This window comes from Salvelinus namaycush, chromosome 7, assembly GCF_016432855.1.
Source record: "Salvelinus namaycush isolate Seneca chromosome 7, SaNama_1.0, whole genome shotgun sequence".
Taxonomy (NCBI): domain Eukaryota; kingdom Metazoa; phylum Chordata; class Actinopteri; order Salmoniformes; family Salmonidae; genus Salvelinus; species Salvelinus namaycush.
This window is the reverse complement of record NC_052313.1, coordinates 59890934-59963022: the sequence shown is the minus strand read 5'-3', so window position 1 is coordinate 59963022 and position 72089 is coordinate 59890934. Positions and strand designations below refer to the sequence as shown.

Here is a 72089-nt window from a genome sequence, read left to right as displayed (position 1 = left end):
ACTGGAGCAGCAGCACGGCCAGGTGGACTGGGGACAACAAGGAGTCATCATGCCAGGTAGTCCTGAGGCATGGTCCTAGGGCTCAGGTCCTCCAAGAAAGAAAGAAAGAAAGAAAGAAAGAAAGAAAGAAAGAAAGAAAGAAAGAAAGAAAGAAAGAAAGAAAGAAAGAGGGAATTAGAGGGAGCATACTTACATTCACACAGGACATCGGATAAGACAGGAGAAATACTCCAGATATAACAGACTGACCCTAGCCCCCCGACACAAACTACTACAGCATAAATACTGGAGGCTGAGACAGGAGGGGTCAGGAGACACTGTGGCTCCATCCAATGATACCCCCGGACAGGGCCAAACAGGCAGGATATAACCCCACCCACTTTGCCAAAGCACAGCCCCCACACCACTAGAGGGATATCTTCAATCACCAACTTACCATCCTGAGACAAGGCCGAGTATATCCCACAAAGATCTCCGCCACGGCACAACCCAAGGGGGGGGTGCCAACCCAGACAGGAAGACCACGTCAGTGACTCAACCCACTCAAGTGACGCACCCCTCCTAGGGACGGCATGGAAGAGCACCAGTAAGCCAGTGACTCAGCCCCTGTAATAGGGTTAGAGGCAGAGAATCCCAGTGGAGAGAGGGAAACTGGCCAGGCAGAGACAGCAAGGGCGGTTCGTTGCTCCAGTGCCTTTCCGTTCAACTTCACACTCCTGGGCCAGACTACACTCAATCATAGGACCTACTGAAGAGATGAGTCTTCAATAAAGACTTAAAGGTTGAGACCGAGTCTGCGTCTCTCACATGGGTAGGCAGACCATTTCATAAAAATGGAGCTCTATAGGAGAAAGCCCTGCCTCGAGCTGTTTGCTTAGAAATTCTAGGGACAATTAGGAGGCCTGTGTCTTGTGACCGTAGCGTACGTGTAGGTATGTACGGCAGGACCAAATCGGAAAGATAGGTAGGAGCAAGCCCATGTAATGCTTTGTAGGTTAGCAGTAAAACCTTGAAATCAGCCCTTGCCTTAACATGAAGCTAGTGTAGGGAGGCTAGCACTGGAGTAATATGATCACATTGTTTGGTTCTAGTCATGATTCTAGCAGCCGTTTTTAGCATTAACTGAAGTTTATTTAGTGCTTTATCCAGGTAGTCGGAAAGTAGAGCATTGCAGTAGTCTAACCTAGAAGTAACAAAAGCATGGATTAATTTTCATGCATCATTTTTGGACAGAAAATGTCTGATTTTTTTCAATGTTACGTAAATGGAAAAAAGCTGTCCATGAAACAGTCTTGATATGTTCGTCAAAAGAGAGATCAGGGTCCAGAGTAACGCCGAGGTCCTTCACAGTTTTATTTGAGACGACTGTACAACCATCAAGATTAATTGTCAGATTCAACAGAAGATCTCTTTGTTTCTTGGGACCTAGAACAAGCATCTCTGTTTTGTCCGAGTTTAAAAGTAGAAAGTTTGCAGCCATCCACTTCCATATGTCTGAAACACAGGCTACCAGCGAGGGCAATTTTGGGGCTTCACCATGTTTCATTGAAATGTACAGCTGTGTGTCATCCGCATAGCAGTGAAAGTTAACAGTATGTTTTCGAATGACATCCCCAAGAGGTAAAATATATAGTGAAAACAATAGTGGTCCTAAAACGGAACCTTGAGGAACACCGAAAATTACAGTTGATTTGTCAGAGGACAAACCATTCACAGAGACAAACTGATATCTTTCCGACAGATAAGATCTAAACAAGGCTAGAACTTGTCCGTGTAGACCAATTTGGGTTTCCAATCTCTCCAAAAGAATGTGGTGATCAATGGTATCAAAAGCAGCACTAAGGTCTAGGAGCACGAGAACAAACGCAGAGCCTTAGTCTGATGCGATTAAAAGGTCATTTACCACCTTCACAAGTGCAGTCTCAGTGCTATGATGGGGTCTAAAACCAGACTGAAGCATTTCGTATACATTGTTTGTCTTCAGGAAGGCAGTGAGTTGCTGCGCAACAGCTTTTTCTAACATTTTTGAGAGGAATGGGAGATTCGATATAGGCTGATAGTTTTTTATATTTTCTGGGTCAAGGTTTGGCTTTTTCAAGAGAGGTTTTATTACTGCCACTTTTAGTGAGTTTGGTACACATCTGGTGGATAGAGAGCCGTTTATTATGTTCAACATAGGAGGGCCAAGCACAGGAAGCAGCTATTTCAGTAGTTTAGTTGGAATAGGGTCCAGTATGCAGTTTGAAGGTTTAGAGGCCATGATTATTTTCATCATTGTGTCAAGAGATATAGTACTAAAACACTTGAGTGTCTCCCTTGATCCTAGGTCCTGGCAGAGTTGTGCAGACTCAGGACAACAGAGCTTCTGAGGAATACGCAGATTTAAAGAGGAGTCCATAATTTGCTTTTCTTCTAAGAAGTTCATGAATTTATTACTGCTGAAGTGAAAGCCATCCTCTCTTGGGGAATGCTGCTTTTTAGTTAACTTTGCGACAGTATCAAAAATACATTTCGGATTGTTCTTTTTTTCTCAATTAAAAATAGGATGATCAAGCAGCAGTGAGGGCTCTCGATACTGCACGGTACTGTCTTTCCAATCTAGTCGGAAGACTTCCAGTGGTGTGGAGTCATTTCCGTTCCAATTTTCTGGAAGCTTGCTTCAGAGCTCGGGTATTTTCTGTATACCAGGGAGCTAGTTTCTTATGACAAATGTTTTTAGGGGTGCAACTGCATCTAGGGTATTGCGCAAGGTTAAATTGAGTTCCTCAGTTAGGTGGTTAACTGATTTTTGTCCTCTGACGTACTTGGGTAGGCAGAGGGAGTCTGGAAGGGCATCAAGGAATCTTTGGGTTGTCTGCGAATTTATAGCACGACTTTTGATGCTCCTTGGTTGGGGTCTGAGCAGATTATTTGTTGCGATTGCAAACGTAATAAAATGGTGGTCCGATAGTCCAGGATTATGAGGAAAAACATTAAGATCCACAACATTTATTCCATGGGACAAAACTAGGTCCAGAGTATGACTGTGGCAGTGAGTAGGTCTGGAGACATGCTGGACAAAACCCACTGAGTCGATGATGGCTCCAAAAGCCTTTTGGAGTGGGTCTGTGGACTTTTCCATGTGAATATTAAAGTCACCAAAAATTTGTATATTATCTGCTATGACTACAAGGTCCGATAGGAATTCAGGGAACTCAGTGAGGAACGCTGTGTATGGCCCAGGAGGCCTGTAAACAGTAGCTATAAAAAGTGATTGAGTAGGCTGCATAGATTTCATGACTAAAAGCTCAAAAGACGAAAACGTCAGGTTTTTTTGTAAATTGAAATTTGCTATCGTAAATGTTAGCAGCACCTCCGCCTTTGCGGGATGCGCGGGGGATATGGTCACTAGTGTAACCAGGAGGTGAGACTTCATTTAACACAGTAAATTCATCAGGCTTAAGCCATGTTTGTCAGACCGATCACATCAAGATTATGATCAGTGATTCGTTCATTGACTATAACTGCCTTGGAAGTGAGGGATCTAACATTAAAGTAGCCCTATTTTGAGATGTGAGGTATCACGAGCTCTTTCAATAATGGCAGGAATGGAGGTCTTTATTCTAGTGAGATTGCTAAGGCGAACACCGCCATGTTAAGTTTTGCCCAACCTAGGTCGAGGCACAGACACGGTCTCAATGGGGATAGCTGAGCTGACTACACTGACTGTGCTAGTGCCAGACTCCACTAAACTGTCAGGCTGGCTAACAGCCTGCTGCCTGGCCTGCACCCTATTTCATTGTGAAGCTAGGGAGTTAGAGCCCTGTCTATGTTCGTAGATAAGATGAGAGCACCCCTCCAGCTAGGATGGAGTCCGTCACTCCTCAACAGGCCAGGCTTGGTCCTGTTTGTGGGTGAGTCCCAGAAAGAGGGACAATTATCTACAAATTCTATATTTTGGGAGGGGCAGAAAACAGTTTTCAACCAGCGATTGAGTTGTGAGACTGCTGTAGAGCTCATCACTCCCCCTAACTGGGAGGGGGCCAGAGACAATTACTCGATGCCGACACATCTTTCTAGCTGATTTACACGCTGAAGCTATGTTGCGCTTGGTGACCTCTGACTGTTTCATCCTAACATCGTTGGTGCCGACGTGGATAACAATATCTGTATACTCTCTACACTCGGCAGTTTTAGCTTTAGCCAGTACCATCTTCAGATTAGCCTTAACGTCTGTAGCCCTGCCCCCCTGGTAAACAGTGTATGATCGATGGATGATTCGTTTTAAGTCTAATACTGCGGGTAATGGAGTAGCCAATGACTAGGGTTTTCAATTTGCCAGAGCTAATGGGAGGCTTCGGCGTCTCAGACCCCGTAACGGGAGGAGTAGAGACAAGAGAAGGCTCGGCCTCAGACTCCGACTCGCTGCTTAATTAATGAGGAGAACCGGTTGAAAGTTTCTGTCGGTTGAATGAGCGACACCGGTTGAGCATTCCTACAGCATTTCCCTCCAGAAGCCATGAGAAAGTTGTACGGCTGCGGGGACCGTGCGAGGGGATTTATACTACTATCTGTACTTACTGGTGGCACAGACGCTGTTTCATCCTTTCCTACACTGAAATGAATCGATGAATCGCTTACTCAGGGAGGGAGATGTTTCTAAATATGGATCAAATTGTTAAAAATTTGTCAATTAACGTTAGATTTACAGAATGTAAACGCTACAGCAAGGCATTTGTGAGAAAAATGGAGGCAGAAATTAAAACTACTTTTCCACATAGCTATGTAGTTGTAATGCTGACGCTGGCTAGCTATCTTATTTTCATTGAAATAGCATGGCTAGTTAGCTAGCTAGCAATAGTCTTCTGTCTAACGTTGTGGAACAGAATAGTTCTTTGTACTTGTAATTTGGTTGAGACTAACATTAGTTTAGAAGGTCATTGTTTACTTTGTGTATATTTGTTGTTTAATTGGTTGGCTTTGCCAGTTAGGAAGCTGAGATGTATTTGCTCAAGTTGGCTATCTTAGCTATTAGCTAATGTTTTAGTAGAACAGGCTAATTCCCTGCAGAATCTAGACAATGGAGAATGGGGAATAAGATCTGTCTGTTGCAGTGCCCAGACGAGGTGAGACCAAACTGCTACAGAGATAAAAAGTAAGATCTCTATCTTTAGTTATATTTCAAAGTTGAACCAATGCAATAGGTATTTTATTGGCTTGCTAAATGAGCTGCTTTTCCTGATAATGTCTATCTGATAAAGCTACACTCTTAGAAAAGGTGCTATCTAGAACATTAAGTTATTCAGCTGTCCCCATAGGATCACTTTTTGAAGAACCCTCTTGGGTTCCAGGTAGAACCCTCTGTGGAAAGGGGATGGATCCCAAAAGGGTTCTACCTGGAACCAAATAGTTATACTATGGGGACAGCTGAAGAACCCTTTTGGAACCCATTTTTCTAAGAGTGTATCTAGTTGTTGTTTTAATGCAATGTCCATGTTACAGCCACAACATGATCATTTAGACCAGCATCTGAAGACTAGCATCTGAAAACTAACGAGGAGGAGAAAAGCCTGCTTTGGACGAGCAAGGAAGAACAATAACAACTAGCTATATCAGATAAACATGTTCACGAAAAGCAGGGAGAGAGCAAGCTAGTAGTAGTAACATTATTTGAAACCTCACATGCGCATGTATCTGTGTTATATTTAAGCAATAAGGCACCTCAGGGGTTTGTGGTATATCGACAATATACCACGGATTGGGGCTGTTCTTCTGCATGATGCAATGGAGTGCCTGGATACAGCCCATAGCCGTGGTATATTGGCCATATACCACAAAACCCAGAGGAGCCTTATTGCTATTAAAAACTGGTTACCAACGTAATAATCAAGTAATATTGACTCATACACCATGGCTTGCTATTTGTCTCATGTTGTACCGATCATCAACATGAACAAGACTGAATTCTGTTGAATTGTCAACTGGTCTAAATTCCTGTTAGGAAGCTGTTGCTGTTCAGAATGACATGTTTATGATGATGTTCACAGGAATCTCCAAATGCTATGTTGAACGAGCACCACGGATGAAGGAGGGGGAGGAAAACAGACTGCTTCTTTCTACCAACTTCACCAAGTCATACAATGTTTGCGTCATGAACAATTGTTACATCAAATAAATATAGAATTATTTTAGTTTATTCTGTTTTTTTTATGCTGGATGTAATTTAGCAGGTCTATAGTATAATGTATTGTTTTGAAATGTTTATTAAATATCTATTCAGTCAACTTATGTTTGCTAAAATAATGTTTTGTACTGTTACTTTTTACATACTGAAAGACTCATTAGTTTTGAGCTAGACTATGATCGGGGAAATGTCATCTGCCCTTTTTTAAAATGTTTATGAATGAAATTAGCACCGTTTCTAATAGTTTGTTGCTACTGTCTGGTGAGGAAGTGGACAATATGGAATTAATGAGAAATCAGAACTTGGACAACGTCAGGGAATAAGTATACACTGAACAAAAATATAAATGCAACATGTAAAGTGTTGTTCTCATGTTTCATGAGCTGAAATAAAAGATCCCAGATATTTTCCATACGCCCAAGAAGCTTATTTATCTCAAATGTTGTGCACCCTGGTCCTTTCTCCGCTGCATCGGTAACAGTTTATAAAACATTTGAATTCAGCCTTTGTGGTTTGGAAAGTATAGTGACTACTATTGCTTTAATTTATTCATCAAACAAATGGGGTTTTGGAAAAGTAGGTGCTTAGCTTAATACAAGGACAAATTATGGCTAGCTAATTGAAAAAAAAAAAAAAAAAACTTTGTGCAATACATAAATGCTTAAAATATAAAAATCATAAAATGTGACGTTAGCTACCAAATAAGTTTTCGGCAATTATACAAAAACAACTACAAAAACGCTTCCTTACCCAACAGGCTGAACAGGTGTAATGAACGCATGTAAAAATGCCCATAAGTGTTCAAATCGCCTGTAAACAGACACTGCACAGGTTAAAAAAATAAATCACGTGTACAAAAGAAATGACATTTGACACTTGAAACAAGCAAGTGAAAAATTATAATTTCAAGTGTTAAGACGTGTTCCGGTAAAACGATTTGAAACTCTTGGCCTTCAATATCTGACAGCTCGAGTTCTCACGTCTGTGGTTCGAAAACATGGCATCACAGTTCTGTCAAGCCGCTTTGCTGACAACTAACCATCTCGCGACCCGGGTATTCAGCCAATCAGCCGCTGCAGTTGAGAGTAACTTTGGGCAAAACAAAAGATTAAAGTGCCTTTGCACGGGGTATGGTAGTAGGTGCCAGGCACATCCAGCCAACTTGACAATACTAGGAAGCATAGGAGTCAACATGGGCCAGCATCCCTGTGGAACACTTTTGACACCTTGTAAAGTCCATGTCCCTACAAATTGAGGCTGCTCTGAGGGCAAAAAAGGTGCAACTGAATATTAGAGTGTTATTAATATGAAATACCTGTTATGCTGATGACATAGCATAAACAGTACCATGGATACCTGCTATGCTCATGAGAAAACGTTATAATCATTACCATAGCCACAGGAAGTAGAGGTGCTGGGTGCCAGTCACAATAAGGACCCAGTGACTGAGGTTTGGATGAGAGAGGTAGGCTGGGTTTGTCCTCACTGTCAACCTGGAAACTCTGGGTAGGATCCCAGTTCTAAATAGAAGTCAGAGATCAACCTCCTAGTCTTCCCCTGTGCAGGCCACACCCCCTCCCATTGTTACTGTGTGTATGAACACATTTTGAATAATGGCTTCCTAAAATGCTGTGGTGCTTACAAACACAATAGGAAAGGTTGTGGTAGATGTGGGCCGTCACAGGAGAGTTCTCAGCTCTTCCACTCTGGAAGCTTCCTCTCTGATTCTATTCGCCAATATTAAAGGTCATACTTGAATTGTGGTAGTAATATTGTCCCTGGACTTTGACACCATAGAAAACACATTATAATTATACATTGACAAAATAAAATGTTATTCTATTTAAATATGAAAAACATGTCCTTTATACTGCAAAACATTATTTGTATGTTTTGTAGAACATACTGGCGGCTAGCTAATTGGCATGTAGAGGTGTAGTGACATGTATTGAGTAGATACATAGACATTTAAATTAGTTTGAATGACATCAATTAAACAAAAACATTGCATTGTCTGTATAAGTTTGACCAGTACAAATTCATGTATAATATGTATTTTTAATTAGCACATCAAGTTCAATGCAGTCAACCAAATACTAGATTTATTATTTGTCATTGAATGTAAGACAATTTAATAAACACGTAGTCATTTCAAAGTATGTGCATCATTAAACAAAAGTTACTTAGTAGTAAAAAAAATAATCCACACAAACTAATGATGAAAACTGATCACACCATCTCTATCTGATCACACCATCTCCATCTCTATCTATCTACATGTTGTGTCTCCTAACTCATTCCCACAGAAAACTGATCACACCATCTCTATCTGATACATGTTGAATCTACACTGATCATCACACCATCTCTATCTGATACATGTTGTCTACTAGCTCATTCCCACAGAAAACTGCAGAGGGATGCAGTACCACCCAGTCAGCCATCAGACTCCATTGTTACAATGTGAGAAGCCTCAGAGGGCATTCAACCCTAAGGGCAAATTCAAGGTACTCTCAATATCTTCAGAGTAAAAGCTAAAAAATAAATCAAATATATATTTTTTAAACTGACAAGGTGCACACTGATCAGTAAATTAACGAGAAGCTAACATTCTACAACACTCCCTTTCCACTGCACAATTCTCTTACAGTGAGAAACAGTAGGATCCCAATAGTTGTTTACTCTTTCTTAAATGTTATCAAATTCACTGTTACCACTTAATTTATGAGATGAGAAGGAAGTGATGGTGACTTTAATCTTAGCTTGTCTGAGAGAACTGATGAGGCTTCTCTCCTGTATGTATACGCTGGTGTGTTGTTAAGCTGCTCGGATCAGAAAAACTATTCCCACAATCAGAGCAGGAGAAAGGCTTCTCTCCTGTATGTATACGCTGGTGACATTTTAAGGTATCCAATCGGGTGAAACTCTTCCCACAATCAGAGCAGAAGTAAGGCTTCTCTCCTGTATGTATACGCTGGTGACATTTTAAGGTATCCAATCGGGTGAAACTCTTCCCACAGTCGGAGCAGAAGTAAGACTTTTGGTCTGTATGTATTTGCTGGTGACATTTTAACTTCTCCAATTGGGAGAAACTTTTTCCACAGTCAGAGCAGAAGTAAGGCTTCTCTCCTGTGTGTGTTCTCTGATGAACTGTTAGCTCAGATGATGTTGTGAAGCATTTTCCACAGTCAGAGCAGGAGTATGGCTTCTCTCCTGTATGTACACGTTCATGTACTTTTAAGGTATCCAATCGGGAGAAACTCTTTCCACAGTCAGAGCAGAAGTAAGGCTTCTCTCCTGTGTGTGTTCTCTGATGAACTGTTAGCTCAGATGATGTTGTGAAGCCTTTTCCACAGTCAGAGCAGGAGTAAGGCTTCTCTCCTGTGTGTATACGTTGGTGTTTTTTGAAGTTGCTCTGTTGAGAGAAATTCCTCCCACAGGCCGAGCAAGAGTAAGGCTTCTCTCCTGTATGTATACGTTGGTGTTTTTTTAAGTTGCTCTGTTGGGAGAAACTCTCCCCACAGTCAGAGCAGGAGTAAGGCTTCTCTCCTGTGTGTACTCTCTGATGAACTGTCAGAGCCCTTGATGTTGTGAAACTCTTCCCACAGTCAGTGCAGGAATACAGATTTTCTTCTGTGTGTATTTTTAGGTGTATTTTTAGCTTTGATAGAATTGGGAAAATCTCCTCACAATGTGGGCAGTGGTGAGACCTCTTAGCTCTGTGATCTTCCTGCTGTTGCTCTCTGGATGAAGAGAATGTCTCAACATGGTCTCCTGTGTGAACAACAGAAAAACCAATCAGTTGGTGTGATACACACTGAGAGTCAAAACATTATGAACACCTGCTCTTTCCATGACAGACTGACCATGTTAAAGCTGTGATCCCTTATTGATGTCACTTGTTAAATCCACTTCAATCAGTGTAGATGAAGAAACAAATTAAAGGATTTTTACGGCTTGATACAATTGTGACATGGATTGTGTACGTGTGCCATTCAGAGGGTGAATGGGCAAGACAAAATATTGAAGTGCCTTTTAACGGGGTATGGTAGGTGCCAGGCGCACCGGTTTGTGTTAATAAATGCAATGCTTCTGGGTTAATCCATGCGCAACAGTTTCCTGTGTGTGTGAAGAATGGTCCACCACCCAAAGGACATTTAGCCAACTTGAAACAACTGGGAAGCATTGGAGTCAACATGCGCCATCATCCCTGTGGAAAGCTTTCCACGCCTTGTAGATTCCATGCCCCAACAAATTCACACCGAGGGCAACTCAACATTTGGAAGGTGTTCCTAATGTTTTGTACATTCATTGTACATGTCAAACAAATACATTTGATGCACTTTTTACATTAGCAGTTGACACAAAGTGCTTATACAGAACTCCATCTTAAAACACCAATAAGCAAGCAATGCATATAAGCACAGTGGCTAAGAAACTCCCCAGAACGCAGGAACACTAGGAAGCAACCTAGAGAGGAACCAGTCTGAGGGGTGGCCAGTCCTCTTCTGGCTGTACCGGGTGACATACAGTGCATTCGAAAAGTATTCAGACCTCTTCTCTTTTTCCACATTGTTATGTTACAGCCTTATTCTAAAATGGATCTTTATTTATTTTATTATTTTTTACAAATCCTCAAATCTACACACAATACCCCATAATGACAGAGCTAAAAACAGGCTTTTTGAAATGTTTGCAAATGTTTAAAAATAAATAAATAAAAATTAAATCCTTATTTACATAATTATTCAGACCCTTTGCTATGAGACTCAATTGAGTTCTGGTGCATCCTGTTCCCATTTATCATCCTTGAGATGTTTCTACAACTGGAATCCACCTGTGGTAAATCCAATTGATTGGACATGATTTGGATAGGCACACACCTTTCTATATAAAAAGGTCCCACAGTTGACAGTGCATGTCAGAGCAAAAACTAAGCCATGAGGTTGATGGAATTGACCGTAGAGCTCCGAGACAGGATTGTTTCGAGGCACAGATCTGGGGAAGGGTACCAAAATATTTCTGCAGCATTGAAGGTCCCCAAGAACACACTGGCCTCCATCATTCTTAAATGGAAGAAGTTTGGAACCACCAAGACTATTCCTAGAGCTGGCCGCCCGGCTAAACTGAGCAATCGGGGGAGAAGGGCCTTGGTCAGGGAGGTGGCCAAGAACCCGATGGTCACTCTGACAGTGCTCTAGAGTTCCTCTGTGGAAATGGGAGAACCTTCCAGCAGGACAACCATCTCTGCAGCACTCCACCAGTCAGTCCTTTATTGTAGAGTGGCCAGACGGAAGCAACTACTTAGTAAAAGGCACATGACAGCCCGCTTGGAGTTTGCCAAAAGGCACCTAAAGGACTCTGACCATGAGAAACAAGATTCTCTGGTCTGATAAAACCAAGGTTGAACTCTTTGGCCTAAATGCCAAGCATCGCATCTGAAAGAAACCTGGCACCATCCCTACGGTGAAGCATGGTGGTGTCAGCATCATGCTGTGGGGAGGTTTTTCAGCAGCAGGGACTGGGAGACTAGTTAGGTTCAAGGGAAAGATGAAAATAACAAAGTACAGAGAGATCCTTGATGAAAACCTGTTCCAGTGTGCTCAGGACCTCTGACTGGGGAGAAAGTTCACCTTCCAACAGGACAACAGCCAAGACAACGCAGGAGTGGCTTCGGGACAAGTCTCCGAATGTCATTGAGTGGCCCAGCCAGAACCCGGACTTGAACTTGATCTAAATTTTCTGTAGAAACCTGAAAATAGCTGTGCAGCGATGCTCCCCATCCAACCTGACAGAGCTTGAGAGGATCAGCAGAGAATAATTGGAGAAACTCCCAAAATACAGGTGTGCCAAGCTTGTAGCATCATCCCCAAGAAGACTCTAGACTGTAATCACTGCCAGAGGTGATTCAACCAAGTACTGAGTAAAGGGTGTGAATAGTTATATTATATATATATATATATATATATATATATATATATATAAAAGCTGAAATCACATTTGCACATATACACATTTTCAAAAATGTATCAAAACCTGTGTTTTTGTTTTGTCATTATAGGATATTGCATGTAGATTAATGGAGGGGGGGACAATTGAATCAATTTCAGAATATGGCTGTAACATAACAACATGTGGTAAAAGTCAAAGGATCTGAATACCTTCCAAATTCACTATATTTATTCATATCAGTAGGCTGTACAATACAGGGGAATAAAACGACTCTAAAAGTCGATAAGACTTGAAAGCTAAAAAAGGTACAAAAGGGTTACTACACTCAGAACTTTAAAACACTGTCAGTTTGTCTACTTCACTTCTTTAGTCTACACTCTGATAACTCCAGATAGCCCAGTGAATAAAACAAACGCTGACAATACTGGTGTCAAACCCTGCAAGTCTGAGTAGCATGAAATAACATCTACCTTCTCATTGAAACAGTTCATCATGAAACAGTTCTACAGTAACTTTTCATACACAGTGGGACGTTGGAATGAACAATAAACTTAGTTAGATAAAACCTGCTCTTACCATGAGAAAGAGATTTCCCAATCTTCTCCTCCTCTTCTTCATCTTTAATGTTGACATTCAGCTCCAGTGTTTGACTGCAGTCTTCCAGTTTCACTGATGCCGTCTCTGGATCCTCCAGTGCAAACTGGGCTCCACTGTCACAATCAGGACCCAGTGACTGTAGGTTTGAACTCCGTGTGGAAGGAGAGAGGCAGGCTGGGTCTGTCCTCACTGTTGATGTTACCGGCCTCAGACTTAATCCGAGTTGGCCTGTAGTAACAAAGAGAAACGGACACAAAAGTTAGTCTTGACAGTTCTGGCACTTTATTCTGTAAAAATATTTTCTATTTTTCTTGTTCAATTATCTAATTTCAATAAATCAGGTTGCTATGCATTGACAACAAAACATTAATTCACATTAAACGAGTGCACACTTTAAATTACACAACGTAAGTGCACTTAGCCTATAGTAGATTTCCTACATTTACATAAATGCATAAATTACTCAAGCCATTAACGTTGCAGTGTTTGAGGAAGCACTATGAACAATTTTCTTGAATAACGTCGTCTTCACTGTATTATTTCACCCACAAAAAAACGATTGTTTCTATCTATAATGTGAATGGGAAATACAATGTGTCTGAATATTATTACACATGTAAAAAAAATTACAAAAATAAAAGATAAACATTGTATTCAGCCTCACAACCGTAGGGCAACGTGAAATTGTAGCTCTCTGGTGCATATATATATATATATCTTTTTTTTTCGCTCTCTGGTGCATCTGCAGTGCCCGCACTGAAGTCCGTTGACGCTGACAGAGCTGGTGCCGCCATTTTACAAGCTCGCGAATTTTACACAAAACCAATAACATGTAAAAGGAGCTCAGAAATCGCAAATAAATAATTTATTGAAAAGGTAATTTCATAATCTATGTTCATTGACTCAGACAAACCCAAAGTCTCTAGCTATCGACTTATAAATTGTTTTTAGTCACGTTTTCCACTCACTCGGTTTGAAGCCAAATAACACAAAACCTTTATCAAACGTGATAATTTCTTACCTAGCACGTTATGACATGTTATTTTGATATTAGACAGTTTAAAACGTGCAATTACATACCTGTAGTAATACATTTAAAAACGGACACAAAAGGTATCTTGACAACACAGTTCTAGTTCCGGAACTTCTTGTTCCCCCACTACAACCAAAGATGTTTTAAGTTAAGTTGTAACGTCACAAGCACAGTGAAATTCCTTTCTTGCAAACTCAAAACCAAATAATTCAATTATCAATAAGCATATATTACTAGAAAAAAACACACAAGAAATAAGAATAGGAAATACACAAATAAGTAAGCATACTATAAATACAGCAAATAGTTAAAAAGTCAGTTCCAATACCATATTTAGATGTGCAGGGATACTGGAGTGATGGCGGTAGATATGTATAGAGGTAAGTGGCCTGGGCAACAGGATAAGATAAAGAGAATAGCAGCAGCTTGTATGTGAGTGGGTGTGCGGGTGTGTAGTCAGTATAAATGTATGTGCATACTGTGTGTGAAAGGAGAATGTGAAAATCTTAAAATTGCACCATCTTTTCCTGCACCTATACACTATCCCCCAGAACCCACCACTTTAGCCCTAAATGATCCTACAACAGGCTGTCCGCCTTGGAGGATGGAACCCCTTCCCTCAAAACCGACTGTAGATCTTCTGTACTAAAATCTCACACTCAAATATTCCTCTGCTGCTGCAACTATCACATGTACCTTCTGTGATTTCCACTCCACCTGTGCAGTGCAGTTCATCACCATGGCTATAAACGCAACATGTCCAACCTTACTAAAGCTCATCCTCTCGGGATCTTTCTCTCTTCAGACCTACTCACTGGGAGGCTCCGTTGCCCTTGGGCTACCATCTACTCTCTTTATTGTCTCGGCATAGGAAACGTTCTGCCCCACTTAAACTGACAATTTCAACCTGTCTTCCTCACAAGGCATTTCAGATCCTCAGCTGCATTGGCAACCTCACTGTTGACACACAGTGCTTTCTGTATCCCAACTGTACACTCCCTCTGACTTTGCCCTCCTGCACTTTCCTCACATCGTGGGATCCCTCTTCTACACACTGCTGCAACATGTCCAAATCCTTGGCACCTAAAGCACCGTAGCGGAGCGGATTCAGAACATAGGCCCTCACGGAATACCTAATCTAACCTGACCTTATCAGGTAGCAACTCTGTCAAAGCTCAACAAGACAGACATGCTTTTCTGAGTCTCACCATTGCCACCGGGTCTACGTCTTACCAAACGGCTAGCAACACAAACACTAGGAATATTCCTTTTCATTTGATCCTCCTCTAACCCACTGATCACCCCTTTGAGCAGGGCCCTACTCCGGAGAGTAAAGCACACCACAGGTTGAGACCCGGGTCGCGTGACTTGAAGCACCCACTTCCTCTGGGCGGTGGATAAGCAAAAAAATCTAAACAATTCCACTTCGAGACTTTGTAACACAGATATAACCATTCCCAGTTTGTTTTTTACCCAACTTGACAAAACGTATGGGTGGGCCAAAAAGCAAGAATCGACGCCTTCTAAAAGTCTCACTCCTACCTGTCCAAAATCATCTCTGGTAGGATTCTCAGGGCAAACGTTGGAAGTCTCAACTACACCCTGTGGTGTAAAGTATTTTTTTTTTTTTTACAACTTTTACTTCACTACACTTAAGAAAATTAGGTACTTTTTACTCCATACATTTTCCCTGACACCCAAAAGTACTCATTACATTTTGAATGTTTAGCAGGACAGGAAAATGGTCTAATTCCCACACTTATCAAGAGAACATCCCTGGTCATCCCTGCTGCCTCTGATCTGACAGACTCACTGAACACATGCTTTGTTTGTAAATGGATGTCCAAGTGTTTAAGCGTGACCCTGGCTATCTGTAAAAAAATTAAATAAACAAGAACATGAGGCCTGGTTGGCCTAATAAGGAATTTAAAATAATTTACACTTGTACTTTTACTTCTGATACTTAAGTATATTGTATATATAGTCCAACCTATATATCCTACTATATATATTTATATATAGTATATAAATGTAATAAAATGTATGCACTCTACTGTAAGTCGCTCTGGATAAGAGCGTCTGCTAAATGACTAAAATGTAAATGTAAATGTATATTTAAAACCAAATACTTTTACTCAAGTACTATTTTACTGGGTGACTTTCACTTGAGTCATTTTCTATGAAGGCATCTTTCCTTTTACTCAAGTATCTCAATTGGGTACTTTTTCCACCACTGCCTACACCTGTCTACCACAGGTAGGCCCACTTAATCCTGGACTGGCTCAACCTCCATTTCGAGATCATCAAGGTTCTCAAGAGATCATGTAGACCTATAAATATGATTACTCAGTTTGTATTCAGGAGACAAAAGGTACAGTTGAAGTCGGAAGTTTACATACACTTAGGTTGGAGTCATTAAAACTAGTTTTTCAACCACTCCACAAATTTATTGTTAACAAACTATAGTTTTGGCAAGTCGGTTTGGACATCTACTTTGTGCATGACAGGTAATTTTTCCAACAACTGTTTACAGACAGATTATTTCACTTATTGTACTCACTGTATCACAATTCCAGTGGGTCAAGTTTACATCCACTAAGTTGACTGTGCCTTTAAACAGCTTGGAAAATTCCAGAAAATTATGTCATGGCTTTAGAAGCTTCTGATAGGCTAATTGACATTTGAGTCAATTGGAGGTGTACCTCTGGATGTATTTCAAGGCCTACCTTCAAACTCAGTGCCTCTTTGCTTGACATCATGGGAAAATAAAAATAGCCAATTTTTTTGTAGACCTCCACAAGTCTGGTTCATCCTTGGGAGCAATTTCCAAATGCCTGAAGGTACCACATTCATCTTTACAAACAATAGTATGCAAGTATAAACACCATGAGACCACGCAGCCGTTATACCGCTCAGGAAGGAGATCCGTTCTGTCTCCTAGAGATGAACGTACTTTGGTGCGAAAAGTGCAAATCAATCCCACAACAACAGCAAAGGGCCTTGTGAAGATGCTGGAGTAAACAGGTACAGAAGTATCTATATCCACAATAAAACAAGTCCTATATCGAAATAATCTGAAAGGCCGTTCAGCAAGGAAGAAGCCACTGGCCCAAAACTGCCAGAAAAAAGACAGACTACGGTTTGCAACTGCACATGGGAACAAAGATTGTACTTTTTTGAGAAATGTCCTCTGGTCTGATGAAACAAAAATATAACTGTTTGGTCATAATTACCATTGTTATGTTTGGAGGAAAAAGGGGGAGGCTTGCAAGCCGAAGAACACCATCCCAACCGTGAAGCACGGGGGTGGCAGCATCATGTTGTGGGGGTGCTTTGCTGCAGGAGGGACTGGTGCACTTCACAAAATAGATGGCATCATGAGGAAGGGGAATTATGTGGATATATTGAAGCAACATCTCAAGACATCAGTCAGGAAGTTAAAGCTTGGTCGCAAATGGGTCTTCCAAATGGACAATGACCCCAAGCATACTTCCAAAGTTGTGGCAAAATGGCTTAAGGACAACAAAATCAAGGTATTGGAGTGGCCATCACAAAGCCCTGACCTCAAATCCTATAAAAAATTTGTGGGCAGAAATGAAAAAGTGTGTGCGAGCAAGGAGGCCTTACAACCAGCTCTGTCAGGTGGAATGGGCCAAAATTCACCCAATTGATTGTGGGAAGCTTGTGGAAGGCTACACAAAACATTTGACCCAAGTTAAACAATTTAAAGGCAATGCTACCAAATACTAATTGAGTGTATGTAAACTTCTGACCCACTGGGAATGTGATGAAAGAAATAAAAGCTGAAATAAATCATTCTCTCTACTATTATTCTGACATTTCACATTCCTAAAATAAAGTGGTGATCCTAACTGACCTAAAACAGGGAATTTTTACTAGGATTAAATGTCAAGAATTGTGAAAAACTGAGTTTAAATGTATTTGGCTAAGGTGTATGTAAACTTCTGACTTCAACTGTATGTATACACCTTTGTTCGAGGTGTACACTCGGGACACAAATCTCTGAAGCGCCATTCTTACGCTTTCGCATCATTGCACTACATCTTAGCTCCAGGTCAGATTCTCTCCTGTGTGAATAAGTTGGTGTCTTTTTTAAGTCCCCAGTTGAGCAGCGGCGGTTCGTCCAATAGGAGAAGGGGGTAGCGGCATCTCAATACGACGACCGGAGTATGAGCGAGTGGGTGTGTTGAAAGGAAAGTAGTGGGCTTGTGGAAAGGAGTGAATCGAAAGCGCTGTGCTATAGGTTAGACTGAGTCAAAAGCGGTGCTATAGGTTAGACTGAGTCGAAAGCGCTGTGCTATAGGTTAGACTGAGTCGAAAGCGCTGTGCTATAGGTTAGACTGAGTCGAAAGCGCTGTGCTATAGGTTAGACTGAGTCGAAGGCGCTGTGCTATAGGTTAGACTGAGTCGAAAGCGCTGTGCTATAGGTTAGACTGAGTCGAAGGCGCTGTGCTATAGGTTAGACTGAGTCGAAAGCGCTGTGCTATAGGTTAGACTGTTTGATTGCACTGTGGGGGGTTTCTCTCTTCCTTTTCTTACCACACAACTACCATACATTCAGGGTTGGGGACTAACAGATTACATGTTATCCGTTACATGTAAAGGGATTACAAAAAACGGTAACTGCAATAAATTACCAGTAAAAATATTGTAATCAAATTACCGATACTTTTGAAAAACTAGAGGATTACTTTTAAATTCAGAAATTATTTTTGCTGGAAAAAAAAATAAAAAATTCTCAATGACATTCAAATCAGCATTGGAAAAAAGGCGCATGTTTAAGTTTGTTCCACCTGAGTGAGTCTGACCACAAATCAGAGACCACTATGATGACACACCAAATTATCCAACTTGAATAAACGCTTGGAGGTAAGGATGCCAGTAGTGGTGTAGTCTACAGTGATACGGATATCACTTATTATTGTTATCTACATAGCGCATTGATGTGAATCACACTGCTGCTCTCTCATTTAGCTATTTGCACCTTACGGATTGTGGTTGTTGAGGATGTCTGTTCAAAAATCTAAATGTGTATTTGAACCCAATAATGGTTTAATTCAAGAAGTTTAAGCTGCCTATCAATCATTGATTTTGAAACCAGTGGACAGCCAGTGAAAAATTCACTCTTGCAACAGCAGCACAATGTGGATCCAAGCCTATGGAATAAAAGTGGTGCTTTTAATGCTCAATCTAATTCATGCTGATAAAAATAAAAATCCATAGGCCTAATGGACACATGCTCAAACTTGCACACTTGTGATAGCCCCTTTTTAAGTCTGTTTAGGGACTTATACATTCTATATACACAGTACCAGTCAACGTTTGGACACACCTACTGATTCAAGGGTTTCTTTATTTTTACTATTTTCTACATTGTAGTATAATGAAGACATCAAAACTATGAAATAACACATAAGGAATCATGTAGTAACCCCCCAAAATTTTAAATAAATAAGTGTTAAACAAATCAAAATATATTTTATATTTTTCAAAGTAGCCACCCTTTGCCTTGACAGCTTTGCACACTCTTGGCAAAGCATGACATTCCACGAGCGCAGCATTTATTTTTCAACTCGAATCAATGAGTCCTCTGCGACAATAAAAAGTAGGGCTGGCTAATAAGTCCTTAGCTTTGGTGTCATGCTCTGGTAAAACTATTTGGCTAATCTATACTTCCATTTTTCCAAGTCCTATTCTTGAAGATCAAGGGGTATAACATTTATTGGAATGGCTGGAATTCTGATAGACTTTGGTTTTTAATGTAAAGATATAATTTAATCGTATTATTATATGTAGTAGAAAGCGATGGGTTAGAAGAAGCCTACATAACCAACCCATAAAGTAAAATTTAACATCCATATGTGGCCAGCTATGTAAACTTTAACATTGATTTATCCTGCAATAGATGTCATTCAATTGGCAACATACATTTGTATAATTCTAATGCCTCTTAAGGGGAAAGTAATCTAAAAGTAACGGAATGTAATCAGATTATGTTAACGAGTTTGGGGAATCCCAAAATTAAGTTACTGATTACAATTTTGGACAGGTACCTTGTAAAGGATTCCATTTAGAAAGTAACCTACCCAACCCTGCATACCATTAGCTACCATACCGCAAGAGTTTGGACTTCTATTTTTAAGCCAGAGGATGAGTCTGGGTTGTATTTTACTGTTAGTTTTACACAAATAATTGTACAGTTTCAGCTACAAAACTGACAACTCTTTATTTAAAAAAAAAAAAAATGATGGTGTGCTTCATGTGCTGTACGTTGGGCTCCCGAGTGGCTCAGCGGTCTAAGACACTGCATCTCGAGTACTAGAGGAGTCACTACAGAAACCCTGGTTTGAATCCAGGCTGTATCACAACCGGCTGTGATTTGTGCGCCACCCAAAAGGACTCCCATTGGCCCAGCGTCGTCCACGTTTGGCCGGTCATTGTAAATAAGATAGTTTTTCTTAACTGACGTGCCTAGTTAAATAAAGGTTTAAAAAAGTGCAGCTGTCACCTTGAAAATGGCTACTAGGTAGCTACTTCATACTAGGTTGCCATGGCTACTAGGTTGCCAGAGTAGTGCTTGTCAAGCGGGCGCGAAGGGCACTGTGTCCCTTTGTTGTTGACGTTCATGTTTACCCCATTGAGTAGTAGACTGTATACTGAACAGAAATAAAAGCAACATGCAACAATTTCATTGATTTTACTGAGTTACAGTTCATATGAGCAAATCGGTCAATTGAAAGAAATGGATTAGGCGCAAATCTATGGATTTCACGACCGGGAATGCAGATATGCATCTCTTGGTCCCAAATACCTTAAAAAAAAAAAAAAAAAAAAAAAATGGGCCTCACAGTGGTCTTCAGGATCTCGTCAAAGTATTTTTGTGCATTCAAACTTCCATCGATAAAATGCAATCATGTTCGTTGACCGTAGTTTATGCCTGCCCATAACATAACACCACCATGGGGCACTCTGTTCACAACGTTATTAACATCAGCAAACCGCTCGCCCACACGACAGAAGCAGAATTTAACCTAGCATTAGACTGGGTCATAAATTATGGAGGTCTAATTTACGAAGATAGAGCCTGCTTTTACCATGATTAACACATTTCCCAATCTTCTCATCCTCTTCTTCATCTTTAATGTTGACGTTCAGCTCCAGTGTTTGACTGCAGTCTTCCAGCTTCACTGATGACATCTTTGGATCTTGCGGTGCAAACTGGGCTCCAATGTCACAATCAGGACCCAGTAACTGTAGGTTTGGACTCGGTGTGAAAGGAGAAAGGCAGGCTAGGTTTGTCCTCACTGTTAATCTGTCAACCCCGGATTGGATCCCAGTCCTAAATAGAAGTCTGAGATCAACTTCCTGGTCCTGTGCAGGCCACACCCCCTCCCATTGTACTGTATGTATGAACAGACTTTGAACAATGGCTTCCTAAAATGCTGTAGTGATAACTAACACGATAGGAAAGGTTGTGGTAGACGTGGCACATTACAGGTGAGTTCTTCGATTATGTTGAACGGCTGTTGGCATCCAATAAATGTTGCACTACCGCCACCTACTAGACTGGAGTATAACTCTTATACATTGCTTGAAAGTTATTTCATAGTTTTGATGTCTTCACTATTATTCTACAATGTAGAAAATAGTACAAAATAAAGATAAACCCTGGAATGAGTAGGTGTCCAAACCTTTGACTGGTACTGTACATTTATGTTAATCCAGTAGCATGAAATAACATGACCTTCTCATTGAAACAGTTCTACTGCAACTTTTCATGAACAGTGGGAAGTTGGAATGAACAACATACATTTAGTTAGATAAAACCTGCTCTTACCATGAGAAACAGATTTCCCAATCTTCTCCTCCTCTTCTTCATCTTTAATGTTGACATTCAGCTCCAGTGTTTGACTGCAGTCTTCCAGCTTCACTGATGCCATCTCTGGATCCTACAGTGCAAACTGGACCCCACTCTCACAATCAGGACTCAGCAACTGTAGGTTTCTACTCAGTGTGGAGGGAGAGAGGCAGGATGGGTTTGTTCTCACTGTTGATGATACCGGCCTCAGACTTAATCGGAGTCGGCCTGTAGTAATAATGAGCAACGACACAAAAATTGTCTTGACAGTTCTGCCGCTTTCTTTATTCTCTAAAATTCTATTTTTTCTTGATCAATGATCTAATTTCAATAGATCAGGTAGCTAAGCATTGACAACAAAACATGAATTAATTCACACTAGACACAAATTCCACACTAAATCACAACGTAAATACACTTAATCTAGAGTAGATGTCCTACATTTACATAAACGCATAAAAGACCCAAAACCATTTAGATTGCAGTTGTTGTTTTAAGCAGCACAATTAACTATTTTCTGGAATAACCCTGTCTTCACTGTATTATTTAAATCACAAAAAAAATATTGTATTTCCCGTTCACACCATAGTAACAATTATAGATAGAAAGAACTGAATGTGTCTGAATATTGCTACACATGTGAAAAACGGATAAACATTACATTCATCTTCAAACCAGTAGTGTAGCTGTGAATTTGTCTCTCTCGGATGCACGAGCACTGCCTGCACCGAAGTCCGTTGAAGCAGACCGAGTGGGCGCCACCATTTTACCAGCTTGTGAATTTTACACAAAACCAATATGTCAAACGCACTCAGAAATATCAAATACTTGTATTTTCTATTAAATTACTTTTACGAAATGATGTACAGTCACTCAGACAAACCCAGTCTCTAGTTTATGTGACTTGAAAAATAGATTTGATCACGTTCTTCACTCACTCGGCTTGACACAAAAATAGCACATAAAACCTTTACCAAACGTGATACAACTTCAAGTTATTTGTTACCTAGCATGTTATGACATGTTCTTTTGATATTAGAACGTTTAAATGTGCTATTACATACCAGTAGTAATACATTTGAAACCGACACAAAAGTTATCGTCTTGACAACACAGTTAAGGCGCCTGCCCGGAACTTCCTGTTCTCCCACTACCACCAAAGATGTATATGTGATACCACCGTGCAAATGTGACGTCGAAGATCTTTACAACTAAACTAAGATATACCACAGCCTGTCGTTTCCAACGGGAACAAATGAGTAATAGAGGGCAGAACAAGGAAAGAGAGTTGACCAGAGCCAAGCATGAGCTAGCGAGATCCTATTGGCGCGTTCTAGCACGCATCTGCAGATTTCCTTTAGGGAACGCCTACTCTGTGAAGTGCGCGTGTGCAATAACTCACTCTTTCTAAACAACGCGATTTTTAAAAACGTTGCAAAGGGTCAAGTCTACACAACTTAGTCCACTCTGTTCATAACATATTCTAGTTTTCGGAACAGAAAACTGTATCGAAATCAAATATTTCATCGATGAGGAAATGTGCAGAATTTCGACCAAAATCCATCTCGTTCCATCTTCTCCCACTGCCGGCCAATGGGCTTGTGGAAACGCAAAGCAGATGCTTCACATTTTTACATCCGGTGAAATATCTGTCTCATTGTTCTATCTGTGGCGATATCTTATTCTTCATGTACATTTCGGGCAGACTCTGTGTTGCGTATTGCTGCTTTTCGCAGGTCGGATTGTGGATTTTGGTCACAAACAACAACAAAAAACAGGTTAAAATCTTAAATGAGATATTTTGATATTAGAAAGTTTAAATGTGCTATTACATACGTAGTAATACATTTGAACCCGACACAAAAGTTATCTTCTTGACAACACAATTAAGGAGCCTTACTTTGTCCCTAAACGATCCTACAACAGGCCTTCCACCTGGGAGGATGGAATCCCTTCTCTCAAAACTTCCTGTAGATCTTCTGCACAAAAATCTCTCACAATGTTTTACCTGTTTTATTTTTTTCGTGGTTCGCAGGTAGCCTAATGGTTAGAGTGTTGGGCCAGTAACCGAAAGGTTGCTGGATCAAATCCCCAAGCTGACATGGTAACAATCTGTCGTTCTGCCCCTGAGCAAGGCAGTTAACCCACTGTTCCCCGGGCGCCGAAGACGTGGATGTCGATTAAGGCAGCCCTACGCACCTCTCTGATTCAGTGGGGTTGGGTTAAATGCAGAAGACACATTTCAGTTGAACCATTTCCCTGTTTCTCTGCAGCTGCAACTGCCACATGTACTTTCCGCTCCATCGGTGCCGTTGATCAGAAATCCAACCATACTAAAACTCATCCTCTCTTCAAGCCTACTCACTGGGAGGCTCTCACCCGACTCTCTCACCCTTGGGATACCCTCTTCACTGCTTCAGCGTGCTTCAGCCCCACTCGAACTCTGGCAATCTCAACCTGTCTCTCTCACAAGGCACTTTCGGTCCCCTGCTGCATGAAAACCCCCAGTTGACACACAGTGATTTCTGTATCTCAACTGTACACTCCCTCTTACTATGCCCTCCTGCACTTTCCTCACATCGTGGGATCCCTCTTCTACACACTGCTGCAACATGTCCAAATCCTTGGCACCTAAAGCACCGTAGCGGAGCGGATTCAGAACATAGGCCCTCACGGAATACCTAATCTAACCTGACCTTATCAGGTAGCAACTCTGTCAAAGCTCAACAAGACAGACATGCTTTTCTGAGTCTCACCATTGCCACCGGGTCTACGTCTTACCAAACGGCTAGCAACACAAACACTAGGAATATTCCTTTTCATTTGATCCTCCTCTAACCCACTGATCACCCCTTTGAGCAGGGCCCTACTCCGGAGAGTAAAGCACACCACAGGTTGAGACCCGGGTCGCGTGACTTGAAGCACCCACTTCCTCTGGGCGGTGGATAAGCAAAAAAATCTAAACAATTCCACTTCGAGACTTTGTAACACAGATATAACCATTCCCAGTTTGTTTTTTACCCAACTTGACAAAACGTATGGGTGGGCCAAAAAGCAAGAATCGACGCCTTCTAAAAGTCTCACTCCTACCTGTCCAAAATCATCTCTGGTAGGATTCTCAGGGCAAACGTTGGAAGTCTCAACTACACCCTGTGGTGTAAAGTTTGTTTTTTTTTTTTTTACAACTTTTACTTCACTACACTTAAGAAAATTAGGTACTTTTTACTCCATACATTTTCCCTGACACCCAAAAGTACTCGTTACATTTTGAATGTTTAGCAGGACAGGAAAATGGTCTAATTCCCACACTTATCAAGAGAACATCCCTGGTCATCCCTGCTGCCTCTGATCTGACAGACTCACTGAACACATGCTTTGTTTGTAAATGGATGTCCAAGTGTTTAAGCGTGACCCTGGCTATCTGTAAAAAAATTAAATAAACAAGAACATGAGGCCTGGTTGGCCTAATAAGGAATTTAAAATAATTTACACTTGTACTTTTACTTCTGATACTTAAGTATATTGTATATATAGTCCAACCTATATATCCTACTATATATATTTATATATAGTATATAAATGTAATAAAATGTATGCACTCTACTGTAAGTCGCTCTGGATAAGAGCGTCTGCTAAATGACTAAAATGTAAATGTAAATGTATATTTAAAACCAAATACTTTTACTCAAGTACTATTTTACTGGGTGACTTTCACTTGAGTCATTTTCTATGAAGGCATCTTTACTTTTACTCAAGTATCTCAATTGGGTACTTTTTCCACCACTGCCTACACCTGTCTACCACAGGTAGGCCCACTTAATCCTGGACTGGCTCAACCTCCATTTCGAGATCATCAAGGTTCTCAAGAGATCATGTAGACCTATAAATATGATTACTCAGTTTGTATTCAGGAGACAAAAGGTACAGTTGAAGTCGGAAGTTTACATACACTTAGGTTGGAGTCATTAAAACTAGTTTTTCAACCACTCCACAAATTTATTGTTAACAAACTATAGTTTTGGCAAGTCGGTTTGGACATCTACTTTGTGCATGACAGGTAATTTTTCCAACAACTGTTTACAGACAGATTATTTCACTTATTGTACTCACTGTATCACAATTCCAGTGGGTCAAGTTTACATCCACTAAGTTGACTGTGCCTTTAAACAGCTTGGAAAATTCCAGAAAATTATGTCATGGCTTTAGAAGCTTCTGATAGGCTAATTGACATTTGAGTCAATTGGAGGTGTACCTCTGGATGTATTTCAAGGCCTACCTTCAAACTCAGTGCCTCTTTGCTTGACATCATGGGAAAATAAAAATAGCCAATTTTTTTGTAGACCTCCACAAGTCTGGTTCATCCTTGGGAGCAATTTCCAAATGCCTGAAGGTACCACATTCATCTTTACAAACAATAGTATGCAAGTATAAACACCATGAGACCACGCAGCCGTTATACCGCTCAGGAAGGAGATCCGTTCTGTCTCCTAGAGATGAACGTACTTTGGTGCGAAAAGTGCAAATCAATCCCACAACAACAGCAAAGGACCTTGTGAAGATGCTGGAGTAAACAGGTACAGAAGTATCTATATCCACAATAAAACAAGTCCTATATCGAAATAATCTGAAAGGCCGTTCAGCAAGGAAGAAGCCACTGGCCCAAAACTGCCAGAAAAAAGACAGACTACGGTTTGCAACTGCACATGGGAACAAAGATTGTACTTTTTTGAGAAATGTCCTCTGGTCTGATGAAACAAAAATATAACTGTTTGGTCATAATTACCATTGTTATGTTTGGAGGAAAAAGGGGGAGGCTTGCAAGCCGAAGAACACCATCCCAACCGTGAAGCACGGGGGTGGCAGCATCATGTTGTGGGGGTGCTTTGCTGCAGGAGGGACTGGTGCACTTCACAAAATAGATGGCATCATGAGGAAGGGGAATTATGTGGATATATTGAAGCAACATCTCAAGACATCAGTCAGGAAGTTAAAGCTTGGTCGCAAATGGGTCTTCCAAATGGACAATGACCCCAAGCATACTTCCAAAGTTGTGGCAAAATGGCTTAAGGACAACAAAATCAAGGTATTGGAGTGGCCATCACAAAGCCCTGACCTCAAATCCTATAAAAAATTTGTGGGCAGAAATGAAAAAGTGTGTGCGAGCAAGGAGGCCTTACAACCAGCTCTGTCAGGTGGAATGGGCCAAAATTCACCCAATTGATTGTGGGAAGCTTGTGGAAGGCTACACAAAACATTTGACCCAAGTTAAACAATTTAAAGGCAATGCTACCAAATACTAATTGAGTGTATGTAAACTTCTGACCCACTGGGAATGTGATGAAAGAAATAAAAGCTGAAATAAATCATTCTCTCTACTATTATTCTGACATTTCACATTCCTAAAATAAAGTGGTGATCCTAACTGACCTAAAACAGGGAATTTTTACTAGGATTAAATGTCAAGAATTGTGAAAAACTGAGTTTAAATGTATTTGGCTAAGGTGTATGTAAACTTCTGACTTCAACTGTATGTATACACCTTTGTTCGAGGTGTACACTCGGGACACAAATCTCTGAAGCGCCATTCTTACGCTTTCGCATCATTGCACTACATCTTAGCTCCAGGTCAGATTCTCTCCTGTGTGAATAAGTTGGTGTCTTTTTTAAGTCCCCAGTTGAGCAGCGGCGGTTCGTCCAATAGGAGAAGGGGGTAGCGGCATCTCAATACGACGACCGGAGTATGAGCGAGTGGGTGTGTTGAAAGGAAAGTAGTGGGCTTGTGGAAAGGAGTGAATCGAAAGCGCTGTGCTATAGGTTAGACTGAGTCAAAAGCGGTGCTATAGGTTAGACTGAGTCGAAAGCGCTGTGCTATAGGTTAGACTGAGTCGAAAGCGCTGTGCTATAGGTTAGACTGAGTCGAAAGCGCTGTGCTATAGGTTAGACTGAGTCGAAGGCGCTGTGCTATAGGTTAGACTGAGTCGAAAGCGCTGTGCTATAGGTTAGACTGTTTGATTGCACTGTGGGGGGTTTCTCTCTTCCTTTTCTTACCACACAACTACCATACATTCAGGGTTGGGGACTAACAGATTACATGTTATCCGTTACATGTAAAGGGATTACAAAAAACGGTAACTGCAATAAATTACCAGTAAAAATATTGTAATCAAATTACCGATACTTTTGAAAAACTAGAGGATTACTTTTAAATTCAGAAATTATTTTTGCTGGAAAAAAAAATAAAAAATTCTCAATGACATTCAAATCAGCATTGGAAAAAAGGCGCATGTTTAAGTTTGTTCCACCTGAGTGAGTCTGACCACAAATCAGAGACCACTATGATGACACACCAAATTATCCAACTTGAATAAACGCTTGGAGGTAAGGATGCCAGTAGTGGTGTAGTCTACAGTGATACGGATATCACTTATTATTGTTATCTACATAGCGCATTGATGTGAATCACACTGCTGCTCTCTCATTTAGCTATTTGCACCTTACGGATTGTGGTTGTTGAGGATGTCTGTTCAAAAATCTAAATGTGTATTTGAACCCAATAATGGTTTAATTCAAGAAGTTTAAGCTGCCTATCAATCATTGATTTTGAAACCAGTGGACAGCCAGTGAAAAATTCACTCTTGCAACAGCAGCACAATGTGGATCCAAGCCTATGGAATAAAAGTGGTGCTTTTAATGCTCAATCTAATTCATGCTGATAAAAATAAAAATCCATAGGCCTAATGGACACATGCTCAAACTTGCACACTTGTGATAGCCCCTTTTTAAGTCTGTTTAGGGACTTATACATTCTATATACACAGTACCAGTCAACGTTTGGACACACCTACTGATTCAAGGGTTTCTTTATTTTTACTATTTTCTACATTGTAGTATAATGAAGACATCAAAACTATGAAATAACACATAAGGAATCATGTAGTAACCCCCCAAAATTTTAAATAAATAAGTGTTAAACAAATCAAAATATATTTTATATTTTTCAAAGTAGCCACCCTTTGCCTTGACAGCTTTGCACACTCTTGGCAAAGCATGACATTCCACGAGCGCAGCATTTATTTTTCAACTCGAATCAATGAGTCCTCTGCGACAATAAAAAGTAGGGCTGGCTAATAAGTCCTTAGCTTTGGTGTCATGCTCTGGTAAAACTATTTGGCTAATCTATACTTCCATTTTTCCAAGTCCTATTCTTGAAGATCAAGGGGTATAACATTTATTGGAATGGCTGGAATTCTGATAGACTTTGGTTTTTAATGTAAAGATATAATTTAATCGTATTATTATATGTAGTAGAAAGCGATGGGTTAGAAGAAGCCTACATAACCAACCCATAAAGTAAAATTTAACATCCATATGTGGCCAGCTATGTAAACTTTAACATTGATTTATCCTGCAATAGATGTCATTCAATTGGCAACATACATTTGTATAATTCTAATGCCTCTTAAGGGGAAAGTAATCTAAAAGTAACGGAATGTAATCAGATTATGTTAACGAGTTTGGGGAATCCCAAAATTAAGTTACTGATTACAATTTTGGACAGGTACCTTGTAAAGGATTCCATTTAGAAAGTAACCTACCCAACCCTGCATACCATTAGCTACCATACCGCAAGAGTTTGGACTTCTATTTTTAAGCCAGAGGATGAGTCTGGGTTGTATTTTACTGTTAGTTTTACACAAATAATTGTACAGTTTCAGCTACAAAACTGACAACTCTTTATTTAAAAAAAAAAAAAATGATGGTGTGCTTCATGTGCTGTACGTTGGGCTCCCGAGTGGCTCAGCGGTCTAAGACACTGCATCTCGAGTACTAGAGGAGTCACTACAGAAACCCTGGTTTGAATCCAGGCTGTATCACAACCGGCTGTGATTTGTGCGCCACCCAAAAGGACTCCCATTGGCCCAGCGTCGTCCACGTTTGGCCGGTCATTGTAAATAAGATAGTTTTTCTTAACTGACGTGCCTAGTTAAATAAAGGTTTAAAAAAGTGCAGCTGTCACCTTGAAAATGGCTACTAGGTAGCTACTTCATACTAGGTTGCCATGGCTACTAGGTTGCCAGAGTAGTGCTTGTCAAGCGGGCGCGAAGGGCACTGTGTCCCTTTGTTGTTGACGTTCATGTTTACCCCATTGAGTAGTAGACTGTATACTGAACAGAAATAAAAGCAACATGCAACAATTTCATTGATTTTACTGAGTTACAGTTCATATGAGCAAATCGGTCAATTGAAAGAAATGGATTAGGCGCAAATCTATGGATTTCACGACCGGGAATGCAGATATGCATCTCTTGGTCCCAAATACCTTAAAAAAAAAAAAAAAAAAAAAAATGGGCCTCACAGTGGTCTTCAGGATCTCGTCAAAGTATTTTTGTGCATTCAAACTTCCATCGATAAAATGCAATCATGTTCGTTGACCGTAGTTTATGCCTGCCCATAACATAACACCACCATGGGGCACTCTGTTCACAACGTTATTAACATCAGCAAACCGCTCGCCCACACGACAGAAGCAGAATTTAACCTAGCATTAGACTGGGTCATAAATTATGGAGGTCTAATTTACGAAGATAGAGCCTGCTTTTACCATGATTAACACATTTCCCAATCTTCTCATCCTCTTCTTCATCTTTAATGTTGACGTTCAGCTCCAGTGTTTGACTGCAGTCTTCCAGCTTCACTGATGACATCTTTGGATCTTGCGGTGCAAACTGGGCTCCAATGTCACAATCAGGACCCAGTAACTGTAGGTTTGGACTCGGTGTGAAAGGAGAAAGGCAGGCTAGGTTTGTCCTCACTGTTAATCTGTCAACCCCGGATTGGATCCCAGTCCTAAATAGAAGTCTGAGATCAACTTCCTGGTCCTGTGCAGGCCACACCCCCTCCCATTGTACTGTATGTATGAACAGACTTTGAACAATGGCTTCCTAAAATGCTGTAGTGATAACTAACACGATAGGAAAGGTTGTGGTAGACGTGGCACATTACAGGTGAGTTCTTCGATTATGTTGAACGGCTGTTGGCATCCAATAAATGTTGCACTACCGCCACCTACTAGACTGGAGTATAACTCTTATACATTGCTTGAAAGTTATTTCATAGTTTTGATGTCTTCACTATTATTCTACAATGTAGAAAATAGTACAAAATAAAGATAAACCCTGGAATGAGTAGGTGTCCAAACCTTTGACTGGTACTGTACATTTATGTTAATCCAGTAGCATGAAATAACATGACCTTCTCATTGAAACAGTTCTACTGCAACTTTTCATGAACAGTGGGAAGTTGGAATGAACAACATACATTTAGTTAGATAGAACCTGCTCTTACCATGAGAAACAGATTTCCCAATCTTCTCCTCCTCTTCTTCATCTTTAATGTTGACATTCAGCTCCAGTGTTTGACTGCAGTCTTCCAGCTTCACTGATGCCATCTCTGGATCCTACAGTGCAAACTGGACCCCACTCTCACAATCAGGACTCAGCAACTGTAGGTTTCTACTCAGTGTGGAGGGAGAGAGGCAGGATGGGTTTGTTCTCACTGTTGATGATACCGGCCTCAGACTTAATCGGAGTCGGCCTGTAGTAATAATGAGCAACGACACAAAAATTGTCTTGACAGTTCTGCCGCTTTCTTTATTCTCTAAAATTCTATTTTTTCTTGATCAATGATCTAATTTCAATAGATCAGGTAGCTAAGCATTGACAACAAAACATGAATTAATTCACACTAGACACAAATTCCACACTAAATCACAACGTAAATACACTTAATCTAGAGTAGATGTCCTACATTTACATAAACGCATAAAAGACCCAAAACCATTTAGATTGCAGTTGTTGTTTTAAGCAGCACAATTAACTATTTTCTGGAATAACCTTGTCTTCACTGTATTATTTAAATCACAAAAAAAATATTGTATTTCCCGTTCACACCATAGTAACAATTATAGATAGAAAGAACTGAATGTGTCTGAATATTGCTACACATGTGAAAAACGGATAAACATTACATTCATCTTCAAACCAGTAGTGTAGCTGTGAATTTGTCTCTCTCGGATGCACGAGCACTGCCTGCACCGAAGTCCGTTGAAGCAGACCGAGTGGGCGCCACCATTTTACCAGCTTGTGAATTTTACACAAAACCAATATGTCAAACGCACTCAGAAATATCAAATACTTGTATTTTCTATTAAATTACTTTTACGAAATGATGTACAGTCACTCAGACAAACCCAGTCTCTAGTTTATGTGACTTGAAAAATAGATTTGATCACGTTCTTCACTCACTCGGCTTGACACAAAAATAGCACATAAAACCTTTACCAAACGTGATACAACTTCAAGTTATTTGTTACCTAGCATGTTATGACATGTTCTTTTGATATTAGAACGTTTAAATGTGCTATTACATACCAGTAGTAATACATTTGAAACCGACACAAAAGTTATCGTCTTGACAACACAGTTAAGGCGCCTGCCCGGAACTTCCTGTTCTCCCACTACCACCAAAGATGTATATGTGATACCACCGTGCAAATGTGACGTCGAAGATCTTTACAACTAAACTAAGATATACCACAGCCTGTCGTTTCCAACGGGAACAAATGAGTAATAGAGGGCAGAACAAGGAAAGAGAGTTGACCAGAGCCAAGCATGAGCTAGCGAGATCCTATTGGCGCGTTCTAGCACGCATCTGCAGATTTCCTTTAGGGAACGCCTACTCTGTGAAGTGCGCGTGTGCAATAACTCACTCTTTCTAAACAACGCGATTTTTAAAAACGTTGCAAAGGGTCAAGTCTACACAACTTAGTCCACTCTGTTCATAACATATTCTAGTTTTCGGAACAGAAAACTGTATCGAAATCAAATATTTCATCGATGAGGAAATGTGCAGAATTTCGACCAAAATCCATCTCGTTCCATCTTCTCCCACTGCCGGCCAATGGGCTTGTGGAAACGCAAAGCAGATGCTTCACATTTTTACATCCGGTGAAATATCTGTCTCATTGTTCTATCTGTGGCGATATCTTATTCTTCATGTACATTTCGGGCAGACTCTGTGTTGCGTATTGCTGCTTTTCGCAGGTCGGATTGTGGATTTTGGTCACAAACAACAACAAAAAACAGGTTAAAATCTTAAATGAGATATTTTGATATTAGAAAGTTTAAATGTGCTATTACATACGTAGTAATACATTTGAACCCGACACAAAAGTTATCTTCTTGACAACACAATTAAGGAGCCTTACTTTGTCCCTAAACGATCCTACAACAGGCCTTCCACCTGGGAGGATGGAATCCCTTCTCTCAAAACTTCCTGTAGATCTTCTGCACAAAAATCTCTCACAATGTTTTACCTGTTTTATTTTTTTCGTGGTTCGCAGGTAGCCTAATGGTTAGAGTGTTGGGCCAGTAACCGAAAGGTTGCTGGATCAAATCCCCAAGCTGACATGGTAACAATCTGTCGTTCTGCCCCTGAGCAAGGCAGTTAACCCACTGTTCCCCGGGCGCCGAAGACGTGGATGTCGATTAAGGCAGCCCTACGCACCTCTCTGATTCAGTGGGGTTGGGTTAAATGCAGAAGACACATTTCAGTTGAACCATTTCCCTGTTTCTCTGCAGCTGCAACTGCCACATGTACTTTCCGCTCCATCGGTGCCGTTGATCAGAAATCCAACCATACTAAAACTCATCCTCTCTTCAAGCCTACTCACTGGGAGGCTCTCACCCGACTCTCTCACCCTTGGGATACCCTCTTCACTGCTTCAGCGTGCTTCAGCCCCACTCGAACTCTGGCAATCTCAACCTGTCTCTCTCACAAGGCACTTTCGGTCCCCTGCTGCATGAAAACCCCCAGTTGACACACAGTGATTTCTGTATCTCAACTGTACACTCCCTCTTACTATGCCCTCCTGCACTTTCCTCACATCGTGGGATCCCTCTTCTACACACTGCTGCAACATGTCCAAATCCTTGGCACCTAAAGCACCGTAGCGGAGCGGATTCAGAACATAGGCCCTCACGGAATACCTAATCTAACCTGACCTTATCAGGTAGCAACTCTGTCAAAGCTCAACAAGACAGACATGCTTTTCTGTCTCACCATTGCCACCGGTCTCTGTCTCACCAAATGTCAGGTGTCACAAACACTAGGAATATTCCTTTTCATTTGATCCACTTCTACACTCAACCCCATTTATTAACCCCCATTGATTACCCTTTTTTGTCCTTTACCCAGCTTTACCCGACGTATGGGTCTTCCAAAAAGCAGGAATCCACTCTTTCCAAAATGATCACCGGTAGGAGTCTCAGGGCAAACGTTAGACATCTCTACCACATCCTGGACAGGCTCAGGAAGGTCCACCACATCCTGGACAGGCTCAGGAAGGTCCACCACATCCTGGACAGGCTCAGGAAGGTCCACCACATCCTGGACAGGCTCAGGAAGGTCCACCACATCCTGGACAGGCTCAGGAAGGTCCACCACATCCTGGACAGGCTCAACTTCAGAGCCCTCACAACTGCCGACTGACTCCATTTCGAGACCATCAAAGTTCTCAACAGCGCATGAAGACCTATACGTCAGATTACTTGGTTTGTATTCAGGAGATGCAGGTATGTACTCAATATTAGGTATGTACACAGGAGACGACAGTGGCGATCGGTGCCGTTTAAGATGAGGAAGGATGATCATTTATATTTTATTTCTATAACAGTATATTGGATGACTGTCATTCATATTCCATTCACCCATCTCAATGTAACATCAATAGGTGTAGGCTACTACATGATACTAACATTTTCCCTGTATCCATCATGTGGCTGCTACAACCTAGCCTATGAATGAAAGTTTACAATGTAGGTAAGTACATAGGTTGAGAGAATTTTGAGTAATCAAGGTGACAGATAGTGACACATTCAAAACCGCCTTGCACACTCTTGCCTGCATCTAGCTGATCTAGGGTGTAATTAAGACCTTTACATACGTATATTTATCATACCTATCTAACTAATTCTACTTAAGCGATTGTGCTCCATGAAACACTCCCCTAACTTGTTTATACCTGTCAGCGACTCACAGTGATGGAACAAAATGGAGTAGCATGCTAAGACGTGTCCATCTCCATTCCTTTCAACTCTCCTCCTCTGAAACGATTGGGAGTAATATTCAAACAAACCCATGACATTTTATTTTATTACAAGCAAATGTTAGGATACACGATATACCAGACTCACACATGATATACCAGACTCACACATGATATACCAGACTCATAGATGACATACCAGACTCATTGGCTCCACGTTCTGATACACAGCTAGAATTCTCATTCTTACACAGAAGTGAGGAATATTCTCTAATTAAGGCAGTTGTAGTAAGTCTGGATCACATGCCAGTATATTGGACAACCACATGCATATTATCTGACACACTTACAGTATATAATGCAGTGTAAAATATACACTGAGCTTACCAAACATTAGTACTTGTACTGAGTTAAAAATCTTTCTTTAAATCTGTCATCTACTGATTGAAGAGACGTCAATAAGGGATCATAGCTTTCACCTGATCCGTCTATGTCATGGAAATATTTTGTATACTCAGTGTATATTCATACCCAAGGCACAAGACAAAAGCTATTTTAAGAGTACTACAAGCACCTTCTCATCTCTTTAAGACAGTGTGCAAGTATTTTGTTAGATGTCATTAACCCTTTATAATGCTGTTCATTTGGTCCGCTCGTGGCCAAACTAGATCAGACAGTCTTATGTATTATTTCTTAACAATATCTAAATGCATTTCACCCATCATTTTTTCCCCTCCATGCTTTCATAGGTCATTGTCAGGCGGAATGAGGTTCTATATTGTTTGAATAAGACTCTGGACATCTGGAAAACAGCTCCACATGCAAAAAGCCACTTGCACAAAAATAATCAATTAAAAAGTGAGAAAAGATTAACACGTTATTACTGAGTACCCGAGGACGTCAAAGACTAAAATACTGGAACAGACAGTATTTTGAGTCTGACACATTTATACGATTCATTTGGGCACTTGTTAAGGTTAATATCGGTTTCAGCGTTGCTCGTCGGGCTGCAAACCTCCAGTAACTTTCTGAAAATCCCAGGTTTCTAGAAACCCAGAAATGGAAGATCCCCAGAATCAATAGGGAATAAGCAGGACATCCGGAGAGCCAGGGAATTTTCCAGAGTTTCTGGAACTTTGGGAAAGCTACTGGAAATTTTGTTCGGTGTCGCCCCCTTGGTACTCGGAGGTCTACTTGCGTCCGACAGTCTCAGCCAGTTTCTTCAGTCTCTTCTTCAGTTCCAGAGGAAACTTCTCATAACATTTCTTACACACAGGCTTCATGTCAAACTCCACAAACTTGTTCCTGTCAACAGAGGACAGGGGAGACACAGTCAGTATTTTGTAATGCATTTTGGGCTCCATTGTGTATGAAATGTGCTTTACGAATAATTATTTTAAATGTTTTTGTATTCTCATGAACAGCAGCACATGCAGGTGTCTATCCTTAGCAAGGTACACTATGATCACACAACTAGCATGACAGGACAGGAATACAGTCAGATGTACTGAAGTGGAACCAACACTAAATATTGTATTTTTAAGGGAAATGACCTCCATATCATATGAATATGGCAGATTACACATTTGATCACAACGTGTGCATCCCAAATGGCACCCTATTCCCTTTATAGTGCACTACATTGGACCAGGGCCCACAGGTTGTCATTTGGGACTCAGCCATTGTCACATAACAGAGCAATGACAGGACAATGACAAAACAGATCAAGCAAACTGGAGGAGAAAACAAGAGGAAAGACAATAAGAGGAAAAGATAAATGAAGAGTGACTTGGAAGTGGAATTACTAACCAATAGATGGAAATTAGAGAATAGTGAAGATGACAGGAAGTGGAATTACTAACCAATAGATGGAAATGAGAGGATAGTGAAGATGACAGGAAGTGGAATTACTAACCAATAGATGGAAATGAGAGGATATTGAAGACAGGAAGTGGAATTACTAACCAATAGATGGAAATGAGGATAGTGAAGATGACAGGAAGTGGAATTACTAACCAATGGATGAAAATGAGCGAGAAGAGGATAGTGAAGATGAAAGGAAGAGGACTGGAAAAGTCTACAGACAGATAACAGGTTTCTTTTTGCGGTCTTTTGAGGCGTCCCTCTCGCGTCGGGCCAGTCTGCGTTTCAGCTCCTCAGGCATCCGCTCGTAACAGTGCTTACATACAGGCTTCAGATCTACCTCTACAAACTTGTCTCTGTTACACCAGAGGAAGGGGAGGGAGAGAGAAGAGAAAACAGAGGATGGAAAAAGCACAGGGTGGAGAAGTGAGAAGACTAGAGAAATAAGAGGAAAAACAGATTGTGTCCAATAGGAGGAAGGTTAGAGAAAACACAGAACTTTATAGGGAATAGGGTGTCATTTGGGACGCACACAGATTGAAAGGAAGGCAGGACAACGACAGACAGGAAGAGCCAAAGGGTTAGGAAAGAGCCCAGTATAATACCACTGATATATAATCATGTAATAACAACGTACTTGAGGGTGAGCTTGGTGTTGCAGGTGGCGCAGGAGAAGCAGTTCACACACCATGCTTTGTTCAGGGCTGACACCACTACAGGAGGAACAGAAAGTCCATTATGGCTTTAGATCGTTCTAAAACAATTCATTAAACATGAAAAACAGTTGATGCTTACCATCTCCTTCAATCACTCTGTTGCAGTGGTAGCACACATCACCAAAGAGCTAGAGGGTTGAGACACAGGCAGAGATGAGCATTTCATTCACCAAACATACACTACTTGATTTAACCATTATCAAACTTTACATTTCAGTCAGTGCCAGCCAGAACAACATGCAATAACGGTGTTACTCAGCAACCCTATTGTATGAACGTTGAGGGACATGAGCCCCATGGGACCTGTCAAATATAGTGCATTACATAGGGAATAGGGTACCATTTACCTGGATGTAGTGGGTCTCACAGTCAGATCATAGCTTTATTACCTGGTTGTAGTGGGTTTCACAGTCAGTTCATAGCTTTATTACCTGGTTGTAGTGGGTCTCACAGTCAGATCATAGCTTTATTACCTGGTTGTAGTGGGTCTCACAGTCAGTTCATAGCTTTATTACCTGGTTGTAGTGGGTCTCACAGTCAGATCATAGCTTTATTACCTGGTTGTAGTGGGTCTCACAGTCAGATCATAGCTTTATTACCTGGTTGTAGTGGGTCTCACAGTCAGTTCATAGCTTTATTACCTGGTTGTAGTGGGTCTCACAGTCAGATCATAGCTTTATTACCTGGTTGTAGTGGGTCTCACAGTCAGATCATAGCTTTATTACCTGGTTGTAGTGGGTCTCACAGTCAGATCATAGCTTTATTACCTGGTTGTAGTGGGTCTCACAGTCAGATCATAGCTTTATTACCTGGTTGTAGTGGGTCTCACAGTAGGCCAAACCCTTCCTCTCATAGTGGCGGTGTCCAAGGAACGGCTTCTCACACTTAGCACACACAAAATGCTGCAAACACAGGCAACATCACATGTTAGCATGGCTAATGGCTAACTGTAGTCACAGGGAAGTAGCACCCCAAGTTAGCATGGCTAATAGCTAACTCTTGTCACAGGCAGACACCACTACACATGCGTTAACATATTGCTAACTCTACTTACAGGCACAAGCAGTTAAGTAAGCTAACTTGGCTAACTCTAGTCAGCTGCCATCAGGGCACGTATTCACAAAGCGTATCAGTGAAGGAGTGCTGATCTAGGATCAGGTGATCTACCTGTACATATGTTCTTCATTATGATCTTAAAGGTCATGAACAGTCAAATAAAAATCCATGTTTTTCATGAAACTGGATGATATTTGAATGAAACCAGGTCAAAGTATGAAAAATGACAGTTGCTCCTACATTGATAAAGTCATAAAGCTACTGGTCCCCTCCCCCATGTCAAACACTTGGATTCATTGTTAAGGGGTTAGGGTGACATCACCCTAACTCTTTTTAATACACCAATGGTAAAATGATATTCTCTTACCTAATTTAAAATAAGTACCGCTTTGTAACCAACATCGGAGAAGGCGTGTTTGTGGAGGGGCGTGGTTTATACAGCTACTCTACTGGTGCCAAAATTGGACTGTAAGGTGTCATCAAATATAATTAAACGTTCACACTATTCATCTATGGTAAAGACACTCATGTCCCCTTTTATCTGTGCCTGGTGCTAGCTAGTTACTGGCTAGCTGGGTCTTCATCTGTTTCTGGTGTTAGCTGGGTCTTCATCTGTGTCTGGTGTTAGCTAGTTACGGGCTAGCTAGGTCTTCATCGGTGTCTGGTGTTAGCTAGTTACGGGCTAGCTGGGTCTTCATCTGTGTCTGGTGTTAGCTAGTTACTGGCTAGCTAGATCTTCATCTGTGTCGGGTGTTAGCTAGTTACTGGCTAGCTAGGTCTTCATCTGTGTCGGGTGTTAGCTAGTTACTGGCTAGCTAGGTCTTCATCTGTGTCGGGTGTTAGCTAGTTACTGGCTAGCTAGATCTTCATCTGTGTCTGGTGTTAGCTGGGTCTTCATCTGTGTCTGGTGTTAGCTGGGTCTTCATCTGTGTCTGGTGTTAGCTGGGTCTTCATCTGTGTCTGGTGTTAGCTGGGTCTTCATCTGTGTCTGGTGTTAGCTGGGTCTTCATCTGTGTCTGGTGTTAGCTGGGTCTTCATCTGTGTCTGGTGTTAGCTGGGTCTTCATCTGTGTCTGGTGTTAGCTGGGTCTTCATCTGTGTCTGGTGTTAGCTGGGTCTTCATCTGTGTCTGGTGTTAGCTGGGTCTTCATCTGTGTCTGGTGTTAGCTGGGTCTTCATCTGTGTCTGGTGTTAGCTGGGTCTTCATCTGTGTCTGGTGTTAGCTGGGTCTTCATCTGTGTCTGGTGTTAGCTGGGTCTTCATCTGTGTCTGGTGTTAGCTGGGTCTTCATCTGTGTCTGGTGTTAGCTGGGTCTTCATCTGTGTCTGGTGTTAGCTAGGTCTTCATCTGTGTCTGGTGTTAGCTAGGTCTTCATCTGTGTCTGGTGTTAGCTAGGTCTTCATCTGTGTCTGGTGTTAGCTAGTTACGGGCTAGCTAGGTCTTCAGCCAGCATGGAACGGGGTTGTTAGAAACTCAGACGCCGTTGTCATGTCAACACATCCGTCAGTGCTGCTGTGAACCACATCATAACAGACATGCCAAATGGGAGAGGTAGTAAAATGTATCACCACATTTGCTTGAGATGATTTTACTGCAACACTGTATCCAAGTTGCTTGACATAGGGGTTTCAAAGAGCTGTCAGTCAAGGAGAGCTCACAAGTATAAGCTCTCCACTCAGCCTGTCTTTTCAAACTTCTTGGTAGTTAGACCACATTGAGCATTTCTATCCAAAACAAATATTATGGGGGATATTTTAGTCACTCAAAATGCTATTTTACATGGGAATCAGAATGACTGTTTGGGACCTTTAAAGACTAAACTAACCCTATATCAGCCCTACTCTGAGAGCTTTATGAATACAACTGGCCCAAGTAACTCAATGGGGCTTGGTCAGAAAGATGCATGACACACACACAGCAGTCATTCAGGACAGACAGCGGAACAATGGCCTCTAGTGGAGAGAATGTTAACTGCAGGCAGGCCAGGCACTGTAGACTACTTGTAGTGTATTCATCAGCACTGTAAAGTTGTGAGATATTAAAGTGCAACAATGTGTTTAGGCACCCACACCCATGTATTTCTGGCTAAGAAGAACTTATCTGTGAATGCGGTAATGGTGTGCCTCTTGTTTCTATTGACATATGACGGGTGTATGTGGCTGAAGAGTGTAGTTGTGTAGCTCGCTATGCAATGTTGTTTCCTGCAGTGCAGTTTCTATGTGTGGGAGGAGAAAGCCCTCCTTTCTCCTTGGATGTGTCCCAAATGGCACCCTATTCCCTACATAGGGCCCTAACTCTGACCAGAACACTATGGGCTCTAGTTAAAGTAGTGCACTACATAGGGACTACTGCCATTTGGGACATAACCCCTTCTCACCATGTTAAAGTGCCACTCGCAGTAGGCATAGCCCTTACATTCATAGTAGGGATGGCCCTGGAACGATCGCTCACATACACTACACCCAAAGTGCTGGGAGAGGAAGAGGGAGGAAGAGAAGAGAAGAGAAGAGAAGAGGGATAAAAGAAGCCACAAAGATGAGGATGTAGAGAAAAATAAAGTATGAAGGAATGTGTTGGAAGGAAAAGAAAGGTGTGGAGAGTATAAAAATTATAAAAATGTAACATATCATTTCTTTGTAAAAGCTTACTCAGCAAACATCTGACTAAACCATCACATTGGAGTCCAAATATGTCTAAAATACCACTAGAGCCCATCATGTCATTTCTGACCACACACCTCGACGTGCCACTGCTTGCCCATGGCGTTGACCACGCGTCCCTCGATGGGCCTTCTGCAGGCGCCACAGATCGGCACCCCCATCTTATCATGGCAGGGAAGACAGTACAGCTCTCCCTTCAGCTCCCTGGCATCTGCTGTCAGCTCCTTACTACAGGGAGAAAGAAGGAACAAGTATTACTACAGCTCCTTACTACAGGGAGAAAGAAGGAACAAGTATTACTACAGCTCCTTACTACAGGGAGAAAGAAGGAACAAGTATTACTACAGCTCCTTACTACAGGGAGAAAGGAGGAACAAATATTACTACAGCTCCTTACTACAGGGAGAAAGAAGGAACAAATATTACTACAGCTCCTTACTACAGGGAGAAAGAAGGAACAAGTATTACTACAGCTCCTTACTACAGGGAGAAAGGAGGAACAAATATTACTACAGCTCCTTACTACAGGGAGAAAGGAGGAACAAATATTACTACAGCTCCTTACTACAGGGAGAAAGGAGGGACAAACATTATACACCATTATATTACACACAAACAACAGTGCTTTTGAAGCAACACTCTTGCTTTCATTATTCCAAATAGTGACTGAACCACATAATGGAATCAGGAACACATCATGTCAGATATCAGGGGGGAGCTGTGAAGCGTACTGACCCACAGTTGTTGCAGTTGAAGTGGTCGGGGTGGTAGGGGTCGTTCTTAAAGATGAGAGGGCTATCCTCGATGATGGCATGGCATTTCTGACAGATGTACTTCCCCAGACCTCGAGCCTTCTCACGGTTATGGCAGGGCCGACATAGGTGCCTGGGCAGGGACAAAAAGCAGGATGTACATCCAACATGTCTGGCTGGGCCAAACAAAGCAGGGAAAGGGTGGACACAGTAGAAGTTTCTCCTACACTTTATTTACAGTGTTGGAAAAGTATTGGCCTCCTTTCTGATGTTCTCTTGCATATTGTTGATACTGAATGTTACCAGATCTTCAACCAAAACCTGATATTAGATAAAGGGAACCTGAGTTTACAAATATCAACAAACTGAGACAATCAGAGACGGGGTAAATACTCTCACAGCACTGTATTATACAAACATACTACTGAGAGAGTTGATTTGTGATTGGTTAAATAGTCATCTACCATGGTATAATGTGCAGTGTGACTGGCTGGGGACGCCCCTGTATAATGTGCAGTGTGATTGGTTGGAGATTCACCTGCCAGCGTTCTTGACGAAGCCGACGTCAGCGAGCACAGCCTGGCAGATATCACAGCAGAAACAATCAGGATGCCAGCTGTTGTTCATGGCCTTGATCACACGGCCAATGATGAACTCCCCTGAGAACACCGACCCACCAATACAACATGAGAACACCGACCCACCAATACAACATGAGAACACCGACCCACCAATACAACATGAGAACACCCACCCACCAATACAACATGAGAACACCCACCCACCAATACAACATGAGAACACCGACCCACCAATACAACATGAGAACACCCACCCACCAATACAACATGAGAACACCCACCCACCAATACAACATGAGAACACCCACCCACCAATACAACATGAGAACACCGACCCACCAATACAACCTGAGAACACCCACCCACCAATACAACATGAGAACACCCACCCACACAGTGGATTTACAAAGAGATTTGGTGTGTGTGTGTATATGCGTGTGTGTATATGTATGTGTATGTATATGTGTGTGTGTGTGTGTGTGTGTGTGTGTGTGTGTGTGTATGTATGTATATGTATGTGTGTGTATGTATTGGTGCGTATGTATGTGGGTGTGTGTATGTATATGTGTGTGTGTGTGTGTATATTGGTGCGTATGTATGTGTGTGTGTGTGTGTGTGTATGTGTGTGTATGTGTGTGTATATGTGTGTGTGTACTCACCACACTGGTGGCAGCAGGGAGCGAAGAGCATCTGAAAGTCATGTTCACAGTATTTCCTGCCTTCAAACTGTCAGGAGAAAACTATGACATTTAACAAGGGTGCTTCACTCACACAATAAACCCAAACATTGAACAGTTTGACATTTGAATAGCGGCAACTTTCCTCAAATTCCCCAGTGTTCCAGAAATCCTGGAGGGAATAAACCGGAAATGCAGAATCCCCCAAACATGATTTTTGGAAAACCTGGGAATTTGTGTGGAAATGACAGGAATTGTGCATCCCTACATGTGATGCCCTGTGTTAGTCTACCTCATAGAAGAGCCCCTCGGGGAACTGCTGGAAGCACTGTGCGCAGACGAAGCAGCCCTCGTGGTACAGCTCCCCGTTGCTGTTGACGATCTTCTCTGCCGGGGCGAAGCCGCTCTTACAGCGCTCGCACGACGCGTTTGCCAGGGCGTTCGCCATGTTGCTACGGTGACAAAAATGAAAGTATGAAGATCAGAACAGACGACAACTCCAGAATTATTTGCTGCTGTTCTGTTGATCCTGACACAGCAATCCCTGTGAAATTAGCCCCAATATGTTTGTGGTCTCAACTGACTGCAGTCATTGGCAAGGAGTTGGCACAATAACGACAAGAGACTGGCACTCTGGCTACCACACAGCAGCAGATTCTCCTGCAGGGGGCTTGAATAGGGGAATGCAATGTGAAAGAAATCCAAGGAGAAAGTTATTCCAATAGAGAACTGCTGGGCTGTTGGAAATCTGCCTTGAGTGTCTACAGAAACAGCACTGGCAAAGGTCAATATATTTTCCTCTACTACAGATCAGTGTTTTACAGAGTGGGGTGTTCATCCCAAATGGCACTCTATTCCCTATATAGTGGACTAATTTTAACCACATCCCTATGGCTGGTTAAAGGTAGTGCACTACATAGGTAATAGGGAGCCTTTTGGGACAGAAAGACAAGCTTGGTTTTAGGGGCGGGGCCTTGTCCCTCAGACAGTCCCTTACTCAAATCATATTACTCAGAGCACCGCTGTCCCCATGGAGACACACACGTTGCTCAGGGTCTGTCTCCTAATTTGGTCATCTGAGAGCAGTCAGAGAGACATGATAGATCATAGCTGTCTGATGGTATTCAGTGTTGGTTTATCACGTAATTGATCAGAGACACGTACTGTACCGTGTCGCCTCAACACTCATTGGCTTATTCCTACACCCCAAATCAAGTGCCAAAAAATTACAACATGGTCTACAAATAGACCGTGTGTAATGATCCAAATAATCAAACTTGTTTACATTTTAAAATAGATTGAATGTTTCGCCCTAAAAGTGTTATAGAAACTAACCAACTAAGAGGCGAACGTTCCAAGCTAGAGAGAAAAACAGAGTTTGAAGTAGCTAACGTTAGCAAGTTCACAACACACGTCCACTCACTTGACGTTACTAGCCTGCTGTAGCAGTCAGGTTAGCGAACTAAATAGTTAACTTTATTTAAAAGTTATTTAATGCTTCAAGCCGATTCCCACGCCCATCATTAAAAAAAATCACTAGAGGTGTTACACTTTATCACATACTTAGATACAGTACTGCACCGAACAAATTAGCTAACGTTAGCTGCCCAGCTAGCTATTAGCATGGTAACGTGCTGTGAAATTCGAGTGTTCATACTTGGATGCGAGCTCTTACCTGCCCGTCATTTCTACTACTCCCAGCATCACCTATCAACACCACCGTTTCAGAAACGTATCGGCGTTTCCCCTGGGTCTTCAAATGGGACGAGTAATGGATTGATCCGAGCGGCGACTCCTAGCCAACTAGCAATTTTTTTTCCTCCAGAATCTTGGTGGAGCCACCCTTTCCTTGGTAGCTGGCGTTTTCTAACGAAAAGGAACGAAATAGCGCCCTCTAACGGCTATTACACTGATAGCACTCCTGTTGCACTGACTGCAGCGTCCCTAAAGTTCTTCTGAACCAGGGGTGGACGACATACATCCCCCTGGCCGGCGGGAGGTTTGAATAAAAATATTAACGCTTTGGGGGGGGAATTATTTTTTTGTGGTAAAAAAACAAACACTCCAGGCCACTCGTGAACGTCTAAAACTAGATAAATAGAAATGATAATGGACCTTTACATTTTCACATAACTGCAGTTTTTCTGAATTTTGAAATTCTGATGTGGCCCTTGAGACATATTCCCACTCCTGTTCTAGACCCCTAACAAGCTGTTACAATACTTTGAATATGCATCACACCTCTGCAATGACTGGATAGACATGTCTGAATGAGTCAAATCAACGTTTATTGGTTGTGTACACAGATTTGCAGATTTGCACACAAACGCTTGCCACAGAAGTTTGACCATGCAAAAGGTAGTATTTGGAATTTTGGTATTTTGTTAGGGTCCCCATTAGCTGTTAACTTAAGTACTGCTCTTTCCATTATATAGACCAGCGTTTCCCAAACTCAGTCCTCGAGACCCCAAGGGCGTACTTTGGGGGTTTTGTCCTAACACTCCACAGCTGATTCAAATAATCAACTCATCATCAAGTTTTGATTATTTGAATCAGCTGTGTAGTGTTAGGGCAAAAACCAAAACGTGTAATCCCTGGGGTCCCGAGGACCGAGTTTGGGAAATGCTGACAGACTGAAGAGGTGAAACCAGGTGAAAGCCATGAACTTTTATTGATGTCACGTGTTAAATCCACATCAATCTGTGTAGATTAAGGGGAGGGAATGGGTTAATGAAGGATTTTTAAATCTTGAGACATGGATTGTGTATGTGTGCCATTCAGAGGGTGAATGGGCAAGACAAAAGGTTGAAGTGCCTTTGAACGGGGAAGACAAAATATTGAAGTGCCTTTGAACGGGGAAGACAAAATATTTAAGAGCCTTTGAACGGGGTATGGTAGTAGGTGTCAGGCGCACTGGTTTGTGTCAAGAACTGCAACACTGCTGGGTTTTTCACACTCGGACCGTTTTCCGTGTGTATCAAGAACGGTCCACCACCCAAAGGACATCCAGCCAACTTGACACAACTGTGGGAAGCATTGGAGTCAACATGGGCCAGCATCCCTGTGGAACGCTTTTATGGGGTCAATTTTACGCCATATGTATTGAATTCAAAATAAAATAAATCGTGAAGATGAAAAATAAAGATGAGAATGTAAACTTATTTTCGAGGACGGGTGAAATAATGGATGTTGAAATCAAACAATTGAAAGCAAAATGTGTAGAATTGTAGGTCCGCTAGTTTTGGAGTGACGGTTCGTCTTTACCCAATCAATGAACAGATGTTTTTTCTATTGCCTACTTAAATAGACGGTCTGACGTCACCTCGTTTTAGCTAACGTACTTCAAAATTGTCAGTCACCGGTCAAGACTGTACGGATATTAGAAGCATGTCTATCTAATACATTTAATGACAAACCATCTAACTAATGAGGTAAACATATGAATTACCTGTTGCACAACGTTCGGCTCAGGTGTATGGAGAACCAGTTACCAACATCTGCGCCGAACTTTGTGCAACAGGTACAGTTTTTAAATGTTTTAAAACATGTTATTAGTTTAGCAGCCGCTCTTATCCAGGGCGACTTACAAGATCAGTTAGGATTAAGTTCCTTGCTCAGGGGCTCTCATTGACAGAGTTTTCACCTAGTCGGAGCTGGGATTCTAACCAGCAACCTCTCCGTGACTGGCCCATCGCTTTAACTGCCAGGTGTCATGGTAAATCAACATGGAGGCCTGAACTTGCAGTGAATATCCGGCAGGGGGAGTAGTTGTATCATGAATGCACCAGTGAATAGTAAACTGGCATTTACTGTAGCCAGAGAAGTTTCAATCCCACCCTTGCAATCTAAATGATGTTTTCTAACCTACATGCGAGATTTAAACTTTTTCCTAAAGAATTTATTGCACTTTTTGGTATCAACCTTTGATTTTCATATGTATAGTAGTGGATATGTATAGTAGTGGATGAGTAGCTGGAGTGCCAGTCTCTTTGTGATATCATGCCAACTCCTTGTCACTCATTGGCTTGACAATGAGCAATGTAGCAATCCCACCCTCAGATCTGAGACCAGTGGAGGATTATTTGTTCTGTAGTTTCTGCAACTGGACAGTTGAGACAGTTGATTAGGAAAAGTATTCAAACTCCTTGACATTTCCACGTTCTGTTACGTTATATTCTAAAATTGATTCAATTGTCTTTTTTTCCTCATCAATCTACACACAATACCCCATAATGACCAAGCAAAACAGGTTTTTAGACATTTTTGCAAAATGTATTAAAAATAAAAAACGAATGTCACATTTACATTAGTATTCAGACCATTATCTCAGTACTTTGTTGAAGCACCTTTGGCAGCGATTACAGCCTCAAGTCTTCTTGGGTATGAAGCTACAAGCTTGGCACACCTGTATTTGGGGAGTTTCTCCCATTATTCTCTGCAGATCCTCTCAAGATCTGTCTGGTTAGATGGGAAGCGACACTGCACAGCTATATTCAGGTCTATCCAGAGATGTTCAATCGGGTTCCAGTCTGGGCTCTGGCTGAGCCACTCAAGGACATTCAGAGACTTGTCCCGAAGCCACTCCTGCGTTGTCTTGGCTGTGTGCTTAAGGTCGTGTTGTCCTGTTGGAAGGTGAACCTGCCCCAGTCTGAGGTTTTCATCAAGGATCTCTCTGTACTTTTCTCTGTTTATCTTTCCCTCGATCCTGACTAGTCTCCATCGATTGCGCAGTTTGGCCGGGCGGCCAGATCTAGGAAGAGTCTTGGTGGTTCCAAACTTCTTACATTTTAAGAATGATGGAGGCCACTGTGTTCTTGTGGACCTTCAATGCTGCAGACATTTTTTGGTACCCTTCCCCAGATCTGTGCCTCGACACAATCCTGTCTCGGAGCTCTACGGACAATTACTTCGACCTCACGGCTCTGTTTTTGCTCTGACATGAACTGTGGGAGCTTATATAGACAGGTGTGTGCCTTTCCAAATCATGTCCAATCAAAGATAATTTACAACAGGTGGACTCCAATCAAGTTGTAGAAACAGCTCAAGGATGATCAATGGAAACAGGATGGACCTGACCTCAATTTCGAGTCTCATAGCAAATGGTATGATTACTAATGTAAATGAGATATTTCTGTTTTTTATTTGTAATAAATTTGCAAACATTTCTAAAAACCTGTTTTTGCTTTGTCATTATGAGGTATTGTGTGTAGATTGAGGGAAAAAATGAATGTAATCCATTTTAGAATAAGGCTGTAACGTAACAATGTGTAAATAGTCAAGGGGTCTGAATACTTTCTGAATGCACTGTCAACCTTGGTCGACATTGATCATCCTTGAGATGATTACAGCTTGGAATGTAATCAATACATTTTTTGCAGCGAGCGTCCTTTAAAACATACCCACCTGCTATGTGGTTAAAATGTGTTACAAGTGACATCTGATCTGAGTCAACCTTTTGAGTCTCAGGTGTGACATTAACTATACAGATGACACAGATGGAGAAGGGCAACGTCTTATGAGTTCCAAAACGGCTTTGCTAGTTTGTGACTTTTTGTTCATGTTCATCTTTACTTTTCTTGTACAGGGAGTTCATAACATTATCACATATGACCGCCAAGCACTACTGGACATGAGATCGACAGTTACTAACCTTCGACCTCGCAAGGCCGCCGGGCCAGATGGAACTGTTCTCAAAGCAGACCAGCTGACAGGAAGTGTCTTCACTGACATTTTCAATCTGTCCTTGTCCCAGTCTATAATCCCAACATGTTTCAAGCTGACCACCATTTGTCCCTGTTCCCATGAACTCCATGGTAACCTGCATAAATGACTGTAATTATAAAGTGCTTTGAAAGGCTGGTCATGACACACATCTAGACCATCATCACAGACACCCTGGACCCACTGCAATTTGCATACCGCCCCCTACAGATCCACAGATGACGCAATCTCTATTGCACTTCACACTGCCCTCTCCCACCTGGACAAGAGGGGAAATAACTATGTGAGAATGGTGTTCATAGACTACAGCTCAGCGTTCAACACCATAGTCCCCTCCAAGCTCATCACCAAGCTGGGGACACTGGGACTGAACACCTTCCTCTTCAACTGGATCCTGGACTTCCTGACAGGCCGGCCCTAGGTGGTGAGGGTAGGCAACAACACCGCTGCCACACTGATCCTCAACACGGGGGCCTCTTAGGGGTGTGTGCTTAGTCCCCTCCTGTACTCTCTGTTCACCTACAACAGCATGGCCAGGTGTAACAGTATAGCTTCCTTCCCTCCTCTCGCCCCTACTTGGGCTCGAACCAGGGACCCTCTGCACACATCATCAACTGACACCCACGAAGCATCGTTACCCATCGCGCCTCAAAAGCCTTGCAGAGCAAGAGGAACAACTACTTCAAGGTCTCAAAGCGAGTGACGTCACCCGATTGAAACGCTATTAGCGCACACCACTGCTAACTAGCTAGCCATTTCACATCGGTTACACAGGCACGACTCCAACACCGTCATCAAGTTCTCTGACGACACGACAGTGGTAGACCTGATCACCGACGGCAACGAGACAGCCTACAGGGAGGAGGTTATGGATTTAGCAGTGTGGTGCCAGGACAACAACCTCTCCCTCAACATCAGTAAGATCAAGGAGCTGATCGTGGACTACAGGAGAAAGAGGGGAGAGCACACCCCCATTCACATTGACAGATAGTTCACTAGATAGTGAACTAGATAGTTCACTCACTAGATAGTTCACTCTGCTACCGTCCAGCAAATGGTACCGGAGTATCAGCTCTTGTACCAACAGGCTACCAGATAGTTTCTACCCTCGAGCCATTAGACCGATAAATAGTTAATTAAATGCATACACACACACACACACACACACACACACACACACACACACACACACACACACACACACACACACACACACACACACACACACACACACACACACACACACTTACCGACACAACACAAACATGCATACAAACACACTTTTACACTCATCATATGCTTCTGCTACTCTGTTCATTGTTTTATTCGTATTAGTATCTATCCTGATGCCTAGTCACTTTACCTTGTAAACTTTTACCACTTTACACATCTACCTCAAATAGCTCGTACCCCTGCACATTGATCTGGTACTGGTACTCCATGTATATAGCTCCACATTGATCTGGTACTCCATGTATATAGCTCCACATTGATCTGGTACTGGTACTCCATGTATATAGCTCCATTGTTGTGTATTTCATTTCTCTTGAGTTACTGTTTCAATGTGTTTTACTCTGCATGATCAGGTTGGGTTCATAAGCAAGCATTTCACGGCAAAATCTACACTCATTGTATTCAAGCTCATACAATTTGATTTGATTCTGCTGTGACATTGTTCCACGACCTGACTCAGATCTGGACTAGCAAGTGGAGGACATGGAAGAGAGAGAGAGAGACAGAGAGCTGCAACCTATACTTATGTTTATTTATTTTCCCTTCTCATTCGTACTATTTGCAATTGCGAGAAAGAGAGAGAGAGAAACATGATTTCTGAGAAATCGTAACAGAATGTGAGTCAGAAAAATAAGTGATTAGAAAAACAGAGTAACAGAGTTCTTGGAAGGGGGTATTTGTTGCGCAAATGTGAGCCACAGATAGAGAGAGAGACATGATTTCTGAGAAATCATAACAGAAAGTGAGTCCAAAAAAAATAAAGAGAAATTCTTGGGATTGATGAGAAAATGACAGGAACGTTAAGGCTTAAAATAAACTGCTGGGGAGAAAGGAGGGGGGGAATCTGGGTCGAGATTTAGTTTTCAACTAATGTCACAGAGGTAGATTAGGTTCAATTGTTTAATTTAGCTGAGATTATTGTTTTCTCCCTGTGTTGCTGATGGTTATTTTGGTCCGCTCATACAGGAGTAATAAAGGCCCATTGCACTATTGTGAAATACTTAAAAATGTTGTGTTGATTTAACATGAGGTGCAGCAACAGCCTCAGCACTCCTCCTTCCCTCTACGATGTCTGGCTATAGGCTTGGTTGGAATAGTCTCCTGTACTATTCCAACCCAAGGCTACGCAAAGTCACTGCAGGTAAATGGGCAGGGGCAGAAAGACTGCAGTCACACGTAGAGAGAGAAAGCGCTCCCATAGCACTGCCGAATGGCAGAGCAAAAGCGACTCTTCATTGCTAACTCCCGCCTGCGTGCATTCGACGTAACTTTTCAAAAAGCTACTCCCCTTCGGATGTGTAGGTTGTGTCCTTTGTCCACAGTTCGGGCTACTAGCTGGGTTTATTTTACGCCTGCTACGTTAGTAGTAGCTGGGAGAACCAAACGAGATGGGGGCGAAGTAGGTGGCTCGCTAGCTAGATAAGAGTGAAGGTTGGACTGTCTGTACTGCAGGGGCTGTGGGTAGCCTTGGTTGTGGTATGCGGACTAAGTAGTTAGCAAGGATACGATTGAAGAAGGAAAACGCTGAGTTAAGTGTAACGGCATTCTCGCCTGCTCGTGAAGGGAATGTTTGAACTTGCAGTGTGTTTTATACACGACTGCTACCTGGTTGCTAGCTAAAAGCGACATTGAACAGAGAGAGGAAAGGATCAACTTTCCAGCCTGACGCAGAACCGCAAACATGCAGTTGACGGAGTTCCTTGCTTCAGGAACCTTCCTGAGCCTGCTCCTTGTCCGGTGGTCCGACAGCCGTAAGTAAACAACAAAGCCCACTAAGCTATTGTTGGCACTGCGTGGGGATAACGTTGTTGTTTAGCTTGCCAGCTAGTTAATTGTTGTTGAATAATGTAATTTTTTTTCTGTTTAGCTGATGCTTTGAAACCTCACGCCCATGACTTTTTGTCAGTAAGTTAGGGGCTGGATCATTTTAGCAACTAAAATGTAGTAAGATGGGAAATTCTGTTCTGTTCTGTGCTTGTGGTTATTTTCAGTTTCCTTGTCCTCGGAAGAAGCTAACCAGTTCTTGAGGAGACACAGGAGAGCGAATCACGTTTTCGAGGAGACGAAACAAGGGCACCTGGAGCGAGAATGTGTGGAAGAGAAGTGTAGCAAAGAGGAGGCGAGAGAAGTATTCGAGAACGACCCTGAAACAGTGAGTACACTACACACTTATTCACTACACACTTGATCGTGTCAAATCAAATGGAACTCATTGCACTTCTTTCCATTGCATATAGACACGGACTAGCTACGCACATTGGATTTGTCTAATGACTGATCCTATAGCCAGCTTGTTTATAACATAACGATTCTGTGTATAGTGTTCAAGCTCCAAAATATGGGTATGACTAATTACTGACAAACACTTACCAGTCCATTCAAGATAGATATGACTAATTACTGGCAGACACTCACCAGTCCGATCAATTCATTGCACAGTAGTGTTCCCTTTGTGTTCAACTAGCACATTGGGCTTTGGGAAACATGCCAGATTATGTACATTTGCATACTACTGTAAGGTTTGTGATTATGTAAATGATCCTGCTTCTGTGTGATGGGATCATACATGGGAGTGATTATGCTAATGAGCGCTGTACTGCTGTGTTTTTGATTGGTCCTCGGGGAGGCTGCTTACAGTAAGCGGATGGAAGGTGACTAGGGGGAATGTGTTTTAATGAATTCCAGGCAGAGCAACAATGCGCTCACACACAGGTTTTAATCTGACGTGTGTCTGTCACACAGGGCTCCTATCCCCTCAGGGTTATATACGTTAGGTCTAGGTTCTGCCAGCTAGCTTCATGACTGTGTTGAGCAGCCTCCAGCATCCATGCTATTAATAATTCTACATCCCAAATGCCTCCCTACTCCCTATACAGTGCACTACTTTTGACCAGGACCCATAGAGACATCCAGTATAATTCTTCCTTGGTCAGTGTCATTTGGGAAGTAGACATTGTGTAGATTGGCATATTAAACAGGCTTAATGCTGATCTGTAAATGTTGTCCATATATATTGTGATTGTTATAAGAAAAACATGTTTTTGTGAGGAAAGAGCTGGGGTGAAAGTGAGAGTGGAGAGAGGTGCATCAGGGTGAGAGGGTTTGTAATGGGCTCAGAGAGGTGTGTGTGGTACTAGTGGTGGTGAGATCAGGGGGTGTAATGGGATCAGAGAGGAGGGTGTGTGTGGTACTAGTGGTGGTGAGATCGGGGGGGTTGTAATGGGATCAGAGAGGAGGGTGTGTGTGGTGGTGAGATCGGGGGGTTTGTAATGGGATCAGAGAGGAGGGTGTGTGTGGTGGTGAGATCGGGGTTGTAATGGGATCAGAGAGGAGGGTGTGTGTGGTACTAGTGGTGGTGAGATCGGGGGGTGTAATGGGATCAGAGAGGAGGGTGTGTGTGGTACTAGTGGTGGTGAGATCGGGGTTGTAATGGGATCAGAGAGGAGGGTGTGTGTGGTACTAGTGGTGGTGAGATCGGGGTTGTAATGGGATCAGAGAGGAGGGTGTGTGTGGTACTAGTGGTGGTGAGATCGGGGTTGTAATGGGATCAGAGAGGAGGGTGTGTGTGGTGGTGAGATCGGGGGGTTTGTAATGGGGTCAGAGAGGAGGGTGTGTGTGGTGGTGAGATCGGGGGGTTTGTAATGGGATCAGAGATGAGGGTGTGTGTGGTACTAGTGGTGGTGAGATCAGGGGGTGTAATGGGATCAGAGAGGAGGGTGTGTGTGGTACTAGTGGTGGTGAGATCGGGGGGGTTGTAATGGGATCAGAGAGGAGGGTGTGTGTGGTACTAGTGGTGGTGAGATCAGGGGGTTTGTAATGGGATCAGAGGAGGATGTACGTGGTACTAGTGGTGAGATAGGGGTGTGTAATGGGATCAGAGAGGAGGGTGTGTGTGGTACTAGTGGTGGTGAGATCGGGGGGTGTAATGAGATCAGAGGAGGATGTGTGTGGTACTAGTGGTGGTGAGATCGGGGGGTGTAATGGGATCAGAGGAGGATGTGTGTGTGGTACTAGTGGTGGTGAGATAGGGGGGTGTAATGGGATCAGAGGAGGATGTGTGTGGTACTAGTGGTGGTGAGATCGGGGGGTGTAATGGGATCAGAGAGGAGGGTGTGTGTGGTACTAGTGGTGGTGAGATCGGGGGGTGTAATGGGATCAGAGAGGAGGATGTGTGTGGTACTAGTGGTGGTGAGATCGGGGGGTGTAATGGGATCAGAGAGGAGGATGTATGTGGTATTAGTGGTGGTGAGATCGGGGGGTGTAATGGGATCAGAGAGGAGGATGTATGTGGTACTAGTGGTGGTGAGATCGGGGGGTGTAATGGGATCAGAGAGGAGGATGTGTGTGGTATTAGTGGTGGTGAGATCGGGGGGTGTAATGGGATCAGAGAGGAGGATGTGTGTGGTACTAGTGGTGGTGAGATCGGGGGGTTGTATCGTGACAGGACTGCAGCCTCATTCACAGATCCATTATTCATTTTAAACGTGCCTATCTCTGACTCTGCAGTTCTCTCACAACGCTGCAGTTCCCTGGCTCTGCAGAGGGAGTGTTCCTGGTTACCATACCCCTAACCTAGTCTCCCTAGCAACGAAGAGTCTTCAATTGCAGCCTTAGTCTCTCTCTCTGCAGCAGTTGGAAAGTTTCTGCCTGTTCCCCTCTATCACACTGTAGAAGGATAATGACGTTTTATAAGTATCTCAGTAGAACTGCACACTGTCAGGAGTCTCTTATCTAAATCACCTTCCATTTACTGTTCTTCATCTTTCTCTTTCAGTGCAGCAGAACTCTCTGGAGAACCATGTCATTGTCCCATCAAGTCTTGTTCTAATTTTAAGTTTCCACAGTTACCTCCATGTACTCTACTGTAGGCAGGCAGGCAGGCAGGCAGGCAGGCAGGCAGGCAGGCAGGCAGGCAGGCAGGCAGGCAGCTCGGTCCCAGAACTGTTTGTGCTCTAGCTAACTCCATTGCTGTCATAGTGAAACCAAACGCATGCTAACGAGTGACAAGGAGTTTATCATAATAGCACAAACAGGCTGGCACTCGGGCTATTCTGCAGGAGAGAGAGTTGTAGAATGTTGACACATGTAGAACGTTCCCAGGAAGCCCTGGAGGGGCTACTAGTCTGTGTGGTGCCACACCCCGTTAACATGAGATGACATGATGCATATCTATCATCAGACATACATTTAGTCTCAATCTGTCATGTTTGACCTCATAGTATTAAGAATAGACTGTTATCAAACATCACTAACAGCCTCTCTCCTTCTGTCCTCTCTCCTTCTGTTCTCTCCTTCAGGACTACTTCTTTCCAAAGTACTTAGGTAAGTTTGGTTCCTGTTCCCAACCTCTTCAGCGTTGGGTGAGATTGTTATTACTTGATTAGGATATTAGCATCTGTTGTATGGTGTTTAACTATCTTCTCTGCCCTGTCTCTCTCTCTCTCTGCCCTGTCTCTCTGTCTCCCTCTCTGATTAGCGTGCATGGAGAAGTTCGGAGACACGGACAAGAAGAAACAAGACCTGATCACCTGTGTTCACAGTGAGTTCCTCGTCTGTCTGTCCTCCTGACTAGGGCTGCAGACAGACAAACTGACTCACATACAGTAGATATGAGCATGTAGCTTCTCTCTCTCTCTACACCACTTTTATTTTACACCTCTTTCTATCATACTCATTTACCCTCTCTCTCTCTCCTCTCTCATTCCCTCTCTCTCTCTTCTCTCCTCTCTCATTCACCCTCTCTCTCTCTCCTCTCCTCTCTCATTCACCCTCTCTCTCTCTCTCCTCTCCTCTCTCATTCACCCTCTCTCTCTCTCTCCTCTCCTCTCTCTTTCACCCTCTCCTCTCTCTCTCTCCTCTCTCTTTCACCCTCTCCTCTCTCTCTCTCCTCTCCTCTCTCTTTCACCCTCTCCTCTCTCTCTCTCCTCTCCTCTCTTTCACCCTCTCTCTCTCCTCTCTCTATTCTCTCTATTCTCTCTTCTCTCTCACTCTCTCTCACTCTCTCTCTCTCTCCTCTCCTCTCTCATTCACCCTCTCTTTCTCCTCTCTCATTCCCTCTCTGTGTGGTTTATAAATGGTGCCTATGAGGAGCAGTGAGCACATAGTTCCTTCTGTTGGGCAGGGCAGGCTGCACTGCACCACCTCACTACTGCAGAACACTGAGAGAAAGTTCTCTGATTTAAGGTGGAGAAGATGAGAGGAATGTCTCTTCATGTCTATGGGTCAGTGTCTACTGGGCGTCAGCGAGCATGACGCGGCTAAACTGCTGCTGTGACTTTGAGACGGAGGGAGAGATGCGTGTGGAACTCTGCAGTAGTAACCAAGTGTGCGTGACACACCTCCTTTCAGCCTCACGCACTCCGTGACTGCAGATCTGAGATCAGTGACGTGAGCAGGCTGTGATGCCGGTGGGGGGGGGGGGGGTGAAAGAGGAGGAGAGAGAATGGATAGAGTATTCTGCTGCATCAGGGCTGCTGAGACCCGGAGGATGGGCAGGCACTCACTGTCTGCTGATTGGTTGTTGGAACTATAGTCAGTCAGCCAGGGAGGTGCTATGACTCAGCCGTGTGTCCAGGACAGAGAGATTGTCGTCCCCCTCGTCAGCACACCGTCAGCAATAATGGAAGGAGAAAGAACTGCAGGAACTACTAGTTTATATATAACACTCCAGGATGGAGGAGAGCGAGAGACGGGGGAGGAGAGCGAGAGACGGGGGAGGAGAGCGAGAGACGGGGGAGGAGAGCGAGAGACGGGGGAGGAGAGCGAGAGACGGGGGAGGAGAGCGAGAGACGGGGGAGGAGAGCGAGAGACGGGGGAGGAGAGCGAGAGACTGGGGGAGGAGAGCGAGAGACTGGGGGAGGAGAGCGAGAGACTGGGGGAGGAGAGCGAGAGACTGGGGAGGAGAGCGAGAGACTGGGGGAGGAGAGCGAGAGACTGGGGGAGGAGAGCGAGAGACTGGGGGAGGAGAGCGAGAGACTGGGGGAGGAGAGCGAGAGACTGGGGGAGGAGAGACGGGAGGGGAGAGCGAGAGACGGGAGGGGAGAGGGAGGGGAGAGCGAGAGGGAGGGGAGAGCGAGAGGGAGGGGAGAGCGAGGGAGGGGAGAGCGAGGGACGGGGGGGGGGGAGAGACAAGCAGTAGGGCTATTTATGCTGTCCTCAGAGATCCTGGGAGGGGAAAATAACTTTCTCTTTTTTTCAATGGCATCACAGCAGGCATTTTTGTCTGTCACAAATGGCACCCTTTTCCCTATATAGTGCACTGCTTTTAGGAATGTGAAATGTCAGAATAATAGTAGTGATTTATTTCAGCTTTTATTTCTTTCATCACATTCCCAGTAGTTCAGAAGTTTACATACACTCAATTAGTATTTGGTAGCATTGCCTTTAAATTGTTTAACTTGGGTCAAATGTTTTGTATAGCCTTCCACAAGCTTCCCACAATAAGTTGGGTGAATTTTGGCCCATTCCTCCTGACAGAGCTGGTGTAACTGAGTCAGGTTTGTAGACCTCCTTGCTCGCATATGCTTTTTCAGTTCTGCCCACAAATGTTCTATGGGATTGAGGTCAGGGCTTAGTGATGGCCACTCCAATACCTTGATTTTGTTGTCCTTAAGCCATTTTCCCACAACTTTGGAAGTATGTTTGGGGTCATTGTCCATTTGGAAGATCCATTTGCGACCACGCTTTAACTTCCTGACTGATGTCTTGAGATGTTGCTTCAATATATCGACTTAATTTTCCATCCTCATGATGCCATTTATTTTGTGAAGTGCGCCAGTCCCTCCTGCAGCAAAGCACCCCACAACATGACGCTGCCACCACCGTGCTTCACGGTTGGGATGGTGTTCTTCGGGTTGCAAGCCTCACCCTTTTTCCTTCAAACATAACAATGGTCATTATGGCCAAACAGTTCTATTTTTGTTTCATCAGACCAGAGGACATTTCTCCAAAAAGTACGATCTTTGTCCCCAAGTGCAGTTGCAAACCGTAGTCTGGCTTTTTTATGGCGGTTTTGGAGCAGTGGCTTTTTCCTTGCTGAGCGGCCTTTCAGGTTATATTGATATAAGACTCGTTTGATTGTGAATATAGATACTTTTGTACCTGTTTCCTCCAGCATCTTTACAAGGTCCTTTGCTGCTGTTCTGGGATTGATTTGCACTTTTCGCACCAAAGTACGTTCATCTCTAGGAGACAGAACGGATCTCCTTCCTGAGCGGTATGATGGCTGCGTGGTCCCATGGTGTTTATACTTGCATACTATTGTTTGTAAAGATGAACGTGGTACCTTCAGGTGTTTGGAAATTGCTCCCAAGGATGAACCAGACTTGTGGAGGTCAACTATTTTTTTCTGAGGTCTTGGCTGATTTCTTTTGATTTTCCCATGATGTCAAGCAAAGAGGCACTGAGTTTGTAGGTAGGCCTTGAAATACATCCACAGGTACACCTCCAATTGACTCAAATTATGTCAATTAGTCTATCAGAATCATTTTCTGGAATTTTCCAAGCTGTTTAAAGGCACAGTCAACTTAGTGTATGTAAACTTTTGACCCATTGGAATTGTGATACAGTGAATTATAAGTGAAATAATCTGTCTGTAAACAATTGTTGGAAAAATGACTTGTGTCATGCACAAAGTAGATGTCCTAACCGACTTGCCAAAACTATAGTTTGTTAACAAGAAATGTGTAGAGTGGTTGAAAAACACTTAGGTTGGAGTCATTAAAACTCGTATGTAAACTTACAGCTTCAACTGTAGTAACATAGAGCTATGTACCTGCCTAAAACACTTCACATTATATAGTAACATAGAGCTGTGTACCTGCCTAAAACACTTTACATTATATAGTAACATAGAGCTATGTACCTGCCTGGACCAGCCTGGCTAAAACACTTCACATTATATAGTAACATAGTGCTATGTACCTGGCTAAAACACTTCACATTATATAGTAACATAGAGCTATGTACCTGCCTAAAACACTTCACATTATATAGTAACATAGAGCTATGTACCTGCCTAAAACACTTCACATTATATAGTAACATAGAGCTGTGTACCTGGCTAAAACACTTCACATTATATAGTAACATAGAGCTATGTACCTGCCTGGACCAGCCTGGCTAAAACACTTTACATTATATAGTAACATAGAGCTGTGTACCTGGCTAAAACACTTCACATTATATAGTAACATAGAGCTATGTACCTGCCTGGACCAGCCTGGCTAAAACACTTCACATTATATAGTAACATAGAGCTGTGTACCTGCCTAAAACACTTCACATTATATAGTAACATAGAGCTATGTACCTGGCTAAAACACTTCACATTATATAGTAACATAGAGCTATGTACCTGGCTAAAACACTTCACATTATATAGTAACATAGAGCTATGTACCTGCCTAAAACACTTCACATTATATAGTAACATAGAGCTATGTACCTGGCTAAAACACTTCACATTATATAGTAACATAGAGCTGTGTACCTGCCTAAAACACTTCACATTATATAGTAACATAGAGCTATGTACCTGCCTAAAACACTTCACATTATATAGTAACATAGAGCTATGTACCTGCCTGGACCAGCCTGGCTAAAACACTTCACATTATATAGTAACATAGAGCTATGTACCTGGCTAAAACACTTCACATTATATAGTAACATAGAGCTGTGTACCTGGCTAAAACACTTCACATTATATAGTAACATAGAGCTATGTACCTGCCTAAAACACTTTACATTATATAGTAACATAGAGCTATGTACCTGGCTAAAACACTTCACATTATATAGTAACATAGAGCTATGTACCTGCCTAAAACACTTCACATTATATAGTAACATAGAGCTATGTACCTGGCTAAAACACTTCACATTATATAGTAACATAGAGCTATGTACCTGCCTGGACCAGCCTGGCTAAAACACTTTACATTATATAGTAACATAGAGCTGTGTACCTGGCTAAAACACTTCACATTATATAGTAACATAGAGCTATGTACCTGCCTGGACCAGCCTGGCTAAAGCACTTTACATTATATAGTAACATAGAGCTGTGTACCTGCCTAAAACACTTCACATTATATAGTAACATAGAGCTATGTACCTGGCTAAAACACTTCACATTATATAGTAACATAGAGCTATGTACCTGGCTAAAACACTTCACATTATATAGTAACATAGAGCTATGTACCTGCCTAAAACACTTCACATTATATAGTAACATAGAGCTGTGTACCTGGCTAAAACACTTCACATTATATAGTAACATAGAGCTGTGTACCTGCCTAAAACACTTCACATTATATAGTAACATAGAGCTGTGTACCTGCCTAAAACACTTCACATTATATAGTAACATAGAGCTATGTACCTGCCTGGACCAGCCTGGCTAAAACACTTCACATTATATAGTAACATAGAGCTATGTACCTGGCTAAAACACTTCACATTATATAGTAACATAGAGCTGTGTACCTGCCTAAAACACTTCACATTATATAGTAACATAGAGCTATGTACCTGCCTAAAACACTTTACATTATATAGTAACATAGAGCTATGTACCTTCACATCTATGACTTGCTGTACTGTAGGATGTTATTTCTCTGACAGGATGACCTCTAATGCTCTCTTTCTTTCTCTCCTCTCTCTCTCTCTCTCTCCCCCCCCCCCCCCCCTCCCTCTCTCTTTCCCCTCTCTCTCCCTTTCCCTTCCCCCTCTCTCAGATATTCCAGACCAGTGCTCTCCGTCTCCCTGTAATCCTCGAGGTACGGTGCGCTGTGAGGACAAAAAGGGTGACTTCCTCTGCCACTGCTTCACTGGCTGGACAGGAGTCCGTTGTGAGAAAGGTACTGTGACCTGATCTTTAGAAACACTGTGGACTTGTTCCACGTTGCAGCCCACTGGCTGATCGACAAATCACCTGGCATCATAAATAACTACTCATTACTAGTTGGAGATCAGTCAGTCACAATTTACCCACAATACATCCCGGATGTGATGCTGAGGAATACGGCCAGTGTATTGGGTACATAGAGCCTGGCCACATGGTCAGGGAGAAGTCCTAGGGCTACTGTGTATTGTTTGTTAGGCCAACTTGTCACACGTACAAAGTGACAGAGGTGGGGGACAGAGAGGATTTTCTGCAGTGTCACACTGTCTCCAGCATGTGACAATGATCGGTACAGGGTGTGTCCTGTCTGACCTTGACTTGGATAGACAGTGACTAAGCCACTAAGCGATCTCCATCCACACAGACACACACACGCCGTCCCTGGAATGCCACTGGGTTGTGGTTGGGCTCTGTGTGAGTTGTCTATATGTCTCTGCCCTCTCTCTGTCTCTCCCTCCCTTTATATGTCGGTCAGGTCAATATGGACTGGATGTGCAGGAAGTGAACCGGTCACATGTAGAGCAGGCTGAGAAGTCACATGACCCTGCGAAGAGAAGGTCAGCGCTGGGCTGGTGACCTCTCTCTACAGAGGGGGAGGGGGCTGGTGACCTGTCTCTATGGAGGGGGAGGGGGCTGGTGACCTGTCTCTAGGGAGGGGGCTGGTGACCTGTCTCTAGGGAGGGGGCTGGTGACCTGTCTCTAGGGAGGGGGCTGGTGACCTGTCTCTAGGGAGGGGGCTGGTGACCTGTCTCTAGGGAGGGGGCTGGTGACCTGTCTCTAGGGAGGGGGCTGGTGACCTGTCTCTAGGGAGGGGGCTGGTGACCTGTCTCTAGGGAGGGGGCTGGTGACCTGTCTCTAGGGAGGGGGCTGGTGACCTGTCTCTAGGGAGGGGGCTGGTGACCTGTCTCTAGGGAGGGGGCTGGTGACCTGTCTCTAGGGAGGGGGCTGGTGACCTGTCTCTAGGGAGGGGGCTGGTGACCTGTCTCTAGGGAGGGGGCTGGTGACCTGTCTCTAGGGAGGGGGCTGGTGACCTGTCTCTAGGGAGGGGGCTGGTGACCTGTCTCTAGGGAGGGGGCTGGTGACCTGTCTCTAGGGAGGGGGCTGGTGACCTGTCTCTAGGGAGGGGGCTGGTGACCTGTCTCTAGGGAGGGGGCTGGTGACCTGTCTCTAGGGAGGGGGCTGGTGACCTGTCTCTAGGGAGGGGGCTGGTGACCTGTCTCTAGGGAGGGGGCTGGTGACCTGTCTCTAGGGAGGGGGCTGGTGACCTGTCTCTAGGGAGGGGGCTGGTGACCTGTCTCTAGGGAGGGGGCTGGTGACCTGTCTCTAGGGAGGGGGCTGGTGACCTGTCTCTACAGAGGGGGAGGGGGCTCCTGTCTCTACGGAGGGGGAGGGGGCTGGTGATCTGTCTCTACGGAGGGGGAGGGGGCTGATGACCTGTCTCTACGGAGGGGGAGGGGGCTCCTGTCTCTACGGAGGGGGAGGGGGCTGGTGACCTGTCTCTACGGAGGGGGAGGGGGCTGATGACCTGTCTCTACGGAGGGGGAGGGGGCTGGTGACCTGTCTCTACGGAGGGGGAGGGGGCTGGTGACCTGTCTCTACAGAGGGGGATGGTGACCTGTCTCTACGGAGGGGGCTGGTGACCTGTCTCTACAGAGGGGGCTGGTGACCTGTCTCTACGGAGGGGGCTGGTGACCTGTCTCTAGGGAGGGGGCTGGTGACCTGTCTCTAGGGAGGGGGCTGGTGACCTGTCTCTAGGGAGGGGGCTGGTGACCTGTCTCTAGGGAGGGGGCTGGTGACCTGTCTCTAGGGAGGGGGCTGGTGACCTGTCTCTAGGGAGGGGGCTGGTGACCTGTCTCTAGGGAGGGGGCTGGTGACCTGTCTCTAGGGAGGGGGCTGGTGACCTGTCTCTAGGGAGGGGGCTGGTGACCTGTCTCTAGGGAGGGGGCTGGTGACCTGTCTCTAGGGAGGGGGCTGGTGACCTGTCTCTAGGGAGGGGGCTGGTGACCTGTCTCTACAGAGGGGGAGGGGGCTCCTGTCTCTACGGAGGGGGAGGGGGCTGGTGATCTGTCTCTACGGAGGGGGAGGGGGCTGGTGACCTGTCTCTACGGAGGGGGAGGGGGCTGATGACCTGTCTCTACAGAGGGGGAGGGGGCTGGTGACCTGTCTCTACGGAGGGGGAGGGGGCTGGTGACCTGTCTCTACAGAGGGGGCTGGTGACCTGTCTCTACGGAGGGGGCTGGTGACCTGTCTCTACGGAGGGGGCTGGTGACCTGTCTCTACGGAGGGGGCTGGTGACCTGTCTCTACGGAGGGGGCTGGTGACCTGTCTCTACGGAGGGGGCTGGTGACCTGTCTCTACGGAGGGGGCTGGTGACCTGTCTCTACGGAGGGGGCTGGTGACCTGTCTCTACGGAGGGGGCTGGTGACCTGTCTCTACGGAGGGGGCTGGTGACCTGTCTCTACGGAGGGGGCTGGTGACCTGTCTCTACGGAGGGGGCTGGTGACCTGTCTCTACGGAGGGGGCTGGTGACCTGTCTCTACGGAGGGGGCTGGTGACCTGTCTCTACGGAGGGGGCTGGTGACCTGTCTCTACGGAGGGGGCTGGTGACCTGTCTCTACAGAGGGGGCTGGTGACCTGTCTCTACAGAGGGGGCTGGTGACCTGTCTCTACAGAGGGGGCTGGTGACCTGTCTCTACAGAGGGGGCTGGTGACCTGTCTCTACAGAGGGGGCTGGTGACCTGTCTCTACAGAGGGGGCTGGTGACCTGTCTCTACAGAGGGGGAGGGGGCTGGTGACCTGTCTCTACGGAGGGGGCTGGTGACCTGTCTCTACAGAGGGGGAGGGGGCTGGTGACCTGTCTCTACAGAGGGGGAGGGGGCTGGTGACCTGTCTCTACAGAGGGGGAGGGGGCTGGTGACCTGTCTCTACAGAGGGGGAGGGGGCTGGTGACCTGTCTCTACAGAGGGGGAGGGGGCTGGTGACCTGTCTCTACAGAGGGGGAGGGGGCTGGTGACCTGTCTCAGTGTGAATGCCTCCTGCACTGCTGCTGTCTGTTTCCCAAATGACCCCTATTCCTGATTATAGTGCACTACTTTTGACCAGAACACCATGGGAATAGGGAGCCATTTGGAATGCAGACTCCATGGCTCACTTTTCTGTGGTGACTCATCCTGCCACCTAGCTGTTGGTCGGCGGGGGAAAACACAACGTGTCTGACTGGCTTTTCCACTGGCCAACCACAAGTACACAGAAACCATTCAGCTCATCAGAGCAGTCACTCAGGACTAACGGGTCCCAAATAAGTGGCGTTTTTCTAAATATAAACCGCCAAAAAGAGACGTGTGTGTGATTTATTTAGTTAAGACATCGTCTTTCATCGTGTGTATAAACGTGGATTGACGTGTACAAACGTTTTGATCAGAACTCACATTAAAGTGTCATGCGACACAGCTATGTTCAATGTAGTTGATGGATAAAGTGATTGGTTCATATTGTCACATGTCCTCTGTGTCTCTCCTGTGATTGGCAGATGTCAACGAGTGCAACAAGAGGAATGGAGGATGTGACCACGAGTGTAACAACACTATGGGTAGCTACCATTGCTCCTGTCGCCGTGGTTATATGCTGGTCGGACGCCAGATGTGTAACGGTAAGACACACACACACACACACACACACACACACACACACACACACACACACACACACACACACACACACCTTACCAGAAGGAAGTATTGAACTGTCCTCACTGTGTGTGTGTGTGTGTGTTTCAGACATGGATGAGTGCCAGGATCCAGGTATGTGTGGGACAGCGAGGTGTGTGAACCAGGATGGAGCCTATGACTGTCTGTGTGAGACGGGATACGTTTACGACAACAACACCAAGACCTGCCTAGGTGAGCAGTACACCAAAAACACATTACTCAGTACTGACACATTATATACAAGTAATACATATACATACTATAATGTATAGAATACATTATATACAGTGCATTCAAAAAGTATTCAGACCCCTTGACTTTTTCCACATTTTGTTACGTTACAGCCTTATTCTAAAATGGATTAAAAATAAACCGTATGTCATCAATCTACACACAATACCCCATAATGACATCACAATACCCCATAATGACAAAGCAAAAACAGGTTTTTAGAAATGTTTGCAAATGTATTGAAAATAAAAAACAGAAATACCTTATTTACATAAGTATACAGACCCTTTGCTATGAGACTGGAAATTGAGCTCAGGTGCATCCTGTTTCCATTCATCATCCTTGAGATGTTTCTACAACTTGATTGGAATCCACCTGTGGTAAATTCAATTGATTGGACATGATTTGGAAAGTCACACACCTGTCTATATAATGTCCCACAGTTGACAGTGCATGTCAGAGCAAAAACCAAGCCATGATGTCGAAGGACTTGTACGTGGCGCTCCGAGACAGCATTGTGTCGAGGCACAGATCTGGGGAAGTTAACCAAAACATTTCTGCAGCATTGAAGGTCCCCAAGAACACAGTGGCCTCAATCATTCTTAAATGGAAGAAGTATGGAATCACCAAGACTCTTCCTAGAGCTGGCTGCCTGGCCAAACTGAGCAATCGGGGGAGAAGGGCCTTGGTCATGGAGGTGAACAAGAACCCAATGGTCACTCTGACAGAGCTCCAGAGTTCCTCTGTGGAGATGGGAGAACCTTCCGGAAGGACAACCATCTTTGCAGCACACCAATCAGTCCTTTATGGCCAGACGGAAGCCAGTCCTCAGTAAAAGGCACATGACAGGTCGCTTGGATTCTCTGGTATGATGATACCAAGATTGAACTCTTTGGCCTGAATGCCAAGGGTCATGTCTGGAGGAAACCTGGCACCATCCCTACGGTGAAGCATGCTGGCAGCAGCATGCTGTGGGGATGTTTTTCAGCGGCAGGGACTGGGAGACTAGTCAGGATCGAGGGAAAGATGAACGGAACAAAGTACAGAGAGATCCTTGATGAAAACCTGCTCCAGCGCGATCAGGACCTCAGACTGGGGCGAAGGTTCACCTTCCAACAGGACAACGACTCTCTGAATGTCCTTGAGCGGCCCAGCCAGAGCCCGGACTTGGACCCGATCAAACATCTCTGGAGACCTGAAAATAGCTGTGCTGCAACGCTCCTCATCCAACCTGACAGCTTGAGAGGATCTGCAGAGAAGAATGGGAGAAACCCCCCAAATACAGGTGTGCCAAGCTTGTAGCTTCATACCCAAGTAGACTTGAGGCTGTAATCACTGCCTCTACACAGTACTGAGTTGGAAAAGTTAAAAAATATATATTTTAAGTTTTCTTAAAGTCAAGGCGTCTGAAGACATTCCGAATGCAGTGTGTGTGTGTATATGTCACACACAATGAACTAGGGTTGCACAATTCTGGTTACTTTCCCCCCCGGATTTCCTGCTTATTCCCTCCTGATTCAGGGAATCTTTCAACTGGGATTTCTGGAAGATCTTCTTTTTTTTTTAAGTTACAGGAATTTTGCAACCCTACAGTGAATACCCACAAATAAGGCTACACACAAGCTAATCCTAAATCTCCCTCTGATTGATAATGTGTTGGTCTCAGCTGGACTGGAGCCAGCTAGTCTTGTGGTGCAGCCAGCTGTGTTGTAGAGCCAGCTAGCTGGTCTAGTGGTGCAGCCAGCTGTCATACATAATTACCAACACACGCACACTGTCATACACACATACATATGCCAGTGGAGGCTGGTGGGAGGCGCTATAGAAGGACCGGCTCATTGTAATGGAACGGAGTCCAACGTGGTTTCCATACGTTTCATGTTTTTGGACCATTCCAGTCATTTACAATGAGCCTGTCCTCCAATAGCTCCTCCTACCAGCCTCCACTGACATACACAATCTCTCTCACACACACTCTGAGACAGACGACTGCCTCGACTGCCAAAGTAAGCTGTTAGCACGTCATCTTTTTATTTATAGTCAAAACATTCCGTTTATTTTTTTTAGAAGGCCGATCTCCATCTGCACGACATCCTCTCCTGCCAAACGCTCAATGGTCCTTTTAAAATGTCATTGGGAAATGTAATCCTAGTCTTTTATTGGTCAAACAAGTTTGTTCCTGTCTTGCATTCTACTTACTGAGAGGGAGGGAAAGCGGGGGAGGGAAGAGAGGGAGGGAAGAGAGCGGGGGAGGGAAGGTGGGAGGCGGTCAGTCACTCTTTAGAAGAACTAACAGTTATCCATCCGTATCATAATAAACCTCATGGCCTTCTAAGGTCATTCAGACAGACGGGGATAGACGTTCTGGCTTCATCCCAAATGGTTCCCCACTCCCTATGTAGTGCACTACTTTAGACCCCGGCTGTAGGGGAATAGGGTGCCATTTGGGACATGGTTCAGTTGACATCAGGCGAGATCTAAGTCAGGAGTTGTTCCTCCATCTGTTGATGCTGATAACATTTTAGAGACGTTGTTTTTCACTTCAGCGGTTTTCTCCCCCAGCCTTGTCTGGGGGTTGTAGTTCCAAAGATGGACCAATGGACACCCTTCTCTCTCTCTCTCTCCCCCTCTCTCTCTCTTTTTTCTCTCTCTGTATCTCTCTCTCCCCTCCCCCCCCCTCCGTCTTTCTCTCTCTCTCTCTCTCTCTCTGTCAGATGTGGACGAGTGTGAGCAGGGAGTGTGTGAGGAGTGTGTGAACACACCCGGTAGTTTCCGGTGTTTCTGTGACGGTCGGCAGGGCAAGAAGTTGAGCCGCGACCTCAGGAGCTGTCAGGTAAAAAGTCCCCACTCACATTATCAAGACCTGTAGGAAACATTATCAAGACCTGTAGGAAACATTATCAAGACCTGTAGGAAACATTATCAAGACCTGTAGAAAACATTATCAAGACCTGTAGGAAACATTATCAAGACCTGTAGAAAACACCCCCCCATTTATTAGTCCGCGATTCAATCAAAGGTTCATTATCGACAAGCAGCACTGTACTCTAGACCAGGGCTGCCCAACCCTCTTCCTGGAGATCTACCGTCCTGTGGATTTTCAGTCTACTAGCTACTTCCAGACACAAATGGGAGAACACCTCACTCTGACCATTTTACTCAGCGTAGCAGAGCTGGTCAGGCTGTTCTCATGTTATCCAGAGCGTTGGTGACTGTAACTGTGCTGCTGGCAACAATTTAATGATGTTTTTTTGCCGACATTTACTGACACTGGTTATATTCAACGGTGTAGCGCGTTTCTTAAATTCCTCAGTTATTCTGCGCTCTGAAATCGGAGTAGATGGCCAGAGTGAATTTACGGCTGCATCACTAGACTCTCTTTCCCCCACCTCTCTCTCCTCCCCCTCTCTCCTCCCCCTCTCTCTCCCCCACCAGGAGATCACTACATGTGTGTCTCTCACCATGAAGAGGAACTCCCGTTCTCTCTACCTGGGCCGGATGTTCAGCGGTGTTCCAGTGGTCAGGCTACGCTTCCGCAGGAGAGTCCAGACTGGGTAGGCCTTACCTTTGACCTCTAACCTTTTAACCTTACCAGTCTCCTGAGGTTTCAACCTCTTTTCCAAGAAAGACCTGGAAAGATGCCAGCAAGGCAAAAGCATTTTAAGGGTTCGTAGTTCCAACCATAGTCTTGTACCATTGTAGAATTATATTACATCCTGTCTTTATCTCTCTCTCCCTCCTCTAGCTTCTCAGCTGAGTTTGACCTCCGTACCTTTGACCCGGAGGGGGTCATCTTCTTCGCTGGTGGTCACCTGAACAGTTCCTGGATTGTTCTGGCAATGCATCATGGGAAGCTGGAGCTGCAGCTGAGGTACGGGGCGGTCAGCCGGGTCACCAGCAGCGGGCCCGTCGTCAACGACGGACAGTGGAGAAAGGTCAGAGGTTATTCTGGGGTTTACAAGGGGGGGGGGTGTAACTTATGGGTTGGGTCTCAATAGTCTAAAGTGGCATCTCCTCTCCAGAGGGGTCGTTGGCTCAGGGGTGCATCCCAAATGGCCCCCTATTCCCTATGTAGCGCACTACTTTTTGGAGGAGGTGTTACTGGTGACCTGGTCAGAATGTGTGCACTGTAAAGGAAATAGGATATCATTTGGGATATAATAGGATATCATTTGGGACTGAGACACTAGGATAAGAATGTGTCAAATGTTTTTTTAACAATTTGAGCTCCTGTCTTTTCTGATTGGTCTGTAGATCTCAGTGGAGGAGCAGGGGCGGAGTCTGGTGATAAAGATTGACAGGGAGGCGGTGATGAAGATAGCTGTGAATGGAGATCTGTTCACCCTGAAGAAAGGCTTGCATGAACTCAACCTGACTGTAGGGGGCGTCCCTTTCAAAGAGGACAGTCTCATCAACCAGGTTAGGGGGGTGGGGTATGTTCTCTCTAGAATCTCTGTTATGGGGAGATGTGTGTGTTGTGTTCTCTGCCTAATGTGTGTGTGTTGGGTTCTCTGCCTAATGTGTGTGTGTGTTGGGTTGGGTTCTCTGCCTAATGTGTGTGTGTGTGTTGGGTTCTCTGCCTAATGTGTGTGTGTGTGTGTGTGTTGGGTTGGGTTCTCTGCCTAATGTGTGTGTGTGTGTGTGGGTTGGGTTCTCTGCCTAATGTGTGTGTGTATTGGGTTCTCTGCCTAATGTGTGTGTGTGTGTGTGTGTGTGTGTGTGTGTGTGTGTGTGTGTGTGTGTGTGTGTTCTCCAGGTGAACCCGAGGTTTGATGGCTGTATGCGCGAGTGGCGCTGGTTAACAGGAGAGGATACGTCCATTCAGGAGACCATCAAGTCTAATGACAACATGCAGTGTTTCAGTACAGAAAACCCCGGAACCTATTACCCTGGGACAGGCTTCGCTCTGTTCAACATCACATACGGTGGGTCTGTTGTGTGTGTGTCTCTATGCATCTTCTGATTTGTATGTATGGTTTACACATTTACCTGTGTGTGTATAACCACATCTCTCTCCCCCAGCAGAGTCCCAGTCTCTGAGTATCCAGCTGACTCTGAGACCAGCCTCCACTGTTGGGGTTCTATTGGCACTGGTTTATCAGGACAGCGTCCCTCTCTCCATCTCTCTCTCTGACTACCACAGAGACAACCAGGAGTGGCGGGAGGTGAGATGTTACTTTGGCCCGACGTTGTCGGTCTGTCTGACTCAATTTGCTTTATTGGCATGATGTAACAATGTAGATATTGCCAAAGCTTACTTTGGAGATTTACAATATTAACATCATTAAAATAATAATAATAATAATAATCAATATTGTCAGGGACAACAGTAACAACAATTAAGGGTCAAAATAACCATTGAACGATAACAGTAGAGGACATGTGCAGGTTGGTTGGTCAGTCAGACACGGTCCCTCATCTTATGGCAGGCAGCAACGTAGTGCGCTGCCAACCCACAGCTCTCTGCATCCTCCCTCAACAGGACGGGTAGCCTATCCTCAGCAGAGAGGTCTTTGAAACCTTGAATAAGGGTTTCATATTTGGGGAAATGACACTCTCTAATTGTTTTATATTTTTTAAATTTTGTCAGAAAATGCAGCTCCGTCTCAGGTTCTGCTGTTGTGCAGTGGTTGCACAGCCTTTCCCCTACAGGGAGCCAGGTTTTCGTGTCTACCCTTCTCAATGGCAAGGCTGTGCTCACTGAGCCTGTACTTTTGTCAAGGTTTTTCTAAGGTTTTGATCAGTAACCATGGTCAAATAGTTAGCCACTGTGTACTGTCGATTTAGGGCCAGATAGCACTGCATTTTGCTTTGTGTTTGTGCTTGTGTTTCCCAATAAGCAATGTAGTTTTGTTTTGACTGTGTTGTAATTTGGTTTATTCTGATTGATTGGATGTTCTGGTCCTGAGGCTTCAGTGTGTTAGTAGAACAGGTTTGTGAACTCAGGACCAGCTGGATGAGGGGACTGAGGCTTCAGTGTGTTAGTAGAACAGGTTAGTCAACTCAGGACCAGCTGGATGAGGGGACTGAGGCTTCAGTGTGTTAGTAGAACAGGTTAGTGAACTCAGGACCAGCTGGATGAGGGGACTGAGGCTTCAGTGTGTTAGTAGAACAGGTTAGTCAACTCAGGACCAGCTGGATGAGGGGACTGAGGCTTCAGTGTGTTAGTAGAACAGGTTAGTAAACTCAGGACCAGCTGGCTGAGGGGACTGAGGCTTCAGTATGTTAGTAGAACAGGTTAGTGAACTCAGGACCAGCTGGATGAGGGGACTGAGGCTTCAGTGTGTTAGTAGAACAGGTTAGTCAACTCAGGACCAGCTGGATGAGGGGACTGAGGCTCCACTCCAGTGTGTTAGTAGAACAGGTTTGTGAACTCAGGACCAGCTGGATGAGGGGACTGAGGCTTCAGTGTGTTAGTAGAACAGGTTTGTGAACTCAGGACCAGCTGGATGAGGGGACTGAGGCTTCAGTGTGTTAGTAGAACAGGTTTGTGAACTCGGGACCAGCTGGATGAGGGGACTGAGGCTTCAGTGTGTTAGTAGAACAGGTTTGTGAACTCAGGACCAGCTGGATGAGGGGACTGAGGCTTCAGTGTGTTAGTAGAACAGGTTTGTGAACTCAGGACCAGCTGGATGAGGGGACTGAGGCTTCAGTGTGTTAGTAGAACAGGTTTGTGAACTCAGGACCAGCTGGATGAGGGGACTGAGGCTTCAGTGTGTTAGTAGAACAGGTTTGTGAACTCAGGACCAGCTGGATGAGGGGACTGAGGCTTCAGTGTGTTAGTAGAACAGGTTTGTGAACTCAGGACCAGCTGGATGAGGGGACTGAGGCTTCAGTGTGTTTAGTAGAACAGGTTTGTGAACTCAGGACCAGCTGGATGAGGGGACTGAGGCTTCAGTGTGTTTAGTAGAACAGGTTTGTGAACTCAGGACCAGCTGGATGAGGGGACTGAGGCTTCAGTGTGTTAGTAGAACAGGTTAGTCAACTCAGGACCAGCTGGATGAGGGGACTGAGGCTTCAGTGTGTTAGTAGAACAGGTTTGTGAACTCAGGACCAGCTGGATGAGGGGACTAAGGCTTCAGTGTGTTAGTAGAACAGGTTTGTGAACTCAGGACCAGCTGGATGAGGGGACTGAGGCTTCAGTGTGTTAGTAGAACAGGTTTGTGAACTCAGGACCAGCTGGATGAGGGGACTGAGGCTTCAGTGTGTTAGTAGAACAGGTTTGTGAACTCAGGACCAGCTGGATGAGGGGACT

The 72089-nt window shown here is 43.7% G+C and overlaps 3 protein-coding genes and 2 long non-coding RNA genes across 7 annotated transcripts in view; 1 reads left to right on the top strand and 4 right to left on the bottom strand.

Annotated features, from left to right (window-relative positions):
* Positions 1-8201: 8201 nt before the first annotated feature.
* Positions 8202-9992, bottom strand: LOC120050888 (gastrula zinc finger protein XlCGF17.1-like; the record flags this gene model as incomplete). The annotated part of the gene is made up of 1 exon (XM_038997410.1): positions 8202-9992. A coding segment is annotated over one exon (1071 nt), but the record flags the coding sequence as incomplete, so codon positions are not given.
* Positions 9993-20687: 10695 nt separating this feature from the next.
* On the bottom strand, positions 20688-23368 carry LOC120051550. Of its 2 annotated transcripts, none has more exons than XR_005477283.1 (3): positions 22286-23368; positions 21604-21852; positions 20688-21105 (listed from the first exon to the last, which is right to left on the bottom strand). It is a non-coding gene; the product is annotated as an uncharacterized LOC120051550 (long non-coding RNA). The 2 variants fall into 2 exon arrangements; XR_005477284.1 differs by having other exon boundaries at positions 22689-23365.
* A 6685-nt stretch (positions 23369-30053) lies between these two features.
* LOC120051551 lies at positions 30054-32734 on the bottom strand. Its single transcript, XR_005477285.1, has 3 exons — positions 31652-32734; positions 30970-31218; positions 30054-30471 (listed from the first exon to the last, which is right to left on the bottom strand). It is a non-coding gene; the product is annotated as an uncharacterized LOC120051551 (long non-coding RNA).
* A 2074-nt stretch (positions 32735-34808) lies between these two features.
* Positions 34809-44914, bottom strand: LOC120051549 (LIM and senescent cell antigen-like-containing domain protein 1). The gene is made up of 10 exons (XM_038998491.1): positions 44709-44914; positions 43326-43485; positions 43016-43082; positions 42314-42434; positions 41759-41908; positions 41101-41251; positions 38118-38210; positions 37388-37436; positions 37230-37305; positions 34809-36034 (listed from the first exon to the last, which is right to left on the bottom strand). The coding sequence occupies exons 1-10, from the start codon at positions 44735-44737 to the stop codon at positions 35920-35922; spliced, it is 1011 nt and encodes a 336-aa protein (XP_038854419.1). The 5' UTR covers positions 44738-44914; the 3' UTR covers positions 34809-35919.
* Positions 44915-51156: 6242 nt separating this feature from the next.
* gas6 (growth arrest-specific 6) overlaps positions 51157-72089 on the top strand; it is a 24089-nt gene continuing 3156 nt past the window's right edge. The window contains exons 1-13 of one of the 2 annotated variants that reach the window (XM_038998489.1): positions 51157-51738; positions 51979-52139; positions 55285-55309; positions 55464-55526; positions 60730-60852; positions 64426-64545; positions 64673-64795; positions 67549-67667; positions 68270-68388; positions 68580-68769; positions 69089-69253; positions 69591-69759; positions 69857-69999. In XM_038998489.1, the coding sequence (XP_038854417.1) occupies positions 51669-51738; positions 51979-52139; positions 55285-55309; positions 55464-55526; positions 60730-60852; positions 64426-64545; positions 64673-64795; positions 67549-67667; positions 68270-68388; positions 68580-68769; positions 69089-69253; positions 69591-69759; positions 69857-69999 (1590 nt within the window). In that variant the 5' untranslated portion in view covers positions 51157-51668. The remainder of the gene's footprint in view (positions 51739-51978; positions 52140-55284; positions 55310-55463; positions 55527-60729; positions 60853-64425; positions 64546-64672; positions 64796-67548; positions 67668-68269; positions 68389-68579; positions 68770-69088; positions 69254-69590; positions 69760-69856; positions 70000-72089) is intronic. The other variant, XM_038998490.1, reaches the window with a different exon arrangement.

Excerpts from the sequence above, each read along its gene's own strand:
- LOC120051549 (XM_038998491.1), bottom strand. The coding sequence starts at position 44,737 with ATGCTGGGAGTAGTAGAAATGACGGGCAG. Across the intron at positions 42,435-43,015 it reads TCCCTGCTGCCACCAGTGTG|GGGAGTTCATCATTGGCCGT; the intron begins GTGAGTACACAC and ends CGGTGTTCTCAG. Across the intron at positions 36,035-37,229 it reads AACACCAAGCTCACCCTCAA|GAACAAGTTTGTGGAGTTTG; the intron begins GTACGTTGTTAT and ends CTCTGTTGACAG.